The sequence below is a fragment of the Balaenoptera musculus genome, chromosome X, assembly GCF_009873245.2.
Source record: "Balaenoptera musculus isolate JJ_BM4_2016_0621 chromosome X, mBalMus1.pri.v3, whole genome shotgun sequence".
Lineage (NCBI taxonomy): Eukaryota > Metazoa > Chordata > Mammalia > Artiodactyla > Balaenopteridae > Balaenoptera > Balaenoptera musculus.
In genome coordinates, this window is record NC_045806.1 from 4,142,676 (window position 1) to 4,214,764 (window position 72,089).

General features: G+C 43.4%; 1 non-coding gene and 1 pseudogene across 1 annotated transcript; one reads left to right on the forward strand and one right to left on the reverse strand.

Annotated features, from left to right (window-relative positions):
• Positions 1–23,812: 23,812 nt before the first annotated feature.
• LOC118888928 lies at positions 23,813–28,656 on the forward strand (annotated as a pseudogene).
• Positions 25,736–25,842, reverse strand: LOC118889308. Its single transcript, XR_005018453.1, has one exon. It is a non-coding gene; the product is annotated as a U6 spliceosomal RNA (small nuclear RNA).
• Positions 28,657–72,089: the final 43,433 nt, after the last annotated feature.

The window sequence follows — 72,089 nt, forward strand, 5'->3', positions numbered from 1 at the left end:
TTTCCAGGCTGTCATTAAGGAAACGATCTTATCAGAGCCCCATTCCATTATGTTCTAGTGACAAATAAGTGCCAGCAGGTGTGTCTGGACAGTAGTGGCGCAGATGAGCCCAAACTATTAAACAGAAACCTACAGGAAGAGCCAAGCGTTAACAAGAAACTCATTCCATGCTAACACGGAGAGTTTGACTCTTGCGAAATGCATGAAGGAAGATCTTTTATATGTGTTTACGTATAACTGAATCACTTTGCTGTACACCTGAAACTAACACAACATTGGAAATCAGCTATACTCCAATAAACATTAAAAAAAAGAACTCAACAAGAGCAGTGTTCCTCCACTTGAGCAAGCATTGCAAACACCTGCAAGGCCCCACCTGCAGAGGTCTGCATTCTGTAGGTGGAAGGCAGGACCCTAGGAGTTGCATCTCTAACCAGTTCCCAGGTGACGCTGATCCGAGAACCACAGTTCGAGAACCATTGAACTAGACTACTTCTCAAGGCTCCTTGAAGAGGTGGGACTTTTTCCAGATGTGTTCAATGTCTTTCCCCTCTGAAGTCATCAAGTCATGGTTAGAGTGGGGCAGAAACCTTCCACGGACACGCAGAGCTACGGATCGGAACTACCCCGTAGTTCTTTAGCTCATGAATTCTTGATTATTCCCTCTGTGAATAACCCAGTGGCCCTAATCATCGCTCTTACAATGCTGACATTTCATCTTGCAGAAGGGATATTGTATTGTGCTTTTAGATAAGTCTCTGTGTTCCAATAACCTTCTGGCACTCAGACTTGCTAGGTTACCTTTGCCGTAGAACTACACAAAATGCTCACGAGGGTGTCAGAGAATCCTCTTGTCTACAAATACCTTCCTTCCTAGCACTTTCTGCATGCTACCCTGACCCTAGCCAAATGTCATGCTGTCTCCATTCTGATTGGTGACTCACTGTCATCTTTACCAATTCCATAGTTGTGGGCTGGACTTCCTTCTATGAACCTGTCTCTTTACTCAGAATAGTTACATTTGGACGTTCCCCGGCAGAGGTTCTTATGGATGGTTTACATTTGGGGGCTTTGATTTTATTTCTTCTCTATAATGTATGTACACCTTCCAAGCGAGAAAACCTCATGAACAGCATTGAATCTGAGGCAGTTCAGAACCCTCATAACTCAGCTAATTCATTCCCCCTCCAAGAGGCACTAAAACACAGGCTTCTTCCGGACAAGTCTCTACAAACATTCATAGAATAGTGTAAATCCTTTCATTACCACAGAAGTTAATATTTTTGAAGTGCTGTTAAGTATTCTTATCTTAGAACAAGGCCAAGGAATCTAGACTGGGTTCATAATTGACCTTTCTTTTGAATACGAATCTGATGAAAGACTATTCTTTTCATCTATCAATACTTCATCGCTGTTACGTGGGGCTTTATTTTTCCGAGCAGCTTTAGGTCAAATAATTTTGAGTCAAACCTAATGACTATTCAACTAGAAGATGTCCAGATAAAGAGATCACTTCGGTCTTTTTCATGAGAAACCCCACATACAACATTACTTCACTATCTTTCCTTGGAATGGTTGGTGCTTTTGGAATTTATATCCTGATTTTTTTTTTCTTTTTTATCACTCTCAGTTTTGCTTTGTTTTCCTTTAGACTCCAGATTCCATGAAGTCATTCTATGCTGCATATCAGAAAGCCCTGTATACTGGAGATTGAGTATGCTCATTTAAGGTTCCAATGACCTAGGATAAATTTTAGTAAACTTCCCTGCTCTATACAATGGGGAGGAAACTAGATTGCAGAATATTGTATGGCACACAGTCCTGAATTCGGATCATGGCCTTGGCGTTGACTGTCCATAGAAACTTGGGACAAATTACCAATCTGACTCATTTCCAGTTTCTTCTGCTACCAAATGGTGACAGTAAGATTATTTTCTCTGTCTGCCTAGCAATTTTTTTTTTCTGTAAAAACGAAATAAGACCAAAACTCTACAAGAACTCAATAGATACTAAAATGTCATATTATCACAAGCTGGGTTTTGTAGTTGGCCTGAGGCATATTCTTATCTATCATAGCTAACACCATGCTTCTAACCAGGTCTGAAGAATGATAGAACAATGAGAATACCCACTCATGGATCTCTTTGATGTGAAAATTTTTCATTTCGGTCTCTGTCAGTATTGGGAAATGTTTCTGCTATTTCCTTATGCTTCCACAAAAATTTTTTTAAAGCACTGCCTTGTTTTGCATTGTATGATGAGCTCCAAGAGTTGGGACAAACAAACATTCATGTAAACATCCAAATGGATTCATTTATTTATTGGGTCAAGGTTATCCTTATATCCAAGAATAACTGTTTGGGGAAAGATCATTAAACACTTTAGTACAATCTCAAAACGCCCTCCTTGTTTTTCTAAGGTCGATGTGTAGACACGGAATATGCAGCACAAGATGGTAAACAAGTGATGGAATGGGTTTGGATCACAGAGAACTTCTGATATGAACCACTGCTAACCTTGTATTTAGCGAGAGACAGTAGGAATGCAAACACCCAAGTGTGCCTACAAGTGATAGAGCTTCTGAAGCACTCAGGTGTGTAGACTCAATTATTCTGAAGCTTTGTGATTAATTAGAGATTTATAAGGAAAAAATGAAAGACCTTATATCTATCTAGGCTGCTTACATGATGTATGAACATATTCACCTGCTTGGTGCTATTAAGAATTTTTGTGAAAAATCTTATGTTTTCCTCCTAGAGCAATTTCATCACAATCTTGAATTCTCAGAGAGTCAAACACCTCATTCCTCTTTACTGGCTAATTAAGCCCCCCTAACAGACCTTGATAAAACAGGGTATCTCCTTACAGTTTTCTATCATAATGAGTCATTAGGGAAAACTTGAGTAGCTCTACATTTTCAAAGGCAATACTGTATCCACAAACTGTATTTTGAAGAAAACCAGAATGTATGTAGGAAATAAAAGGAATATATAAAACTCTCTAATGCAAATCACTCTTAGTGGTGTATTTAAGCTCAATTTTTAATTAGATCAAAATCTGGGATTCAAAGCCATGATTCTGTGAACAATGGCCATGTTAGAAATACGTACTGTGTTGCTTTATTTTTTTGGTCCCTGTGCACATTCTAATGAGAAGTCCCTATATTTAGATTTGTTTTGTCAGTTCACTTGCACTGTTGATTATTATTATTACTTTAACCCGGGAGTAGAGTGAGTCATGATTAACTACAGAATGCTGGGAATAAAAACGTAATTGTCAGTTGATGTACGTGAGTGGCGTAAGATGGATCCTGTTGGGAATAAGTTTTACTCTAATGTAAAAAAATCACTCAAATGACTTGTGCTTTTCAATTAAATTCCGTAGCACAATAAAAGCAGCAAAATATGGCTGCTGGCATTGCATTAATATTATGAATACACCCTTAAATGAAAATTGCCCACGTAAGCACAAATGGGTATGGGAAATCTGAGTGTAGGATGCAATTCTGAAAACCGTAGTAGACACTCTGTTACCAAATAGAGACAGCTTCCTATGTAGCCACAGTTCGTGCCAGCAAGTATTAGGTTTAGAGAAAGAAGTTCACAGTGGAACCCAAGAATTGAAATAATCTATGTGTTATGGGACGTTTAACCTGGTAAAACTATCTTCTAATAGGGCACAGGTCAGAAATGTAAGAATCAGTCCATAATGGCCCACTTGTGATCACAGCAGAAAATCACACCAGTTTTTCCTTAGATCGTCTATGGATAGAATGGATTCATACAATGAAGTAGTGATAATTAATACATATGAACTACAGACTTCAACCTGAATAAATTTAGTAACACATTATAAATCAACTATACTCCAATTCAAAAAATAAAATAAAATAAAAATAAAATGGTAAAAAAATAAATTGTACAAGTAAATTGTTAAAAAAAAAATTTACCAGCCATAACACTGAATTATAAAAAATAAAAAAAGCAAGTCTGGGACTTCCCTGGCGGTTCAGTAGTTAAGACTTCGCCTTCTTATGCAGGGGGTGTGGGTTCCATCCCTGGTCAGGGAGCTAAGATCCCACATGCCTCGTGGCCAAAAAACCAAAACGTAAAACAGAAGCAGTATTGTAACAATTTCAATAAAGTCTTTAAAAATGGTCCACATCAAAAAAATTATTAAAAAACAAACAAAAAAGCAAGTCAAAGAAATTGTCCAGTGTGGTCACCTTTATATAAATATCAAAAGCATGAAAAGCTGAATAATATATTTATATTACTGGTATATTTACCTACAAATGCCTATATACAGTATGTAAACATAGTTGAAGTATTTGATACGTCAAACACGTTTGAAGTTCGTACAGATGAACGTGTGCACGAGGCGATGTGAGAAAACAGGAAAAGCACGCCTCCTGCAGCCTTGGCTGCTCAGTGAAACCTTCCTGCAGAAATGCGAAGCTGGGGCTCTGAGTCTTCAGAGAAAAGTACCACGTGGAGGAGCAGTCTGGGACGAAGGCATGGAAATGGCAGGGAGACCACAGTGCCCTGGGAGGTATAAGAAAGGTGATGTGTAGGGCTGGGGTGGGCGGGGAGATGATGAAAGGCGATGGTGAGAGATGAAGGATGGAATGAACACGCGGGTGAGATTTTTCATTCCACGTTTCGCGAGTATTCAGCGTGTCCTGGGCACCATTTAGGCGCAGGTTGGGGCATAGCGGCTGTTCAGATCCAAGGGCACAGGGTCTGACCTTACGGACATGGAAGTTACATCGTTGAATCATTTTGGTTTATCTTATTTCATTTCGGACCCTCCCCATCCCCAGCCAGGCATGCTGGCAATGACCTAGGGAAGATTCAGAGGAAGGCGGAGCCCCACGGCGGGGAGGCTGTGTGCTGTGCAGACACGATGCACACCTGAAAAGAGCAGGTGCCCATCTAATGCCCAGGTAGCAAGGACTCCGATCCTTGGTTAAGACGAACCCAAGGGAAACAGGTGTGGTCAGAGGAACGCCTGGAGGTGGGTGTGTGCCTCATATTATGGTGAGAAGAATTTAACTGGACACCACCGAATAGGATATAATGGGGGCGAAACTTCTGATCTAATTTTGGCACTTCTACTCAGCAGATCTCAGCCAAATTTGCTGTCTTTTTTTATGATAAGGAAGCATAAGAAAGAGAAAACATTTTGCCTTGGCTAAAAAGATACTGTGGCCTTTTAAAACAATAGCATGCACATACACACACTACTGTATTTAAAACAGGTAATCAACAAGGACCTACTGTAGAGCACAGGGAACGGTACTCACTATTCTCTGATAACCTATATGGGAAAAGAATCTGAAAAGGAATAGATACATGTATATGTATGACTGAATCACTTTGCTGCACACCTGAAACTCACACAACACTGTAAATCAACTGTACTCCAATATAAAATAAAAACTGAATTTAAAAAAAGACAATAGCATGCAATGAGACAGTGACAAAAGAGGAGAGAAAAACACCCCATGGTGAGTTCTTTCCATTTGGTGTCAGGGAAAGGTTTAGCCCGTAAGAAGGACAAGGTCAATTATAGATTTGGTTGAAGATCTGACCCAACTACAAGAAGCGGTCAGGAGATGGGGGCTTCCCTGGTGGCGCAGTGGTTAAGAATCCGCCTGCCAATGCAGGGGACACGGGTTCGAGCCCTGGTCTGGGAAGATCCCACATGCCACGGAGCAACTGGGCCCGTGAGCCACAATTACTGAGCCTGCGTCTCAGGAGCCTGTGCTCCGCAACAGGAGAGGCCGCGATAGTGAGAGGCCCGCGCACCGCGATGAAGAGTGGCCCCCATTTGCCACAACTGGAGAAAGCCCTCGCACAGAAACGAAGACACAACACAGCCATAAATAAATTAATTAATTAATTAAAAAAAAAAAAAAAGAAGTGGTCAAGAGAAGGGCAGCCTCAAGTGTGTTCTCTGTTAAAATTGGACTGTGTATTATATTTTAGGTGGAAAAGGGCATGCCTATTCAAATTACTCTGCAGCATTCCTAATCAGAGGAGTTAGGATCAGCATGTGCCATCCATGTCCAGGGGCCTGGAATGGAAGAGGTGATGTCTACCTGAATGAATTCAAGCCACACGTGTGGCCAGGGGGAGGTACGGAAATGTAACCCAGGGAAAGCACTGGAGAAAATAAAAAGATTAATTTCTCATAGCGGACACAGATGAGAAGCAAAGGAGCGTGGTAAGGATGAAGGGGAGGCATAGCAGAGAAAGAACAAGAGGCAAAACAGATTTCCTTCAGAAAGAACAATGGCCCCATTGGATACCATACTACAGAACTCATCCAAGGGAGGTAACACAAGCCTGGGTTATTTTGCTTAAATTTTTAAAAGACCGTGGCTCAAAATATGGATGTTCATAACTATGAAGAATGAATTAAAGCATCTCCAGTATGTGACTGTGCTTGAATCATCCATGGTGTAGAGATATGCAATTGTGAGAAAAGGAAAGAGGATCAACCCTATCCAATCATTGTCGTAAGAAACTAAAGGTATAAAACCAGTACGAGAAGAGCACAGCCCGGAAGGTTGCATGTTAGAATGCACATGCTGGTTGAACGTACTTATAAACTATAGTTACAGGGAAAGTAAGTAAGCCTACAGTAGCATCTCTGCCAAAGAATGGAGTTGGGCACGTAAAGCGTAACACTCAGAAAGCTAAACACAGAATTACCCAGTGATCCAGCAATCCCACTCCTAAGGACATACCCCAGGGAAATGAAAACACCTCCACGCAAAAATGTGTACATGCATGTTCATAGCAGCATTATTCACAAGAGTCAAAAGGTGAAAACACCCCAAATCTCTATTAACAGATGAATGGATAAACAAATCACGGTATATCCATACAATGAAATATTATTCAGTCTTAAAAAGGAATGTAACACTGATACATGCTGCAGTATCCATGGTTCTTGAAAACATGATGCTCAGTGAAAGAAGCCAGTCACAAAAGGACACAGATTGTCTGATCCCATTTACATGAGAAATGTGCAGATTTACACGTTAAATCCACAGAGAGGGAAAGTGGATTAGTGGTTGCCAAGGGCTGGTGGGGAAGAACACAGAAATGAGGCGTGACTGCTGAACGGGTACAGGGGGTCCTTTTGGGGTGATGAAAATATTTTCGAACCAGACACTGGTGATGGTTGCACAGCACTGCGAACCTATTAAACGTCACTGAATTGTACACTTTAAAATGGTTCACTTTATGTTACGTAAAGTTTATCTCATTTTTTTTTTTACAAATGAAGCTCTCCTGTGTGCCACAGAAATAACATGAAACAAAACCCAATAATCTGAGTAGCATCTAAGGAATATAGATAAAAGCTTAGAGGGCATTTTTTAACAGTTTAAGACAAACAAAGGAAAAAGAATACAAGTCCTACTTTTTAAATGCCGGAGAGTGAGTTGCACGATGTTTTTCCCTGTTAATTTCAGCTTTATTTACTTTGTTACTCTTTACTGTAAGATAATTATAGGCTTCTTGAAAATTGCCAAAGTTTTAGTCAGGAGAGTTCTGTATACCCTGGACACCACTTTTTCCAATATTAACATTACATCATCAAAGGACACTGATAATACCAGGAAATTACTGATAGGACACTATTAATTAAATCAGAGATCTTAGTAAGAGTTCTCCAGTTTTACTGCTAGCGTTCAGTTATGGACCAGGATTCCACATTATGTTTAGTGTCTCCTTCAACCTTTGACAGTTCCTCCGTCTTTCTTTGTATTTCATGACCATGGGTGACCCCTTCTGAAAAACAACAGTCACTTATTTTGTATCCTGCCTATGGGGTGTGTTCACAAGCTGTAAAGATCTCAAAAGAAGACCTCAAGTGTTTTAACGTCCAGGGACTCATCTGAGAAATGGTTGTCCAGGAAACAGGCAGAAAGAAACAGCAAAAAATCAGATTCGCAAACATGGGGGGGAAAATACTTTTAAGAGGTACCACGTGGAGCTGCAGAAATAAATGCAGTCTCTACAAAAGGGTGGAAGGGCAAGTTGAGAAGGTAGATGAAGGACGACAGGGAGGTGGGGAAAAGAAAGATCTGACAGACGTTATCCCACGTTGCCTGTGGGCAGTGGATTGTGGTGCAAAGTTCTCAAGAGCAGTTTTGGTCCACGTCTTAGCACCTCAGCACCTCCGCATGTCATCACGTCGGCATGAAAAGACCACTCGTGATAGGACCCCTCTCTGCTTCTTCCGTCAGGTGTTCCCTAAACTCTGGGGCTTCCCAGAGCCCTGCACGGCCACTCTCCCATGCCCTGGCTCTCTGACGCCTTCCACCCGGACAACTCTTGCCCGTGGATTCCGTGTTTCCATTTCCTCATCCATAACTATCTTCCCTGCATAAACTGTAAGCCTACTCCTATCTCCGAGCTCAGCTATCTCCGGTGTCACACTCTTTACCAATATTATTTTATCACGGAAGCATGTTTCCAATTCTTCTATGAATATTCTCCAAACCTCCTATATTTTTCTTATAAATCCAATTTATTTTGAAGTAGAGGACCATTTATTGCTAAAAGTAATGAGACAATTTCCTCCTATTTCATTATATGATGTACCCTATCTACATATTCTAATCCGACATTTATTTTAATTCTAATAGACTGTGATTCATGCCCAATTACTACTGCCTCTAACTCCTACCTCTGCTCCTGATGTGCATACACGTGAGCAGTTATTTTCCAAATAAGTTATTTGCAGGGTGATTTTTTTTTTAACCCCAATGCATACTTGTCAGTAGCAAATTCCAGTACCACCTCTAGTTAGATAAGGGTGTCTCTATGTTATAGTACATCCTCCAAAGCATTATCAGCTGTAGGCTCATTTTTCTAATTGATCCTTTGAGCCTTTGCTATAAATTATTCAACACATTTCAGGAAGGCTTAGAGATCCTCAAGGCAAAGGTATTTTCTCCTTGCTACAATCCACTCTTCGGAAATTTCTGGGTAAAATAAGTGCAGACAGGGAGTCGAGCCAGGTTTGAAAATCTTCCACAGTCTTCAGTTGCATATACTGGGTGCCCCATCGCTAACAACTCCAGTAAATACTAACGTGTCTATGACTGGTCTGGAAAAATTCTGCCAAGAAAAACCATTTCCAGGCAGTTCACAGGGATGAAACTCTGCTCCGATGCACTTTTCTGTTCCTTCACATCTCCTTCTTTTGTGCTTTGTTCCCACAGTCAAGGGTGGTCGATGATGACACTTGGAGCCCAACACAAGATGGGCTCAGCCTCGCCAAAGACAGAAGAAATAGTTCTTTAAAAAGCCTTGTGTGGGAACTTCCCTGGCGGTCCAGTGGTTAAGACTCCACGCTTCCATTGCAGAGGGCACAGGTTCGATCCCTGGTCAGGGAACTAAGATCATGCCACATGGCATGGCCAAAAAAATAAAATTATAATAAAATAAAATAAAATGAGCTATACTAGGGTCAGGGTTTAAAAAAATAATGTGTATTTAAAAATAAAGTAGAAAAATATAAAGCCTTGTGTGTGTGTGTGTGTGTGTGTGTGTGTGTGTGTGTGTTTGTAAGAAACACGGCTCCAAAGATGTAGGAAAAAATTCACTGTGTGCTCATAATGTGTGATATGAAGAACTTACTCTTCACTTCATCTTGCTTTATCTTCAAGTGTCAATACTGGGTTGGTCAAAAAATTTGTTCAGGTTTTTCTGTAAGCTATGAAAAACCCGAACGAATTTTTGGGCCAACCCAATACTTGACCCATAAAGAACTTATCAGGCAGAGGTGCAACTCTTTTCCCCTTCTTTCCTATACAGACCTGAGATTATGTGGACAATAAGAGAAATTTCAATACATAAAATAAAATCTTTCTTCTTCTCCCCCTACTTGGAAAATAAATTCTTTATATCTCAAGGAAAGCCCTTATGTTCAAATGATTAATAATAGTTTAGTTGCCCAATGCTCATTTTTTCCCATCTAAGATAGCCTTTTCGCCCAGAACATTTAAAACATTCACACCTGAAACCCTAATACCTCATCCATTTAAAGGGAAAGACAACCTTTGGGAGAATATTATAATCTTCCAAGTGTTTGTATGGAGCTGAAAACTCTTGTGTCTATGAAACTGCCCATCATTTACAGAAATAGGATTGAAAATATTGGTCTAGAAATGGAATTATAGAGCACGCAGTTTTGTGGAGCGGGATGATGGTAAATATAAGAACACTGAGGTAGAAACTAGCTTTGCCACTTCAACTCTAAGCACTGAAATATCACTTGTACTCTAGTAATACTGGGTTGGCCAAAAAGTTCGTTTGGGTTTTTGTAAGAGGTTACAGAAAAACCCGAACGAACTTTTTGGCCAACCCTATGCGATGTATTACAAAAAGCACACTGTTATTGCAATTTAGGTGGAAGATAGTTGAAAATGAAGGAATCAAACATTCCCAGCTTCCTTTGGAATATATGCCAGAGGCGTAACCACTGAGTAGATTCTCAACTGAGTAGAACTTTCAAAGAGACATTTCAGTCTACAAACCAGAACCTGTCCAATTTTATAATCTCCGGTGAATATTTTCATATCCCTGAGATCTGTTGAGCTTTGGAAGGGTTGATTATTCTTTCTATCCCATCACAGCTTTGGGGGAAAATACTGTTACTTTAGAGTTGATACCTTATTTATCTTGCACTAAGAAGTATTTACATGTATATGATGCTTTGAAATGATTAATTAGAACTGTTACAGAAAAATGGAGTGCCTGGGTTCCAGCCATGGAGCAGACAGATTACCATTATGCCGTGTAAGTAATACTTTATAAACCCATTTGTCACCCAGAAGAGGTGTCACATGTAATCTGATTCGTCGGAGGTAATGGATTAGGTGAAATGTACTTACATTTTCAGTAACACGCACGAAATAGCTAACTTAACCCATCGGCAAACTGCATTTTATCTCTTAAATCTTATTACGCTCCCCGGGGCCAACAGAAGAATAGGTATTTGTATTTCAACTGACATCAGGAGGGGCTAATGTCACGATTAGCTACCACAAATTTTAGTCAAACCAGCCCCGTTTAGGCAGTTTGCTTGACACAAGAGGACTTGTATGGCCATACACACAGTATAGTTATCCACATATGCACTTGTGGCCTTGTGTCAAGGAAGCGTTTCCTCGCTTGAGACAGATATTATAACTAGGAAAGCATCTACACCAAAGGCTCTGAATGTCTGATTAACCAACAGTTCTTAACAATCCTGAATGGGCAAAGCAACATGCGGTGGACAGTTGCCATATTTTGGCTTCTTAAGATCTACCACTTCTGGAGGCTAGGGAGGCCAAGATCAGGGAGTTACCACGGTTAGGCTCTAGGGTCTGATGAGCCCCTCTTCCTGCTTCATTCAGTGCATCCTCATATGGCAGAGAGAGACAGAGAAAGGAAGCCAGCTGTCTTCTCTGATGTCTCCTGTTGGAAGGGAGCTAATCCCATCATGACGGCTCCACCCTCATGGCCTCATTACCTCCTAAAGGCCCAATCTCCAAAACCCGTCACATTGGGGATCAGGGTTTCAACGGATGAATTTGGGGGGGACACACAAACATTCAGTCCATAGCAGCATCTAAACGTCCTTTGTGGGGAACTGTCTTGTTCCATTGCGTGTAAACTGAGTGCAAAGGTAGATCAAGTTGGGACTTCCCTGGTGGTCCAGTGGTAGAGAATCTGCCTTCCAATGCAGGGGACGTGGGTTCGATCCCTGGTCAGGGAACTAAGATCCCACATGCCACGGGGCAACTAAGCCCACGTGCCACAGCTACTGAGCCCGCGCACCTCAAAGAGAGAGCCCGCATGCCACAAACTACAGAGCTCACGCACCCGGGAGCCCGTGCGCCACAACTAGAGAGAGAAAACCCACACGCCACAACTAGAGAGAAACCCAAGCAGACGGCACGTCATCACAAGAGGATCCCACATGCCTCAACAAAGATCCCGTGTGCTGCAGCTAAGACCCGACACAGCCAAAAAAAAAAGGAAAATAAATAAATAAATATTCGAAAAAGACCTATTTAAAAAAAAAAACAAAAGGTTGATCAAGTTGACCATCTCTCTTTTAGGAAACCAAATGGGACAGATGTACCCTCTTCCTGAGAGGTGGGCATTTGACCTAAGCCCCTCCATTCAGGGCATCACCTCTTGAACACATGGCGAGGATGAGATGGATGGTCAAAGCACAGTCACTGCAGACCAGTCTGCTGGAGAGAAGGCTTCCAGAGACCTCTAGAGATCTCTTGGTTCCCCCCGATCCCAAGTGTTGACCTCCAACCTCACACAGATTTCATGAACCTTCTTGATAACCTTTCTACCAAATTCCAAAATGAGCTTCATTCGCTTTCAGCCAAAACCCAAACTGATACAGACATGTCCAGTTGGAAAAGATAAAAGTCTGAAACACTTGCATATAACTCATCTCACGGATATAAATTTCATTCATAAAGCATGACTGTAAAGGCAAACTTTACAAGGAATTAAGTATCTCCCATTTTAAAAACTTGATCACGTTCAACAAAACACTGGATGAAATGCTAAATTGTGTAACTTTTAAAAAGGTAAACTTTAATGTTGATTCCATGTAAATTTCAACGTGAAGATGGCTGTCGGATGATTTGGATTAAAATTCACAATTGTGGCATTGCCTCTGGTGGGTCAACATGAATGCCGGTTTTGGCCATCCGATGGAGGGCAGCTTCTTGTTTTGATTGCAACCGAGAATTAAAACCATGTCAGAAGATGGTACTTGACGAATAGAATCAGAATCTCATGGTTCCCTTCGCCAAGTGACAACAGTATGTGTCAAGTAACAACAGGGTTCTCCAGTGAACTTTTACTTGAGGCTGTCATTCCTACTTAGCTTCCTGTATCTCCCATCTTAACCTTTTCCCTTCTGTTCTCCAAAATAAATAAATAAATAAAATAGAGAAATATTTACAAAGAGAAATCTGATCATGACCATGACTTTGACATCTTCTCATATCTTTTAGGATGAGCTCTGAAGCTCATACCATGACTTTGAGAATCTGGTCCCTGCTACCACCCAGCCTCCCCTCCCGGCGCCTCTCCCTCCCGTGGTCTCTGCCCACTTCACCCCCCGCCAGCCATGCGGCATTTATGTCTGTGCCTCTCACATCATGGGGCTCCTGCCAGGTGGCTCCTCTAGCCTGAAATACCCTCAACCTCACCCCCATGCCTCCCAGTCTCACTCCCACCTCCCACATGCACATTTGCAAATTTCTACTCATTCTTCCTGCCATCAGCATATCCTGTCTTCTCCCATTTTCCTTCCACATCACTGAACACCCTGCCGTTTCACTTTCCCTACTTCTCTTCTGAACCGTAGGGCTCACTTGGCTGTATGCTGTAGTCAAAGTAACGGGGGTCTCTCATTCACCGTTATATTCCTAAGACCTAGTGTCATGCCCAGCTCCTAGCAGGTGCCAAGAAACGTATTTGTCAATGGAATACGACTCGGCCATAAAGAAGAATGAAATACTGCTGTTTGCAGCAACATGGATGGACCTAGAGACTGTCATACTAAGTGAAGTCAGTCAGGCAGAGAAAGACAAATATCATTTGATATCACTTATATGTGGAACCTAAAATATGATACAAATGAACTTATCTACAAAACAGAAATAGAGTCACAGATATAGAAAACAAACTTATAGTTACCAGGGGGTGAGGTGGGGAGGGATAAATTGGGAGATTGGGATTGACATATACACACTACTATATATAAAATAGATAACCAGTAAGAACCTACTGTACAGCACAGGGAAGTCTACTCAATACTCTGTAATGACCTGTATGGGAAAAGAATCTGAAAGAGAGTGGATATATGTGTATGAATAACTGATTCACTTTGCTGTACACCTGAAACTCACACAACGTTGTAAATCAACTCTACTCCAATAAAAATTTTAAAAAAAGAACTGTTTGTTGTCAGCGTCTTGTTGAAGGAACAGCAAACTCCGATCTACCGATGAGCTGACAGACAGTGGGACCACCGCTATGTCCTCCGTCCATATCCTCAACCCTAACCGACTTCTGAGAGTACCACCTCAGTCACACTCGGGGAAGGAAGTTCGCCTATTTACCAGGTATTGGAGAGTAGTTACTCAAGCAAGATGGGCTCTTTGTCATCCTCGTAGAAACGTTCTCATGACCCTGCCTTAAAATGGCGAGTACTCCCCATCACCGCACCGTACAAAAATCCTACCACAGAGCTGTGAAACTGAAAACGCTACCTCTGTGTAAGCCAGCCTAGCACAGGACCCTGAGAACGTACACACAAGTAGCTGTAACAGGAGAGAGCTACCAAGGCCCGTGGCACACGAGGGGAGCTCTCTCAGTCACTGGGAGATAGATCAGTGTTCTACAGCGACGCTGCTACCTTGAAATGTTCCATGATTACATTCTGGGAAGCATGCTCCTTTCTGCACAGTTTTGCTACGAAAACATTTAAAATCTCTGCTTAAAAAATGGGGCCAGACTGACACGTTTTATGTGAAATAATTAGGAGAATTTGAGAAGTGGTGATTTCGGTAATTACCAAATAGTGTGATTCTTTCCCAACAAAGCATATGTCAAATTACATTAAAAAAAAAAAGAAAATCACTAGGTTGTTCTCCCTTTAAAAGATTTTACATATGCAGAATACAAGTTTAAATATGCTAATGCTTTCTTCCCACATTGTATTTAAGAAATTGTTTTTAAAAACAAATGAGCTTGACTGCTTCTCAGTTTCACTTCTTCCTGTGAAATTTCAAGCTCTGAAAGTTTCTTCTGATCTCTCCCCAGTGATTTTTTCAGACAAAAATCACATTTTTTTTTTGCAAAGAAGTAGCATGGGAGAGGGTATGGCAAGTGATGCTGAGGACTTTTGCTCTCGTAAGAAAGAAAAGATTTCTGTGCATCTGATTCCTATAGATGACGTTTTCCATTGTAGGTCTTCTAGAAAGAGGACTATTTGTTCTGATAAGTCATCCTCATTCATCCCTGTGAACTCTGTAAGCATTTATCAGCCTTCTCATGCTTATTCATATGTTGTTGGTAGCATGCTATTTTTTCAATACAAAAAATACCAATACGGAGCTGATGTCACAAAGCATACGGTTTCATGTTCTGTTTTGTTTATCCTTCTGAGTGACAGGGATCATTACTGATTTGGGCCAATATAAATAAATGCGCTCCACAGCCGTGGACAAAAGAAGAGAAACTGGCTGAGGCAGGGGGAGAATTTAGGCTTTCTTCATAAATGACCCCGAGTGTCTACCTGAGCTAACTGGGAATGAGCTTCCCAGGGGAATCGAAACAACGAAAGAGACAATACAAGTTACTCTCCTGCTATTCCAGAATGGGAATGTCCGCTGGCTCAGAGTCACAGAAACAAGAAAAGGTGGAAATCGTCTCTATTTGTATGAAATACAGACCATAGTCTCCACACACCTAGCTCTCAGAGAACAGCAGAGAGCTGAAGAGTTTTCGCTGAATAAACACTCCATGTCAAGGGACTGCAGTAGCCTCGTCAAAGGCTTGTTGTACACAAGTCAGTGTTGGGGGTCAAAATTATGACACTGATATTAAGACAAAGAAACGCTTATATTTATAAATCACTTGAGTGATAAAGCGGTACTTCCCAGGGGAAGGAGCATGCCTACTGCTAAGGACTGAATTGTGTCTCCCCAAGTCCGTATGTTGAAGCCCTAACCCCCAATGTGATGGTATTTGGAGGTGGAGTCTTTGGGAAGTAATTAGGTTTAGATGAGGTCATGAGGGTGGAGCCCCAGGACGGGATGAGTGAAGAAGAAGGAGAAGGAGGAGGGGCAGGAGAAGGGGGAAGAAGGGGGGAGGAGGAGAAGAGGAGGGAGAAGAGGAGGAGGAGGAGAAGGAGGAGGAGAAGGGGAAGGGGAAGAGGAAGGGGAAGGAGAAGGGGAAGGGCAAGAGGAAGGAGGAGGAGAAGGGGAAGGAGAAGGAGGGGAAGGGGAAAGGAAAGAGGAAGGGGAAGGGAGAGGAGGAGGATGAGGAGGGGAAGGATAAGGGGAAGGGGAAAGAGAAGGGGAAGGGGAAGAAGAAGGGGAAGGGAAAGGAGAAGGGGAAGGAGAAGGAGGAGGAGAAGGAGAAGGAGGAGAAGGGGAAGGAGAGGAGGAGGGGAAGGAAAAGGGGAAGGGGAAGGAAAAGGGGAAGGAAAAGGGAGAGGGGAAGGAAAAGAGGAAGGAGAAGAAGAAGAATTCTTTCTGCACCATGTGAAGACACAGCAAGAAGGTGGCCAAGTGTGAGCAGGAAGAAGGTTCTCACCAGAACTCAGCCGTGCTGGGACCCTGATCTCAGGTTTCCAGCCTCCAGAAGTGTGAGCAATAAATGTTTGTTGTGAAGCCGCCCGGTCTGTGGTGTTTTGTTATGGCAGCCCATGCTGACTGAGACAAAATATCCCAGAATGAATTGAACACACCCACCCTCAGGTGCCCTCAGCTTTATAAATGCATGGGTATCAGCGTTCCAGGGAGCCACACCATATCCTGAGCTCAGCGCCCAGGTTAATTGTCTCAATAGATCCATAAACATACTGACTGTAAGGGGTGGGAGTGATCAGGGGTACTAGTCACCTAATTATGCAGAAGAAGAAACGGGGGCCAGAGTGGTTGAGTGACATGGGTAACATCACACAACTCGTTAATGGCAGAGATTCAAACAGAACCCACCCTCCTGACTCCCAGGCAGTATGGTTTCAACTATACTACAGCACATTAGTCCTGGACTTTCCCTCTGTAGATGACGATGTAGAGAAGGTTCCAATAATTCCACTCACCCTGTATATGAGCAGGAGCCTATGGGGCCTTCCCAGTACAGACCACTCCATCCCCTGCCTCTTGTCTGTAGAAAAACTTTAGCCTCCGAGGTCTTCCCCAAGCTCCAAAGAACAAATTTAATCATAGAAGTGAGAAATGAAGAAATAAAGGAAAACGATCAAGCAAAATAAATTAATAATAGTTTAGTCATTAAAGAAAGCCAAGGACTCCATTCCTCCTCAAGGACTGTAGATCATATTCCGAGCCACGTCCTTTGAGCTGTTTTGCAGATACTGAAACCTCCATCAGGGAAGGAGTTAACTGCATGCTGCCCACCAGCACGGAGACCCCAGACCAGCTGGAGCCAGAAGGTCGAGGATGCCGACTCCCGATGACCTCATCGCCAACCAATCAGAACAGTGTCCACCGGCTGATCACACGGCCCGCAACCCCCCTCCCTTACACTGCCTTTTAAACCCTTTCCCTGAAATCCATCGGAGACTTTGGACCTTTTGAGCATGGGCTGCTCGTTCCCCTTGCTTGGCCCCTGCGATAAACACTGCATTTTCCTTCACTACAACGTGCTGTCAGGAGACTGGCTTTGCTGTGCGTGGGCGAGTGGACCCATTTGGTTCAGTAACAACCTCACAAATAATTCAGTATGTACATATGTGTATGCATGCAGGACTCTGTGTATGTATATAAGCACCTCCGTGTAAGTATGCATGTTTGAAAGGCATTAATACGCCCGTCTGATAATAAATTGCCAGGAGGTAATGTTAAAAAAAGTCAATCCTGAAATAAGAGGAAGGTCACATCTGGATGCCTAGATCCACGGGACTCTTGTCTCTTTCGGTGTTTTCTACCGCTAAATTGACCATCAAAAACAGAGAAACTCAACAGAACGCGCGTGACAGATTTCACTCCTTCTGTCATCAGTGTCCCTTTTGAGTTCTGGGAGACCAGACTCAGCTAACGACCCGAGAGTGTCGAACGTATACGCTGTGCCATATTCTTTAAAGCTCTCACCGCACCTAAAGCTCACGACAGCTGTACAAAGGAAATACCAACCACGTTCTGTAAAAGTCAGCAAACTAATAGGTCCCTCATGGGGGGCAGAGAGCCCAGTAGTTTGAATTCAGCTCCTTTTAATCTTCACAAGACTGACTGCCCCTAAAGCCAGAAAGTGCAGGATTTATCCTGTGTCTCCCGAAATCACTGGTAAGCTAAACCCTCTATGCCTTGGATTGAGGAATTAAGAGTCTCTTTCTATCACTTACTGCTTAAAAGAATGCTCTCCAAAATCGTTTTCAGTATCCGGGGGGCAACACGGTGTGGTGGGTGAGACTCTGGGCCGTGACCTTGGCCCCGCTTCCAGCACCCACCCGCCACCCCGCCCTGCTAGGTCTCCCTATGCGGGAACCTGCTCGCCCCGTCTCAGGTCTCTGTCGTCTTCGGTCTCAGCTCCCGGGGCAGAGCCGTTCAGGGTTCCACCTGCCTGCTCCTGACCCTCTCTGTGAGGAAGGGCTTTCTCCCATGTTGGGTCACCTCTTTAGAAGGCGGGGCCAGGTGCTTCTGTCCTCCTCAGAAAGCCCAAAGGGAAACCTCTTCCTCATCCTTCCTCTCCCAAGTCAGGAGACGGGTGTCTGACCTCAGCTACACTCATCCATTCACCCTCCCCGAGAGCCATTTTCTCATCCTGGCCTCATCTTCCCATCCTCGCCCGAAACAAGGATTCCTACCCATAAAACACTTATGCGGTACATGTGAGGACACCCCCCGGGAGATATAATCTTACGTATGATCTCATCTGACGTATGATCTCAGGATGGAACGAAACGTGCTTTCTACTGAATTTTCAAAGGGACTGTCATTCTTTTTGGAAAGGATGAAGGCGTTCACAGGTCTGAGAGTTCAGGCAATGGCTGGGCATCGCCCCTCGGCGGAGGCTTTCATGAGCTGCCCCGTGAAGGCACACAGGCCGGCAGGAGGGAACAGAAGAAAGAGACCCGACGCAGGTTTGGCCGGAGCCTGCTTCAAGGGCCCCCTGTCTGAGGCACGCTGGCTCTTAATAGCTGGGGAGGAACGTGGTGAACAGGACACAGATCAAAGTCAAGGTGGCTCTATGGGGGACAGAGGTCAAAATGTCCACTGAGCAAAGAGACCGGGGGAAAAAGGCCGATATTCTGGGGTGGCACCTAGAGCAACAAGCACATGATACCCAGGAAAAATGCGGAGAGATGGATAATCACCCATTTTGTTTAAAACCCACTGTTAAGAAGGCAGGCAGTGAATCCAGGGAAGATCTGAGCATTCATGTCGTGTCAGGAAGGGTGCCCAGCAAACTGGTAAGACTTTGAAGCAGACGCCCTCCGTGTTCAAACCCTAATCACTCAGTTCACCAGAGGGGGGACCAGCTGTGGCTTCGTGGAGAGCCTTGCCAAGCTTTCCGAAATCTGGGCACGTGAGAGGCAGCAAAAGCCTCCACGGAGCTCCCTCATATAGAGTTTCCTTTTGAAGATAAAGGATGTGGTTCATCTAGAGAGAGACAAAGTGAGAAACAGAGATCAGTAAACAGAAAGAGAGACACAGAAACAGAAACAGAAACAGACAGAGAGAGACACACAGACAGGCAGACCCTGCGCACGTGGGGGTCCAGAAGACATTTCAGGCATCAGGCACCACCTCCCATGCTTCATATTTCCACATAGGTTATGTTTTGTCTCAGAATTAAACCGTCAAGCTCTGCCCAAAGCATTTTTTTTTCCCCATGAGAGTTCAAACCATAGGTTTCCAACATGCGTTTCCGCTCCTCCAGCCGTGTCATCCAGCAGCCCATCTAACTGGTTACATCGATTGCAAACCATCGGTGGAAAAAAACAGCCACGGGGGTCTCCAGAGGAGTTCTGGACTGAAGGAGTGCGTCCTAAATCCCACGACCCTTGTCTAGACCAAGAGTCAGAAACCATTTTTAGTTTTTTAAGGAACCTACATACTGTTTTCCATAATGGCTGTAACACTGTAAAGCAACTATACTCTGAGAAAAATTAAAAAAAAAAAAAGAGTCAGAAACCACATTGCCAGGTGACCGCAGGGATCGTGATCGAGCTTTCGTAACCCGGCAGTAAATCAACTCCATGTGTTCCGGCCGGAACTGACGGGGCTGCCAGCTTCGCACGGGAGTCCCTCTGCATGGGACTATCTCTGCCACAAGCGTAGGGCTGCGTGCTACGCCGGGGGCTGCTGTGGTCTGCACACTCAGGGGACTGGACACCCTAGGCACGACCCTCACTGGCTGAGGATATTCACTCCCGCTTCCTCTCCCCCGAGCAGGTTGGCTCTGAGGTAGCTACTACCAGTCTCCCAGGGAATCTGCAGTTCCACTGAGACCCACTGGCCCCCTGGGGTAGCCCTCGTGAAGGCACTTATTGGTGTGGGAGGTTGAAGTCTAAGATGTACCCCGAGATCCCTTTCTGCTGGTGTAGAGTGCCCTCCTCTTGAGAATGCGTGGGACCTGTGAATATGGTGAATGTCACTCTCTCTCTTTTTTTTTAACCTATTATTATTATTAGTTTTAAGTTGTGGTAGAAAACACATAACATAAATTGGACCGTCTTAACCATTTTTCAGTGTACATTTCAGTGGCATTAAGTATATTCACATCACTGTGCCATCATCACCACTATCCATCTCCAGAATTTTTCCATTTCCCGAAACTGAAAATCCACACCCATTAAACACTAATACCACGTTCCCCCTGCACACAGCCCTGGCAACCACCATTCCACTTTCTGCGTCTATGAATGGGATCCTCTACATATGGCACTGAAGTCGAATCACACAATATTTGGTTTTTTGTGTCTGGCTTATTTCACTGAGCGTGATATCCTCCAGGTTCACCCACGCTGTAGCCTGTGTCAGGATTTCCTTCTTAGGGTTGAATTTTATAAAAACTGCGTTTTGTTTATCCATTCATCTGTCAGTGGACGCCTGGATTGCTTCCACCGTGTGGCTACTGTGGACAAACATTACTTCTGTAATACTGTGGTTTGATTTCTACCCCCATACAAAGCAATACCGAGGCTAAGGGGGTGGGGTAACTTGTGCACACAAGCCAAGAAGTAGGCCCCAAACCCAGGACTGTCTGCTCGCACCCACTACCCCTTCTCTCTCCATCTTTCTGTACTTTTTATTCCTACAGAAGGGTGCTTTTGTTGTTGTTGTTGTTTTGTTGCTGTTTGTTTGTTTCAGCATGAGGTTCAATGATATGAATGCCACTGTCTCGACTAGGTTTCTCACTGGTTGACTTTTGAGTCCATCAACTACCCTGGGTGGGCCTGACCTAATCAGAAGACGGTAGAGTCAAAAAGATAGGATCCTACAGGCCTGGAAGAAAGGAAATAGCCATGATGAGAAACGACCAGGGGCTCATATGGCAGGGACTGCAGGAGCTGAGTGTGGTCCCTGGGCCACCCTGAGCAAGTTTTTGTTTTTTGTTTTTAACCTTGGTTGTACCATTAACATTCACACTTTGCAGAAACTTGCTGCCCTGAATGGTAGGGAACTTCTCAGGCTCCTAGATGTCTCCACTTTAGGTCTATATTGTTATGGGCAGTGTGACTCTGAGTGTCCCATAGGAGAGACTATAATCCCCCTCGCCGCTTTCCTGCCGTGATTACTGACTCACCCCGGAGGAAGGTGGTGTGGCAAAGGCTCCTAGGTAGAATCACGGTCTCCCCAGTCAGTGCACTCTGCACTAAGCTTCAGCGGGTCCCCGGTATGGACAAGTGTCCATATAAAGAACCTTGATAACCTCAGATCCAAAGAGCGTCGATGGACCTTTGTGAAAACCATGGTGCCCGTCCAGGGTGGGCGGCACGGCAGGATCTAGATGTTCTTTTTTCTCAAAGTAATCACATACCTTGAGGTGCAAGGTGTGAAGTAATTAAACTTGGTTTTGTCGCAACATGGTTCTGTGACAAAAATAAAAAATAAAAACAAGAGGGTGGTGTGAAAACCAAGCTTATTTTCAGCTCTGTGTTGTTGATCATCTGCTCTCACCCCGGGGTCCTGTGTGGCATCATCTGATTTCTTTTCCGTGCAAAGAAAACAAATGAGAAGCAGTTCAACCCTCCTGGTTTGCCAGCCCCTGATTCTATTTCCGCGTCTTTGTGCCAATGGTTGAAGGATTTCAAGGGCCTCTGGCAGCACCCCAGTGATGGGGGGTACGGACCATATTTGGGATTTTCAGAAAGGAAACAGCCTCTGTGGCTCTTGCAATTCTTTAGTTTGGAAGGCAGCCTATTGCCAAGACCTGGGAAAGAAGTGCTGGTGTCATCAAGATGCCAGCATTGGGCTTTCTGTGTGTTTCCTGTGACTGCCACAACTCATGACCACCACCTGGATGTCTGTAAACAAGAGAAGTGCATCCTCTCCCGGTTCTGGAGGCCAGAAGTGCAAAATCAAGGTGTCCGGAGGCCTGCACTCCCTGTGAAGGCTCTAGGGGAGGGTCCTTCCTGGTTTCTGGTGGTGGCTACAATCCTTGGTGCTTACTGGCTTGTGGCCACCTCACTCCAACCTCTGCCTCTGTCTTTGCTTGTTCTTCTTTTCTGTGTATCCTTCTGTCCAAACCTCCCTTTCCTTCCTCTTATAAGGACACCAGTCACTGAACTGAGGGCACGAGGATGATTTCCAACCAAGACCCTTAACTAATGACACCTGCAAAGACCCTCTTTCCAACTGAGGTCCCATTCTGACATTCCCAGGGACATAAATTTGGGAGAGGACCCTCTTCAATCCACTACGTGATGTCCCTCTCCGTCTCTCTGTCACCCTTCTGTGGCTCTCACCTTGTCCTGACCCCCAAGGAGCTGAGAGGTCGTCTCTGGCAGGAGGAATAAAGAAGTCTGCTATTCCCAGCACAGCCTGTTATTTATAGAGTGACACTGCTCGGGGATCACACGCCTGCCCCGAGAGCCCTGGGATCACACGTCAGCCTCAGACATCAGGACAAAAGTTAAAACCGGCAGCAATGGGACGGGGACCTGGCATCACCATGCCCGGGCTGGTCCTCCTCTGATTAATTAGGCCGACGGCGAAATACCAGGTCTTACGTCCCCGTAACCGGGTATTGTTCTCCCACGAAAACGTATCAGCTCTGCCAGAAGCTTTGCCCCAGTTCCTTCTCTTCTCATTTGTGTTTTTTACCTTCAGGTTGGAAGGACACTTAGCAGTCCCCCTTCCCTGCTGAGCTCCTTTCTGGGAGTGGGGTCCCGGGAATCCGCAGCGCCTGTCCATCAAAGGGACGCAGATACAAAAGGTCTGCTCAGGGGCTGCCAGCCAAACCCAGGGGGGCCGTTCCGGTGCTGAGTGCACATTCAGGCTGGATTATCTCCGCTTTGGGGGACACTGGTAGACAGCAAAGGAATGTGTCTAGGACGTCACGAGATCTCGCGGCTGGTGGGCAGAAAGCAGTGGTGCTGGCAGCGACATGCCAGCCACGGCACAAAAGCAAAGAGAGACCCAGTGTATGTTCTGGCTGAGGAGGAGAAACCAAGGGTGATCTCTGCGGAGCCGGGGGGGACATAATTGCTGGTTTCATCTTCAGCGGGTATTGATTCAAGCCAACTGAATGACACTCAGGCGTGCACGGAGGTATCACGGTGATGGAGGAAAGTGTGAGAAACGCGGGGCATTTTCCTGCCTTTCTGGTAATAGATACCTAAGCAAACATGATAATCATAGTGATTGCGGTAAAGCTGTGTGCATGTGTAGTGATTTTCTTTATAGGATCAGAAATCATGGAAGTGCTGCATCCACTCCTCCCCTTGGCTTAGAGGGACTGCATCCTTTTATTTCTCCTCACGTGGGCCTGCATCTTCAGAATCCCATCGCTCCAAAGGTCTACCTGTGCTCTTGTCCTCCCGGACTGCTTGAAGATCAGCCGCCATCATGAACGACACAGTAACTATCCAGGGCCAGGAAGTTCATGACCGACCGACTACTTCAGCGGAAACAAACAGGCATCAATGTCCTTCACCCTGGGAAGGCAACAGGACCTAAGACACAAATTTGGGGGAAAAAACTAGCCAAAATGCATATACAAGACCACACCAGATGTCATCTTTGTATTTGGATTCATAACCCATTTTGACGTTGGCAAGACAACTGGCTTTGACATGGTTTACGATGCCTTGGATTACCTGGAGAAGAATGAGCCCAAACCCAGGCTGCAAGACATGGCCTGTATGAGAAGAAAAAGACGTCCAGAAAACAGCGAAAGGAACTCAAGAACAGAACGAAGAAAGTCAGGGGGACTGCAAAGGCCAATGTTGGTGCGGGCAACAAGAGGAGTAAAGATTCTGCCGTGACTGTATCTGTGGGGATGCGAGCAGCCTTTTCATGAGAGGATTAATAAACTAAGATCTTTTACATGCCAAAAAAAAAGGTCCACCTGTAATCAAGTTGGACGGCTTTTGCGGCCTTGAAAGTGCTGACTTGACTTGGAGGTGCAAACTCTTATCTCCCCACTCAGATCCAAGCAGATGTGTGGTTAGATCACAGAATCACCATGTTTTATTCCCTCATTCATTCCTGCATCCATCCATTCAGTATTTTCTGAGCACATGCTACTAAGATGTTGAACATTTATGGAGGGTCAAGCAAGTGTAGGCAATGAGCTAGGAGCTGGGAGGATCGAGTGCGGTAAGATACATGGTTACAAGAGAGAAGTCATCCCGCAAGGTGCAGCCTTTGGGGAAGTAAAGCAGGGTGGCCTGAGAAAGGCTGGGAGGACAGAGGAAAACACCTAGAGAATGTGACTTTAGACCCAAACAATAACTGAGAGGAGAAGAGGAGAAGAAGCGAAGAACATTCTGGGTGGAGGTGTCAGCCTGCCAAAGGCCTTGAGACATGTATTAGTCAGGATAAGCTAGGTTATGCTGCTAAAAAAAAAATAATCCATAAAATATCAGGAGCAAATTGCTACAAAGCTCCATTTCTTTTTTTTTAATATATGTATCTTTATTGGAGTATAATTGCTTTGCAATGTTGTGTTAGTTTCTGCTCTACAACAAAGTGCATCAGCTATATGTATACATATACCCCCATATCCACTCCCTCTTGAGCCTCCCTCCCTCCCTCCCTATCCCACCCCTTAGGTCGTCCCAAAGCAAAGCTCCATTTCTTACATCACAGTCTGATGGGAGTCATGGGGTCTCCCTGTGTCCTGGAGCTACGTTATCTGGAGCATGTGACCTCCAGAAACACCTTGCAGGGAAGAGAGAGAAGGAGGACCAGTACTGGCTACTTGCCACCTGCACCTGGAAATGACATGTGTGCCCTCTGCCCACAGCTCATCAGGCAAAACTAGTCACCTGGTGCTACCTCCTCACATGGTAGTCTAGGAAATACAGGTGAGCACATGATATTTGGTGAGCTAACTGTCTAAGCTACGTGCTATGAATGACTTGTACCCCACCAAATTCATACGGGACTGTATATCGCCGTAATGTGACTGTATTTGTTTGTTTGTTTTTCACATCGTTCACACCTATACTGCAAGTTTGGAAATGCATATTTTCAAGCAGCTGTACAAAAGTATTCATGAAGAATGCATAATCTCTGAAAATTGTGAAAACATCCCTGCTACCAATACATTTCCAAATACAAAACTGACTACCATATTGTTACTTTTGTGTAGCAGGAGAAGTTCATGTTCAAAACAGATAAAATTCTTTAGGTGTGAATGGTATGAATGACATTCTTCTTTTTTTTTAAATTTCTTAGTCGTTTGGGATCCTTAAGCATGCAAGCCTCAAAGAGGAGGGTCCACGAAGGAACCAGGGTTGTCTTACGGCATCCAGTACAAGTATGGAACGCTTCACGAGTTTTGCAAATTTGCGGGTCATCCTCGCACAGGGGCCGTGCTCACCTTCTCTGTATCGTTGCAATTTCAGTATATGTGCTGCCGAGGCGGGCACCCTCAAGTGGCTGTATCTGGACGTGGGGTTCTGCGGGAGGTAATCAAAGTTAAATGAAGTCATGGTTTGATGGGATCAATGTCGCCCAGAGCTCTCTCCTTCTCTCCCTCCACTGTGTGAGGACACAGCGAGAAGGTGGTCCTCTACAAGGCAGGAAGAGGGTCCTCACCAGGAACCATCTGGCAACGTTGACCTTGGACTTCCAACCTGCAGAGCTGTGGGAAAATCACCTTCTTTTGTTGAAGCCGCTCAACCTATGGTGTTTTGTTATGGCGCCCGAGCTGACCAGTTATCTGTCACACCAGGCACGAAGAGGCTGGCTACTTTGGGAGCTGAGAGTCAGACTGAAGGCCTGGGGGCCAAGGGAGTGAGAGAGAGTATTCCATCAAATGAAGCTGGAACAAGCGTGGAAGCCCATGTCATGCAGTGTCACAGGGCCACTGTGACAAGTGCTTCAAGCGTAACAGCAAGAGAGCAGAGAGGTGGCTTTTGCAGGTTTCAGAATCTCTCCCATAAGCCAGAGTGGATCTAGGGACCGTCTTCTTGAGGATGAGCAAGGTGGCTTAGGTGGGGCGGTGGTCATGGTCATAGAGGGAGGTGGGTGGGTTGAAGAACTTTCAGGAGATGGAGGGATGGTACCAAGAGATCGATTCTATGCTGGTGTCGAGCAAGAGAGAGGAGTGAAGGAAATACCCCACCTTCCTAGCCAGAGCACTTGTGGCGGTGCCCTTGACCAACATGGGAACCAGGGGTTCCAGACAAGTCTGCTACTGGACACCAGTCTAAGGGAGGGAGGATTTCCAGTCAGAGTATCCACAACGCACACCACTGCGGGTCTCTCACTGTCACTCTGTCAACACTTGTTGTTGAACAAATGGATGAAAACAAACAGGAACGTTAATAAAGCACACGCCTTCCCCATGGGTTGTGTTCCTGGTGAGGGTGAGAAGCAAGGAGAGAAGTGCATCTGTAAATTAGTTGATGAGGAAATTCCTGTACGGTCCAGTGGTTAGGACTTGGCGCTTTCACTGCAGGGGCCCAGGGTTTGATCCCAGGTTGGGGAACTAAGATCCTGCAAGCCATGTGGCACGGCCAAAAAAAAAAAAATTCAAACCATAAGTTAATTGATGATTTCACGGATTTAGTCTTTAGTAGCATGTTGTTCAGTCTTAGTCTCACTTCTTTTTCTGTGGTTAACTTCTAGTTTCATGCCGTTCTGTCACGGATTTAGTCTTTGCACAGACATGTAAGTTACCTCTTACGTGCCAGCCGGGCACTGTGCGAGGCTCCAGGGCTTTCAAAAAAAAAAGTCAAATAATATGGCCACCTTCCCCTGAGTAACTTTATAGTCTAGAAGCGGAAAGGGACAAATAAATAACAGATCATGACGTGGTATAATGACAACTAGCGTGGTGTGGTCAGGATGCCGGGGAAGAGCTGAGAAGGGGCAGCTAAATAATTAGGGCTCGGTAAGCTTTAGTAAAGACAAACAATATTGAAGGTAGTTTTGTTGAAAGAGGAGGAGTTGGATAAAGAATGCGGGATGGGTGGTCCAGACAGAAGAAAGGGCAGAAGCAAAGACAGAGAAGTGTAAGCCAGCAAAACTCAGCAGAGACTCGTGGCTGAGGCTGCAGGTAGGGCTGGAAGCTGCCGACCTTCAGAGTGCAGGTGAAGAGTCAGGACACAGAAGGCCAAGGGCGTCACTTGGGAGAACTTCCCTCAGCAGAGCGATGGAAGTTAGAGGGATGAGAGTGACTGGAATGTTAGAGAAACACACTGAAAGCCAGACGGAAAGTACACTGGAGAAAGACAGTGAGTTAGGAAGCTACAGTGGCAATCTGGGTGGGAGGAGCTGAGATCGTGGCTGAAGCCCAGGGCTGTAGACATAAAAGCAGAGAGAAGAGAGCAGACTCGAGGGATATTAGAGATCAGCACAACCTAGGATTAATACCGGGCTCGGGAAGTGTGGCGAGTGGGATAAAAATGTCCAAGTCCTAATTTCTGGAACCTGTGAATACGTCACTTTACGTGTTAAAAGGGGCTTTGCAGATGGGATCAGGGCAAAGACCTTGAGAGGAGGAGATGGTCCTGGATTATCCAGGTGACCCGAAGTCATCCCAGGGGTCTTTAGGATTGAAAAAATGAGGCAGGAGCGTCAGAATCAGGGAGAGATGAAGACGGTATGGTGTTGGCTTTGCAGGAGGAGAAGGGGGCCATGAGGTAAAGGATGAGGGCATCCCTCTAGAAACTGCAAAAGGTAACTGTTGGATCCTTCCCTTGGCCCTTCCTTAGGGAAGCAGTGCCAGGGACAAAGACAAATTGTCTTTGACACACATGGAGCTTGAGGAGGACATGCGTGGAGGGCAGCTGGATATTGGCCCAGAGTCCTGAAGCCAGATCTGGGCTGAGGAAACAGAGATGGGAGCCGGGCTGCAGTTCGGGCTGTTGGAGCCCGGCTCTGAATGCATGCATGACTGTCCGCTGGCTGTAGAAAACCAACACTAGCTGCATCGGTGCGAGGCGACTGATCAACCGTGTGCGGGCGGCCTTCTCACGCTGGCTGACACGGATGCCATGTTGTTGAGGGTTCGGAGGAGCACAGAAGAAGTGAGAACATTTGGGGAAGCATCAGTACGTACGTGCCGAGCAGTGTATTATGTACTCTGCATGCAACGCCATTGTCCTCTGGTTGCTTCAAGTATTTTAATCCATCAGTCATTCTTTTTCCACCCAGACAAAATCTTCCTAGCCTCCTATAAACGTGTCGTCAAGTCCTTTGCATCTTGAACACCAGAAGAAGTCCCTGTACGTTAGGGACAGTGGCCGCAGAGGAAGACAGGCAGAAGCGCCATCAACACAGCAGTGGCTGCAGAGGGAACAGAGCAGAGCTACGGGAAGGAGGTGGCGAAGGAGAAGAGGCTCACCTCGGCATTGCTCTGTGGTCGCAACATCAACAGGTGCGCTGTCTTCTCCAGTTTCAGGTTTGTGCTACGTGGCTGACTTGAGGTTTGCCGGATACTGGACTCCTGCAGGCACCCTAGTGCGCCCCTGCGTTTATTCATTTCCAGGTAGATCCTAGCGCAGGGACGGACGGTGGGCACACGCACACACACACTTATTTACCCCCCATGCCATCTACATGTGCAACACGACTTTGGATATTCTCAGAGTCCTTTCAACTTGGGCAGCCACTCACGCTCCCGGTAGCCACAGTCACCAGGAAGCCCTACTGTCCAACACCCGACTCAATCTGATCATTCACGCTCCTTGCCTCAGCCTTCCACACCTATGACTTCACAGGCCCTGAAACAAAAGACAGTCTGTAGGTTCTAACGTGGTCTGTATTTCCTCATAAAAAAAAAAAAAAAAAAAAATAGAAGAGGGAGGAGGGGGAAGGGAGGGCTTTGCCTCTCTCTAGGGCAGGGTTCCTAAACTCTGGCACTAGTCCGAATCCAGCCTGCCGCTGTTTTTGTAAATAAAGATGTATCGGCATAAAAGCAAGCCCAGTTGTTTATGTGTTGCCTGCGGCTGCTTCCATCCTGCAATGGTAGATCTGAGAAATTATGAAGAGGCTCTACAGCCCTCAAAGCCTAAAATGTTCACTAACTGGCCCTTTATAGAAACTGTCTGCTGATGGGCCCTATAGGGAATCAAGTCTTGTAGAGCAAAGAGGGTAGCCAGTTTCCTCCTCTGTGATATGTTTTAGATACAGCTGTTTAGTATTTTCATGACTGTTATGATATTGATTACATAACCAAATAATAGAGAACAAACTTCAAGGCATTCACAGGTGCTGAGGAGTAGAAAGAAACAAAAAGGCCAAGCCAAGAGCAATGAAAACAGACAGAAAGAATGATTTCTACCCTAAAGAAGAATAAAACACTGAGAAAAAATATCCACTTCCGTAAGATAAATCTCTTCCCTACCTATAAAACGTCTGCTTGGACAGCTAGATAGAAGCTTCTACTTATGTTCAGATATGCCCAATGTGCTCAAAATCTATGTCAGGATTCTGACTCCAATATCCTTCTCCAGCATTCTTCTCTGTGATGTGAAGCTAATTAAGTCTGGCGTCTTTGCAGTTCTTGAAAAAGATTATTGTTTTAACCGTATCTAATAACACCTTACGGGCCTTTTGCATTGAAAACAAAAATATATTCTCACCTGAAAACATCAATATATATTCTACTACAATGTGGGTATTAATTCTCTGTGTATACAGCAGCAACTTAAAAATGATTTCACTTCCTCTAAAATTTGATTATGTATTTGAACCCAGCCCACTCCAGCCTTGCTATGAAAATGGTCTGCTATGGTGCACACATGTCTTTCTGGGGCATACACAGCATGAGAAAATTTCTGTATTGATGCTGGGTCAGACCTACAAATTTGGGTGATTTAATATGCCTCTAATTAGTTAAGATCTAGTGAATACATTTTTGCAGTGGTTTCTAATTGAATCCACGTTTGAGTGTATGTTATGTCAGGTCCGAGAGGTGGATGTCAGCTCAGAGAACTTCGGTAATATCTTTTTTTTTTTTTTTTTTCCCATTCTTTAGCTCCTGCTTTGTGCATGATAATACCCTTCAAGAACGCAAAACAGTACAGTAGCTCTTCTTCAGTGCCAGACCTTAACAACCATAATCTTCAGCAAGGAATTCAGGGAGAATTACACTTTCAACATTTTACAAGGTCATGGTGTTAACAGTCACGTCCATTTTTCTTCATTTGTCTTGAACGTTCTAACTGTTGTATATTACCAGGCCATCCCCATTTTCCTATTAAAATGCGTATTAGGATATTGAATATTCAAGTATTATGGGGTAAAATTTTTTTTCTATTTCTGGAAAATGGACCATTGGGATTCGTTATTCAATGCTAACGTAAGAAAAAAAAAATCTCATTTACTCAATGAAAAGAAGAAAGTCGTCATAGACAAACGCGCATGGGGCCTGGGATTGGAGTGAGAAGGTGAAAAGCAAAGCAGAAGTGTCCATGGTACCAGAAGGTTAAACAGGGGAGAGGAAGCAGTTAACACAGATGGGAGACTGAGTCTTTTTCACCAAGGCTGCCTTAGGCATATAGATGTGTCCAACTGACTCTTCACGTAATAAATTTCTCTGTTCTCCACTGTTCTTTTTTTCAAAACTAAATTCTTTATGAAGAAAAATACAAAGTGTAATGGAGGGTGTAGAGAAAGAGGCCAAAATAAATGAAGAAAGGCAGTATGTTTCTGGATGAGATTATTCAATAGTGTTTACATGTTATTTTTAAAATTAATTCTTATTGGAGTATAGTTGCTTTACAATGTTGTGTTAGTTTCTACTATACAGCAAAGTGAATCAGCTGTACGTATACACATATCCACTCTTTTTTGGATTTCCTTCCCATTTAGGTCACCACAGAGCACTGAGTAGAGTTCCCTGTGCTATACAGTAGGTTCTCATTAGGTATCTATTTTATACATAGTATTGTTTATATGTCAATCCCAATCTCCCAATTCATCCCATTCCCCCGTTTCCCCTTGGTAAGTGCTATTTTTTTTTTTTTTCAAAATGAATGTATGTTTGACACAAAGCTAATGAACGTCACCATGGAACTTTTTGGTTTGTTTTTCGGGTCACAAAATTATTCTTCTGATCATCTGGAAGAATAAATGTACAAAAGCGTCCTGGCGATTTTGGGAAGAAGAGTAGTGGAGGATGGGAGAAGGAGAACGAATTATCCTGCATGTAAATCTGCAATTATTTAAACAGCGTGATATTAGAACAGCCACGGAGAGACTGATTGATAAAAGTAAGAGGCACAGTAAGAAACACACAAAAAAGGCATGAGTGTTTTAGACAACCTGGTGCAAAGTCATGAGTATCTGGGTTGGCTACTTAGGGAACAATAAAACTCATTTCCCCCCTAATTAAACACCGGAATTAAATATAATTGTTAGGATGCCCGCTTCCATTTCAGGACAGAACAATGCTCTCATACTCATAATCAAAACATATGTTTGAAACATACTTTTCCAAAAAAAATCATAATTTTTTATTATAAAAAAGGATTTGTGAAAAGCTCAGGACACAAAGGAACCCAAGAAACTAAATTCCAAAAAGTAGCAAGCTCCTTCCAGGAAAGACAAGACTCCTGTCGGCTTTGATCTTTGTGGAAGTGGTCAGGGTGGAAGGACCCTGTTGTAGGTAAGGGTAAGGAGGAAGGAGGAGTAAAGTTTTAAAGCACGAGGGCTGGCGTGTTCGATGGGAAATATGAGGGAGTCCTAGTCTCAGTACATACTTCGACCACCTGCTAAGTGTTTCCCAAGAGTCTCTGCAGAGGAAAGAGATAGTCTGCCCCATGTGGGTGAGGCGGGAAGAGAGAGGAGATAAATACCATGAGTTCTCGCCCAGGTTCAAGGCAGCCTCTTTCAGAAGGTAGGAATCAGGGCAGTGGATCTGATGCAAAGTGTACTCGGGCATGCCTGGGCTTCACAGGCTATTAGACAGCAACCCTCCAAAGACAAAGGCGGTGTCACAGGGTGGGGGGACTTCTCCAATGTGAGAGACAGAGCAAAAAGACACCCCAAATAGCATCCTGGCGGTAAGCGGAGAGACCGATCTCATGGTTAAGAGAACTGGGGACTTCACGGAAAAGCACAGAGATATCTCTGGTGCCTTACCAGTGCCAGATCCCAAGCCTGACTGAAGATGAAGTCCCAACACTGTCCTCAAAACTTCTGAAGTCAACAGTGACATGAGTCACAGGGAAGCTACTGTATTGTCCCAAAGACCTCAGAAGGTCTCTTCTCTGTTTCCCCAGGCTCTCTTCTCTTTGCATTTCAGTTTGCAGACTTTCTATTGGGGTCAGAAGTGAAAGAACAAGAATGGGGTCAGGAGGAGGCTTCGAAGAGATAATAACCGGGAACTTTCCAGAATCGATGAACGATGTTGACGCATAGATGGATGGTTTCAGCAAGCCACAAACAGGAGAAACACAAAGGAAATGACACCTGACAATTTCCTAGACAACACTGAACACCAAAGATGCAGAGTGAATCTCGAAAGCAGCTAGGGAACAAAAAGACGTTATCATACACGAGCACGTGACATTCTGAATTATGGCTGACTTTTCACCAGAAGAAACAAAGAGGCCAGAAGCAATGGAAAGATATCTTCAAGGTGATGAAAGAATAGTATCAACTCAGAATTACAGATCCCGTGAAAATATCCTTCAAAACTGAAAGTGGAATAAAGACATTTTCAGGTACAGTGAACATGTAGACCCATTCCACAAGACATGCTAAAAAATACAAAAATAGGGCTTCCCTGGTGGCGCAGTGGTTAAGAATCCGCCTGCCAATGCAGGGGACATAGGTTCGAGCCCTGGTCTGGGAAGATCCCACATGCCGCGGAGCGGCTAGGCCTGTGAGCTACAACTCCTGAGCCTGCACGTCTGGAGCTTGTGCTCTGCAACGGGAGAGGCCGCGACAGTGAGAGGCCCGCGCACTGCGATGAAGAGTGGCCCCCGCTCTCCGCAACTGGAGAAAGCTCTCGCACAGAAATGAAGACCCAACACAGCCAAAAATAAATAAATAAATAAATATAAATAAATAAATTAAAAAAAAAAATACAAAAATAAAACGTCTGCAGAAAGAAGGAAAAAAATACCAGACAAGAGCCCAGTTATGCAAAAAGAAAAGAATAGCAAGCAAAAGTGTAAATATCTGGATAAATATAAAATAGCTTTCTTTAAAGTATCCATGTTGTTCAAGTGTCTTTTAATAAGCATTCACTGTTTAAAACAAAAATGACAAGAATGTTTTGTTAGATGTATAGGCCATGTAGAAGTGGATTGCAAAATAATGAGAATGTAATGGGCAGGGAGGTATTTCGTGCAATTATTCTACTGTAAGGTCCTTATAGAGTTTGCGCATATTTCTGAAAGTATAATTTTTTAAGGTGCACTCTGCTACATTAAAGATAAGTGTTGGGGTGTCTAGAGAAGTGCTTTGCAAGAGCTAGAGGGTAACGAGACACCCAGAAGCTTCCTTTGTGTCTTCCCAAGTAGGGTAATTTTGCTTCCTTTTTCATATTTCTCTATTTTCCAGATTTTCTACAACAAATGTAAACATTTTAGAATAAATATTTTCAGTAAGTTCATTGTCTTCTTGAAGGGCTTTTTGTACCTTTTTTTCCCCAGAATTGAGATCCTTTACCAGCTTGTATATAAAATGTGCTCTTCTAAATGATTATCCCAGAATTGGCCTCGAAAGCAGTTCAGAATAAAACTAAATATTGTATTAGATTCCCATAAAACGATTCTAATTGGGCATGTGCTGGAACAAATAGATTGTGAAAATTATTAACACGTTAGTATTTTTTCTTACCACAGTTCCCCCCCCCATCCACGCGAATCGTCTCTCTGTCCTGCCTGTTAGTCACTCGGTAGCCAACTCAGTTATCAGATCAATGTCGCTGTAACCCAGTGCTTCTGTTCAGGACACCCTTATTTTACTTAATAATGGCTCCAAAGCACAAGAGTAGTGATGCTGGCAATTTGAATATTCTCTCATTGTGCCTGATTTATAAATTAAACTTTATTGTAGATAGGTACATACAGGAAAAAAACATAATACATATAGGGTTTGGTACTACCCGTGGTTTCAGGCATCCACTGGGGGTCTTGGAACGTGTCCCCCATGGATAAGGGGTGACAATTGTATATGTAAATATACAATATATATACTGTATTCCTAATATATATACAATATATATACTGTATACCCAATGCAATATGCTGTATTCTTAATATATATACTGTATTCCATATATATATGTAGATATATAGAGAGAGATATAGTATTCCCAATTATTTGCTAGATTGACCCAATCCGTCTTGACTTTTGCACCTCTGCAAAGCACATTGATAAGAATGGACTTTTCTGATATTTCATCAAAGGCTTCCATCTTCCAGGGACACACTAGAAAATCTATTATACTCTAAGTTACCCAGGACGATAACCGGTAAAAAATAAATCTCTCTGTACCCCACACCTTCACTCCATCAGAAACCAAAATAGTGCTATGTTTGCTCTTATCTGACCTACTTTAGTGTCGAACCTATAACGACCTAAATTCTTAAAGTCCTAGGCTTGCAAGGAACTTTGGAGGGTTTTCCCAATCCATCCTCATAACTTTACTCAGAATCACACCTCCGCTGTGCTGGATTCATCAAGGCTACGCAAGGATTTTCCACCACTAACTTGGGGCTGTCTATCAGATTTGAGGAAGGTGTATGGCTTTCTATTTTCTAGTCTGAAAAGTAATACAAGAATTTTATCTAATAACGCTATTTGGTTATGTAGTTATAGAGGCAAAGAAGGATAAAGCACAGGCCACTTGGAATTGTAATTTTATCTGTCACACACAGTAACTCTGTAGGTACTTTATGGTACCCATTTCTAAGCATCACGATTATACTGAAAGCTATTAAAGAAGTATAAACATCCTTAAAAGGCTACCAGCTGATCTGGTTGCATGCCAGCCTGGTGGATACCCAGGTCCCCAAGTTTTACTTCCTTTCCTCGGACACGAGATGTTCACGTAATTCTTTCCAGTACTTATAAACCTGACCCCTTCCTTCATCTCAGCCACATCCTGTTCTCAGCCTTCCCTCTCTCCCCAACTCCGACCCGTGATTATCACCTAACTGGCAGGTTCCAACCATTTGCCTTCAACTCAGAATTCAGAGAACCAGCCCTGACTTCCGAAAACGTGGCGCATGTGTCTCGTAGGCACCGAAAACTCCGTCATGCTCAGGATGGAAGTGATCGTTCTCCTCACCAGCGTTCCTCCCCTCCTGCATCACTTCTCATGAAGAATCAGCAGGCTCCTTGGATTCAAACATCCAAATACTGTGTGTGTACATAGGTTTGTGTGTGTGTACTTTTTTTCAACTTCGTTCATGTTCTTAATTTCTACTGCAGACCCCCAACTTCAATCCACTGTCTCCTGCCTGTACTGTTGCAGAAAACCCTTAACTTGGTAGGTCTAATCCCCCTTTGCTTGTCCCTAATCCACTGTTTTCAAGAAAGTCTGAGGGACATTTTTAAAACAAAACTTGGATTGTGCCACTATGCTGCTCAAAATCCTTTCAGTATGTCTTTTTGTAACATTAGGATGGAGTCTAAAAATGTTCAGAATGGCCTATAGGGCCCACGGGATCATTCTTGCCCCTACCCATGTCCTCCAAGACATCACACCGGAATAATATAATGTTCTTGAAGAGACAACAAAGCTTATACATGGAGTCAACTTTAAATGTTTTTCAGGATCTAAGCAGAGCTCCTGGTGTCCTTTTTCGTAGCTGAAAATTGAACTTGCAGGTGGTCTTTGCTGAGACAAGTGTAGGATGGCCTGCTGCCTATTTCCCAAGAGAAGGCAGTCAGATTATGAGTTCAGATCACAAGCGTGTTGCAGAAGACAACTGGAACACCTTGGCATGAATTCTAGAGGCTGAAGATTCGTCATGGAATCAGAAAGACTTCCTCTAACCTGCTCTGCCCTCTCCTCACGCCATTCCACAAACCCTCTGGCCACAACATGGGACATCACCACTTTTCACCATGTAAAATATCCACATATGGGATGGAGAAAAGTAAACAAAAAGAGTCTTATGGAGATCATGCCCCCAAAACAATATTGACCACTGTATGTGTTTGCTGGGGCTGCCGTAACAAAGCACCACAGACGAGGCAGCTTAAACCCAGCAGACATGTATGTCTCCCAGTCCTGGAGGCTCGAATGTGAGATCCAGGCGTGGGCAGGGCTGGTTCCTCCTGAGGCCTCTCTCCTGGGAGTGTAGACGGCCGTCTCCTCCCTGTGTCCTCACGTGGTCGTCCCTATGTGTGTGTCTGTGTCCTGATCTCCTCTTCTTATAAGGACACTAGTCCTACGGGATCAGGACCCACCCTAGTGACCTCATTGTACCTTAGTTCCCTCTTTAAAGACCCCATCTCCAAATCAGTCACATTCGGAGGTCCTGGGGGCTAGGACTTCAACATACGAATTGGGAGGGGGGCGGGACAGAATTCAGCCCCTAAGAACCACTGTAAATGTCGCTGGAATTCCCTATGCTTTGTCCGACAGCCCGCCACTTAGCATTATGAGAGCGATGAAAGCGTTCTGATAAATGAGTGTGGCCCTGTGTTGATCTTTTGATTCATACGGCAAGCTTGGAGACATAACTGATTGACCCGAATTCCTATGAATGTGACGTGATGACTGATCTTGGCTTCTGAGTGTTCCGAGTGAGGGTATTAAGCTGCGTTGGATGCATGTGACTGTGTGTGTTGTATAGAATGTCAATGACCATCGGTGACACTGGCTCACCATTTTATCACCTGGATTCACTTCTTCAGAACGTTGAATGAGAATGCGTCTCAAAACTCTGGACATGGGAAAATTTGTTTTCCCAAACCCAAGTCTCTGGTCAACACATTAAATAAAACCAGAAAAAAAATCTAACCACTTTTGAGAACAAAACTTTTATTAGAAGGAAGAGTCCGAAAACACAGACTCACCTTTTGATATCTGTGCTTTCTATTGCCCATTTAATAGCTGCCATGGGGGTGCTGGAGAGACAATTAGTGTAGACTCACCAAATCGAAATGAAAATCAGGGCCATGTTATTTCGAAGCAGATGACTTTGGGGAAGACACTTGCCAGTTCACTGTGATTAGAAAATGAGCTAAATATAGATTTAAATAATCTCTAACCCTCAAAGAAGTCTAGACACCATCCCCTTTTGTAAGCTTACAACAGCTGGACAGAGAAATGCCAGTTTGGGGAAACATAAAGACTCACTGCCACCACTTATTAATTTTTATGAGCAAAATCGTGACAAATCAAAGTGGCAGTTGTTACCTGTCTCGGTAGGTTAGTTACTGCCATTCAGGTTGGCCCCTCTCTGTGAGCCCAGCGAGCGCTCAGCTTATGGCTGATGAGAATCTTGATGAAATGGATATTTTCAGAAGGATATCTTTATATTTTAAAGTAAGTTCTGAAATTTTTAAAAAAATCTTTATTTTTGGAAAGTTGATCTCCTCCACCTGTACCACCTGTTTTTTTCTCACTTGATCCCTCATCATAATTTGTTGAATCACAGTTGGTTGCCGTGGAGATGACTGCAATGTCACAAACAGGATTATAACTTCAAGTGGGGACTAAACAGCAGGCACACCGAACTCTTAACAAACAAAATCCTGTTATTATGCAAATAACCTTCAAGTAATCAAGTGTAACCCAAAATGCATAATTTTCTTTTGTGGGATTTTCTGTCCCCCTTGGTGTAGCAAAATGCATCATCATCTGCTAAACCCAATTCTAAAATGAAAAATGTCGTAAGACTTCAAAACTGTATTTGAGAGTGGAAGACCCTACTAGGTGACAACAACAACAAAACTCATTATCAACAGGTTGCTAAGAACATTTTAGCAAAGAAAATGATGTGTCCAAATTTAACCAGAGAAGCTTTTCAGGATCAGAAGAGTAATTACAGTCATGCTGAACTACTGTCAAATTAGAGGTATAAAGGTAAAGAACTTGCAGTAGATATCGCTACACCCAGCGTGGCTTCTGAGATTTGAATAGTTGCTGATCTCTAACGCTGACCTCCAACAAAGATGGATAGATAGGACGGTTTCTTGGACACCATGAAAGGCTCCTCTGACCAGAAATATCATTCTAGTGAATTTAGAACAACACCTAAATCGGCCACGTGAGTCAACATTTATAATAAACAGAAGAAGAATGGGAAGTAATATTCACTGAGCATCTATCAGCAGGTATGGTGGCAGTTATTGAATGTAAGGTCACTGAGTTCTCACAGTCATCTGGACACACACACACACACACAGCAACTCATTGTCTGCATTTTTATGTGATTTTAAGGTTTAAAGAGATTAAGGATCACATTGTGTCCATGGTTAACAAGTTTTGGAGCCAGTATTTAAACCCACACTCAACAACTCCACTGCCTAACTCAAGCTACACCCCAAGGCTCAAAATCTTTGTGAAAAGCCCCAATTATCAGTCATTATCATCTGGACTCCGCAGAGGTACGACTGGTTTTGGCTAAGGAGAACATTAAACTCCTCAAAGTAAGAGAAGGAGGGATCAGTAAGTATTGGGCTGGACCAGGGAGACAAACCAAATGGAGTATGGGGCTGGGAGACAAGATGTCTGTAGGATCTGTAGCCCTGGGCAACTTTGCTCCAAGCATCCTGAGGTAAAGTCCTATAATTAATTATTTCAGGGGTCACAAGTAGTCTTTTCACGCCTCTCTGAATCTTGGAGGCGGACTCATTGTAACAGAGGCAGGTGGATTTTGCACCGAGGGTAACTCCTGTGCCATCCTGATGCAGCGTCCGTGGGCCCGTTTTCCCGTAGGGAAAGGACTAGTAAAACATAACCTATATGATAGGCGTTACTACTTAGTTCGTTTAAAATAGAGCATGAAGTGGCTTCCATTACAGTCTCGTGGAGATTTCCATTGTTGTTCATACTGAGAGATAAACGAGTTTGTAAATGAAGGAAAGTCAGGGATTCTACTAGTGTTTCAGGAGTGAAGTCTAAAATTTTTTTTGAAAACGCCATTTAGAGTAGGTGAGAAATTGGAACAGTGGCCAAGAATTCATACCTCTACTAAGAAATTCCCATTCTTTGCTTAAAAATACTTATTTATGGTTTATTGAAGTGTAGTTGATTTACAATGTTGTATTAGTTTCAGGTGTACAGCACAGCGATTTAGTTATATATACGCATATATCAGTATTCTTTTCAGGGTCTTTTCTACTATAGGTTATTACAAAATATTGATTAGAGTTACCTGTGCTATATGGTAGGTCCTTAGTGTTTATCTATTTTATATATATAGTAGTGTGTATCTGTTAATCCCCAAATCCTAATTTATCCCTCCCACACACACCTTTCCCCTCTGGTAACCATGAGTTTGATTTCGAGATCTGTGAGTCTGTTTCTGTTTTGTAAATGAGTTCATTTTTTTCATTTTTTATTAGATTCCACATAGAAGTGATATCATATGATATTTGTCTTTCTCTGTCTGACTTACTTCACTGAGTATGATCATCTCCAGGTCCATCCATGTTGCTGCAAATGGCATTATTTTGTTCTTTTTTTATGGTTGAGTAGTATTCCATTGTATACATGTACCACATCTTCTTTATCCATTCATCTGTTGATGGACACTTAGGTTGCTTCCATGTCTTGGCTATTGTAAGTAGTGCTGCTATGAACATAGGGGTGCATGTGTCCTTTTGAATTAGAGTTTTCTCCAGATCTAAGCCCAGGAGTGGGATTGCTGGATCATATGGTAGCTCTATTTGAAAAATTCCCATTCTTGAGCTACAGATGATTGCCCCCGGCACTAATGAGGATTCCATTTTCAGTGCAGGGTCCCAAACTCACCATGGTGGCCTCTACACTTTAGGAGTTTTCTTGTGTGTTCTGGCACTAGACTGGCACAGCACCCAGCCCTGGATTATGTCCATCATCGACGGAAAGAATGAGGACAAGTCTGCACAGCTGATGGGAGCCCCTCCCCATGTTTCTTCAGACACCTGGTCTGTCCAGGGAACAGATCCCCTGGCCCCCTTGCTGAGAGGATGGCAGGACTGCTGGCAGGCCAGCCAACAGGGTACACGGCCAGCGTTGGCTTTTCATGACCACTCTGATGTGTTTGTGTAGAAAAGAATGTTTTCTGTGGAAGTTTTTAGTCTGCATCTCAGGGACCTCTGCCCCTCGGCTGCCATCGTGGAGGACCAGGACCTGCTCCCTCTATGCACGCCATTTAGAGTAGTTGAGAAATTGGAAATTGTTCTCCGTGGTGCCCAGAGAACAAGGAAAATCAGCGGATGAGTTGGAAGGTGGTGGGTTTATTGGGATGATGCGAAATTGAAGCCGTACTCGAGGATGTGCATGAGGATGATGTATAATTTGGAAATCAGCAGAATTCACCTCAGGTAATTGAGACAAGGTGTGTACCTTCAGGTCTCTTGTATTCCTTTCTTGTGTGTTTTGTTTTTTTGGTTTTTTATTTTGTTTTGTTTTGTTTTAGGTGCCTCTTGCCCTGGCCCTAAGTAAACTCATGTGGCCTTTCAGCCCCTTAAGCATTTCACAACCTGGCCCATACCCATTTTGTTTTCCATCACTGGTCCAGTCTCATATCCTGACCATTCTTCTTCTTCCTTTCCCTCATAGTGGTGGTGCTGAAGGCTCTCCTGGATAAAAGAGTTGCCAGTTAGGAACTATCAAGCCAACATGATAATGCCTGATAATTATGGCTTAATCCATAGAGATAGCACCGTGGCTTCTCAACAGACTTATTGGGCTGTATAACCTCCACACCCTTTATTTCACCAATTTTAAGTGTACATCTACAACGGCTTTTAGTGTACTTACACGGTGGTGCAACTATCACCACAATCTAATTTCAGAAGATTTCCATCACTGCAAAAATATTCCTCATTCCCTCCACCTCATCCTGCCCTCAGTCCCAGCCAACCACCAGACTACATTCTGTCTATAGATTTGTCTTTTCTGGGTATTTCATATACATGGAATTACCAAACTACATTCTGTCTCTATACATTTGTCTTTTCTAGGTATTGTTAGCCTATCACCAACCGACATTCCATCTCTATAGATTTGTCTTTTCTGGGTACTTCATATAAATGGAATCATACTATATATATTTTTTAATTGTGATAAAATCCATATAATATAAAATTTACCACGTTGACCATTTTTAAGTGACCAGCTAAGTGGCATTAGGGACATTTACAGTGTTGTGCAACTATCCCCCCATCCATCTCCAGAACTTTTTCATCTGGCAAAGCTGAAACTCTGTACCTACTGAACAATAACTCCCCTTGTTCCCCTTGTCATATATGTTTTTCAGTGACTGGGATTTTTGTCAGGATTCACCCATGGTGTAGTGTGTATCAGTACGTCATTCCCTTTTATAGTTGAATAATATTCCATCATATGGATATACCCTATTTGTCTATGCATTCATAAGTTGACAGATATTTGGATTCTTTCCACTTTGATTTGGCCACTGTGAATAATGGCTGCTATGAAACATTCGCAATTCACGTGCAAGTTTTTATGTGGATAAATGTTTTCATGTCTCCTAGTTAGATACCTAAGAGAGGAATCACTGGATCAGAGATTAACTCTAGGTTTAACACTTTGAAAAACTGCCAGCCTGTTTTATCAAAAGAGCTGCACCATTTTACATTCCCAACCGAAACATGAGGGTTTCAATTTCTCCACATCATCATCATTTCTTATTGCCTTTGGTTTTCATTGTAGCCATCCTGGTGGATGTGATGTGGGAGCTCATTATGGTTTTGATTTTCATCTGTGTGAAGGCTGATAAAGTCAAACAGTTTTTTTTTTTAATGTGCATATTAGCCCTTCATATATCTTTTTTGGAGGAATACCTGTTAAGTTCCTTTGCACTTTTAACTTAGTTATTTACTCTTTTGTTGTGGAGTTATTTATATGCTCTGAATAAAGCCCCTTATTGGATACATGACTTTGCAATATTTTCCTCTGAGTTCTTAAGTTGTCTTTTCACTTTCTTGATGGTGTCTCTTTTTTATTTATTTGTTTGTTTATTTATTTTTGGCTGTGTTGGGTCTTCGTTGCGCGTGAGCTTTCTCTAGTGTGACGAGCAGGGGCTACTCTTCGTTGCGGTGCGCGGGCTTCTCATTGCAATGGCTTCTCTTGTTGCGGAGCACGGGCTCTAGGCGCACGGGCTTCAGTAGCTGTGGCACATGGACTCAGTTGCTGTGGTTCATGGGCTCTAGAGCGCAGGCTCAGTAGTTGTGGCACACGGGCTTAGCTGCTCCGCGGCATGTGGGATCTTCCCAGACCAGGGATTGAACCTGTGTCCCCTGCATTGGCAGGCGGATTCTTAACCACTGTGCCACCAGGAAAGCCCCATGATGGTGCCTCTTAAAGAGCAAACGTTTTAAATTTTGATGAATTCCAATTCTTCTCTTTATTCTTTTGTCACTTGTGCTTTTAGTGTCTTATCTAAGAGATCATTGCCGAACCCAAGGTCATGAAGAAATATTCATGCTGTCTTCTGAGAGTTTTATAATTTAGCTCTCCCATTTAGGTTTATGACCCATTTTGAGTTAAGGTTGTGTCTGGAACATCCAAGATAGGAACCACGTACATTTATACGGGGAATTTACCTGCAGCAGCTAACCCACTGCTAATTAAACAGTACACACAAAATACAGATTTTTGGATAAATGGATATTTTATATGTGCAGATTCCATAACCCTGACTCCCCATGTGAAACTTCATCCTTTACTTGTAATTAAAATGCAAGAGGAAGGTAGAATAAGATAGGGGTAAGAACTAAACGTATATCTCCATATCTCCTCTTCTCAGCATGCTGTATGAACTGCAATTCATTTTTCTCTCTTAAACCTCTTCCATCATTTGAGAAGGCACATATTAAACAACAAACTCTCAAGGCTGAAAAAAATACCTACTCAGACACTTGGTTTGAATGGAATCAAAACAAGAGCTAGCCTCTTCAAACAACACTGAACATGTGCGGAATTAATAATAATGTCTTGTAACTTGAGTCCTACAACCGATTCTACCCCAGCCAAGTGTGGAAATGCAGCACGGTTTGGAGAGCAGTGAGAAGCAGCCATGGCGAAGCTGCACAAACCGCTTAGGGAATTGTAAATGATGCAAAATTGCTGTCTAGTCCGGAAATTAGGCAATCATGAGTGGATTGGGCCGACAGGAAAGGCCGGCGTGTGAATCTCACACCATCAGACCCCTCCTTCACACCACTGATCACCTGACTAGCCACATGATTTCAAGGGTAAATTGCCAACACATCATCTGACCTTATATATCCAAATTCTCATTTAGTTACATTACTTCAAACAGCCTATGCATAGTTTTTTTTTTTTCCTATGCATAGTTTTATGACTATGATCTTGACTTGAAAAACGGAAATAGAACGGGAATGAACTCCCTAGGAAAGCTGTCCTTAAGTGCATGATTATTCCACTTTTCAAACCTGAATGCATGCTTTATTCCAGCCTTCCTGCCTGATAAGAATTCCTTTCATACACCTGATTCAACAACACTGTGGAAAGTCTCCACTGTAAACCCTCAAATGCATAACCGAATAAGGGAAGGTGCTTCTCCCACCAGACGTGTCTGAATCTCAATGTTGCTCAACCAGAATCCACTTAGCTAAGTGCCACAAATCCCCCCAGATGTAGACATGGCACGTTGACATGCTAATTGGAACCACTGACATAATTCTTCTAAGAGGGAATCCACCTGGGATGAACACAAACACACTACTATATGTAAAACAGATAACCAACAAGGACCTACTGCCTAGCACAGGGAACTCTACTCAATATTCTTTAATAATCTGTATGGGAAAAGAATCTCAAAAAAGAATAGATGCATGTGTATGTATAACCAAGTCACTTCGCTGTACACCTGAAACCAACACAACATTGTAAATCAACTGTACTCCAATAGAAAATAAAAATTCAATTAAAAAAAGAGGTAATCCACTTGGCCAACAATATTCCAAGTTATTTGGCTGCTAATAAAACTGGATCAGCTGGAGGTGAACAGCTTCATTTGGCTGGCAAAGGTGTAGTCTGAGAATCAACACAGTTGACATACTAGGATCAATGTTTCGAATCACCTCCGTTCTCCTGTTTCTCCCTTCTCTCCCATCTTTACAACTTTTTCCTGGACAGGTCTATTTCCCAGGTCTTTCTGTGGATCTTGATTTTTAATCCTGAGGTAGAATTGACGGCACTGCCCTCCACCCTGTCACATGATGGATGGCAACAGCTCTCCTGGTGGGAATGAAGGACGCGTGTAAAAATTCTACTTCATCTGCTCTCGTGAAGCCGCATATTAAAGAGAAGCAAAACACCACCCCCGCTGAACCCTGGAGGACATTTACCCCACTTGACATTTTTCTGCACTTTTATGATAACGTGCCTTCAGAGTCAGGAATGCTCATTTCAAAGAGATTTTTCTTTGTTCTATTATGACCAGTGACAGAGGGCTGTCATCAGGGGTGTCCATAACTCACTGTTACTTGCTTCCAAATGAACATTTCAGCTCCACATCTGATCAACCAGCATCTCTTCTTCTCTTACTGAGAGTTATTCAGAAAGAAAGCCATCAACTTCAATAAGTAAAGGTGGAAACATAGTTACTCTGACATTTTTTTTTTTCTATTTCTTGCCCAAAGATGTTTTGCAGACTGTCTACATTGGGCTTATGGATACCAGCTTTCTGAAACTCTCTGGCCCCATTTAGGATCTTGTATGTAGGAACTGATGTTTCAAATATAAGAGTTCATAATACTGCATTAAACAATATTCCTTCCTCTTTAGAAAATTACTTTAGCTTTACACCCACCTCCTCCTTCAAGAAATAATATAGTAGATGTGGTCCATGTATACAATGGAATATTACTCAGCCATAAAAAGGAACAAAATAAAGCCATTTGCAGCAACATGGATGGACTCAGAGATGATCATACTCAGTGAAGTAAGTCAGACAGAGAAAGACATGTATCATATGATATCGCTTTCATGTGGAATCTTACTTTTTTTAATGATATAAATAAGCTTATTTACAAAACAGAAACAGACTCACAGATTTCCAAAACAATCTTATGGTTACCAGAGGGGAAATGGGGGTGGGGAGGGATAAATTAGGAGATTGGGATTAACATATACACACTACTATATATAAAAGAGATAACCAACAAGGACCTACTGTAGAGCACAGGGAACTCTACTCAATACTCTGTAATGACCTATATGGGAAAAGAATCTGACAAAGAATGAATATATGTATATGTATAACTGAATCACTATGCTGTGCACCTGAAACTAAGACAACATTGTACATCAACTACACTCCAATAAAATTAAAAAAAAACAAAAACGAATAATATAGTAAAATCTTGAGACAAAGGAGGCAATGGAGAAACCAGGATCTTGGAACCTGCTGCTTTTCAAGAGTCTTTTATAGCCCGGGATTCTCCAGAGCAGCGCTATGGACCTTTGGGGCCAGATAACTCTGATGAGGGGCGTCCTGGGCACTGTAGGATCCAGCAGCATCCCTGGTCTCTACCCACCAGATGCCAGAAGTACACATCCCCCACTTCTGACGATTAAAAATGTCTTCAGACATTGCCCTACAGAGGGGAAAATCAAGATTGGCTGAGAAACTCGCGGCAGTGCCTAAGATGTATGGACCCAGAGGATATGTAACTCCACCGCTATCTCAAAGTTCTCCCTTCCGATATAAAACTCTTTTCCTATGTAACGCCTTCATAAAAACCCTACTGATACGTACTTCCAAACTGCTTGCCTCAAAAAGGCGTGATCTTGTTCTGTCGACTTCACACTTTGGAGACATTCAGGTGGTATAGTGGCCAAAAATGTTAGAGTCACCTTTTTAACTAGAGGACCCTAATCCTTCCTTTCTAAAGGATAACCAACTGCTTATGTTTTTTAAAATTCTGCTGGGAAGTAATGTGTCTCCGTTCAGGACGCATCCATGGTGAAGGTTCTGGAATCCCTCTGCTGTTTTTTTCGTGGTGGTGTTCCTCTCCAGTATTAAGAGTTGGACTGAATTTACAAGATTGCAATTTAAGGAGATTTGTGACTGTGCGGAGTTTCCCGAGATGACTTCCAGCATCCAAAATGTGTTGCTTCACCAAACCAATTCTCTGATTCGCTCACGCTATCCCTGTGCCCAGCAATTCAGTTCAATTCTGACACTGACCCTCAGAGCTAGCTTAGAGCCCACAGATGAAGGGCTCAGTCTCACAAGGCTGCCCCCATCTCAGACATCAGCTGCAAATGGGGTGCCCCCAAGGCTACCCAGACTTCTGCCCAGCCAACCATACACGTGGGGAATCCCTACATCCTCCAACTCAGGTTCAATGATTCGCTAGAACAGCTCAAAGAACCCAGGAAAACACTTTATTTACTTTTACCAGTTTATTATACAGGATACAACTCAGGAACAGCCAAGTGGAAGAGATGCACAGGGAAAGTTATGGGTCCCTGGGGGCGTGGAGCTTCCGTGGTACCCCTCTGCCAGCCCATCAATATGCTCAGCACCCTGGAAGCCCCCTAAATCACACTGTTCCAGAGTCTGTACAGAACCCAACCTCCAGCCTGCCTCTCCTCTCCAGAGGTCAGGTGTGGGGCTGCAAGTGCCAACCCTCTAATCGTTTGGTCCTTCGGATGACCAGCCCCCATCCTGAAGCCATCCAGGGACTCCACCTTGAGTCCCCTCATTAGCATAAACTCAGGTGTGCTCCAAAGGGGCTTCTTACAAATAAAAAAAGACATTCCTATCACTTGCGAAATTCCAAAGGTTTTAGGAGCTCTGTGCCAGCAGGCAAAGAGCAAATTTTAAATTAATTAATTTATTTCTGTATATACCACAGTGATAGAAACAACTGCCTGATCCAGGCACAGTATGTGGACCCTGGACCCTTTCGACAGAAAGGACAGAAGCCTCTGCATCTGCTGATTACTGTTCCTACCACTGAGCTGAAAGCAACCAGATACTGGGTCTCTCTTGTCCTAACACTTCATCATCTAACTTTATCGTCCTGTAGAGAACAGACTGCTGGCTGCCAAGGGGGACAGGGGTCGGGGAGGGAAGATACTGAGAGGTTGGGATTAGCAGATGCAAACTATTACATCGAGGACGGATAAACAACAAGGCCCTCCTGTAGAGCACGGGGAACGATATTCAACACCCTGTGATAAACCATAATGGAAAAGAATACAAAAAAAAACACCCAGTGTCTATATATGTATAACTGAGTCACTTTGCTGTACAGCAGAAATTAGCGGAACATTGTAAATCAACTATACTTCAATTAAAAAAAAATAAATTTATTGTCCAGCTCCTTTTGCATTAGAATGAATCTTAGCCTTTGGGAAAGAACTACAGCCCTTTGGACAATCATTTCCAGACTTCAAGGCTTTAATGAAGTAACACACTGAGTCATTTGGTTGGTTGTACTTTCTCCAAAGGTTCCTTCCTTATCAAAACGGCTGGTTTCAAATGAGTATCACAGACCACCATCTCCTCCTCGGCACACTATTATAATCGACATAACATATAACCCGACATACCATTTTTCATGTAAAATAGCAGAATTACAAACAAACAAACAAACAAAAAAACCCATTTGGTGGAAACACCATTCACATAAAAGATGTATGGAAATGAAGTCACAGAAGGTACGGTAAGTACAGAATTTGTGTGGCTTCCAGCGGCTTCATCTACTCAAATAACTGTAATCAATGCTCAGAGTTCTTTGTATTTACGATGCTCTGGGGAAATCAATGCAGAGGAAGCACTCTTCTCCAGGGATCATGATCTTATCTTTATCCAAATGTATCTAAGTGTCAGCAATTTCATCTTCTGAAGCTAATTTTAACTGTTTGTTGCCCATTTTCCTTAAAAAGAAAGAAATTATCCAATCCCACTTCTGGATGTAGATCCTCCCAACTTCAAAGCAGGATCTTGAAGAGGTACCTGCACTCCCATGTTCCTTGTAGCATTATTCACAGTAGCTGAGAGGTGTAAAGAACCCAAATGTCCATTAATGGATGAATGGATAAACTGGTATATATTGTATGTGGTATATATTGTACGTAAAACAGAATAGTACTTGTCCTTAAAAAGTAAGGAGACCCTACAGGTGCTACAACATGGATGAACTTTGAGGTTACCATGCTCAGTGCAATATGCCACTCAGTGAAGGACAAATACTGTATGATTCCATTCAAAAGAAGTAGTTGGAATAGCCAAAATCATAAAAACAGAAAGTAGAATTGTGGATACCAAGGGCTGGGGAGGAAAAGAAAATGGGGACACAGTCAACAGGCATAGATTTTCAGTTTTATAAAATGAAAAAGTTTCAGAGAAGTAATAGGGACTCTTGTTCATCGCTGGTGGGAAGGCAAAAATGGTACAGCCACTTTGGAAGACAGTTTGGCGGTTTCTTATAAAACTAAACATACTTTGGTCATACGATCCAGCCATCAGGCTCCTTGGTATTTATCCAAAGAGCTGAAAACTTACATCCACACTAAAACCTGCACGTGAATGTTCATAGCAGCTTTATCCATAACTGCCAAAATTTGGAAGCAACCAAGACATCCTTCAGTACACGAATGGATACATAAACTGTGGTCCATCCAGACAATGGAATATTATTCAGCAATAAAAAGAAATGAGCCAGAAACTTAAATGCATATGACTAAATGAAAGAAGCCAATCTGGAAAGGCTGCCTACTGTATGATTCCAAATCTATGACATTCTGGAAAAGGCACAATGACGGTGACAGTAAAAAGATCAGTGGTTGCCAGGAGTGCAAGGGAGGGATGAACAGACAGAGCACAGAGGATTTTTATGGCAGTGAAAATATTCTGTATGATGTTATAATGATGGATACATGTCATACACTTGATCACACCCATGGAATGTACACCACCAGGACTGAACCCTAATGTAAACTGGGGGCTTTGGGTGATGATGTTGTGTCAGTGTGGGTTCATCAGTTGTAACAAATGTACCCTCTGCTGGGGATGTTGATAATGGGGCAGGCTGCGTATATGTGCAGACAGGGGATATATGAGAAATCTCTGTACATACCCCTCAAATTTTATTGTAAAGCTAAAAGTGCTCTAAGAATGGTCTTAAAAATACATATATATTTAGTAGATTCACTGTTAAAAAGTTCCAGAGTTCTGTTGCACAACAATGTGAATATACAATACTAAACTGTACACTTAAAAATGGTTTAGATAACAAATTTTATGCTGTGTGCTCTACTACAATCAAAAATTTAAAAAAAATTAATAGGAATACAATGAATTGTACTTTAAATGAGTGAGCTTTATGGGATGTCAATTGTATCTTAAAAAACATGGTAAAAACTCACTGGGAAAAAATTGTGAATTCTAGAAGGTTTTCTTATCTACTTACATGACTCTCATGTTTTTCCTGTATATGTATATGTATCATGCACATATACATATAGTTTTCAATAACTGTCATTATTCCTTTAAAAAGACATACGGCACTTATTAGTTTTAAATACACATCAGTATTCTAAGCCTCATTTCCATGCCCTGAATTGGAACTATGGCTTACGTCAAGGAGGAGAAAACTTTTCCTATATCCTCTTAGGCTCTGTTCTAGAGACCTGTGAATTAAGCTGACAAACAACAGATTAGCAGCAAGAGAAAAGACAGATTTTTACATAAAGGCGTTCACCAAAAAATGTGAGTCAAGGAGACACTTAGAACTGGGGGCTTATATAACATCTTAACGGGGTGGGGGATGTGCGGAGGGGCAGCTATGGGAAAACCAAGGACTGTTCGAGAAGATAAATGGGCCCTAAGGAGAAGAGATGGGAGACATGATAGCTTAGCAACAATGTCCTTTTGGATGTGGGCCCACCTCTAGTCTTTGGAGATAAGAGTCCATCTTCCCTAGTGGTTCCTAGAGAGGGCATTTATGACCAGGCAGCTCTTTGGAGTTCTTTGTGGAGGTTCTGATTTTAGACAGATCAAAGAGTTCAGGGGGAAAAAAAACCCCAGCTTATTCTCAAATGCCTTCAACTCATCTTTTTCGTGTCTCCGCGGTGTTTCTGGACCCCTTCTCCCTAGTGGGGATCAAAGCCCCTTCGCGTAGCAATCAAGCCTTTGCATTTACTGGTGGTCACCGTGTGACCTCACCACGGCCACGGCGTGCCAACACGGGGCCCCTTGTATCGACGGCACACAGTGGGGAGTCGGACATGGAAAGACGGGGTCACGGTATGGAACCCAGAGTCATGGGATCGGGGCTTTCGAACAGCATGTAGGTGGGAGTCTCAGGGGAAGGGTTTTGAGGCAGAGGGAAGCTTGCCCGCAGGACGCAGGGCTCACGTCTACAAAGTCGCTGCCAGGTGCAGAGGTGATGCTGCACCTGTAGCGATGCGTGGGACTTTACGTTTCCACTGACGGCACCCCGGAGCCCGGGACGCATGTGAGCGCGGCTGCGGCGCCATGAGTACGCGGGAACGGTCGTGACGGCACGCGGGCGGCACGCTCTCACCGCCCGTCCTGCGCTAAGATCCCCGAGGGCTGAAACCCCATCTCCCGTCGCCTACGTCTGCCCCAGCTTTCGCACAGAGGAGAGGCTCGGCCGTCGCCTTCTGTAGCTCTTCTCGGCCTGTGGCCGGCATCAGCATGTCTGGTTCCCTCGGTGAAAGACAAAAAAAAAAAAAAAAAAAAAAGAAGTGCCGGAAAACGAACGAGGTGATTGTAGGTGCGCTGTTACCGGAGAGGGAACGTTCATCTAAGGAGGGACATCTCAGAGAAAGGGACTGGAGCCTGGGCGCTCGCAAAAGCAAGCAGGCAGGGGCACCGTCCTCGGCGTGTGCCAGTGACAGGGGAGAGTAAGGCGACTGTTCCCTGGGGCTATTCAAGGGACGGGGGCCTTGACCGTAAGCCCGGTGCTGGGACAGAAAGCGTGGGGGGACATGTGCTGACCCTGGCTTTTCCGAGAGCTCGGGGCTCAGGTAAAGCTACACCTGGCCGCCTTGGTAGCCAGTCTCCAGGGTGAGGGCGGAGCGCCACCTTCAAGCTCCCAGAGAGATAGAAGCCCGGCTGCCCCCAGAGGCGGTGACCGTAATTGCGGGACGGGCCTCAGCTGTCCACACGCTCCGCGAACTCTTCCTGCTTGAGGCTCTCGCTGAATGTGAAAATCACACTTTGCAAAACTTCTTAAAATTCCTAGCTCATGCCTGCTATTCCTGAGCTCTTACTGAGCAGATGTGTAAGGCAGGACCAAACGTGTTCACTGCCATCAAGATTTTCGTATAGATGAGCTGTGAGGGGTGTCTTTATCGTTCTCCGTCCACCTGTGGTGGGCTTTGATCTACAAACGTAGGAGTTCCCCCCATTCCATTTTCTTAAAAACCGAAAATACAACTACTCTGTGTTCATACCTTAATACCCTATATGCCGTAGTATATCCCTGACTGCATAGAACTGCCATTTTTCCCAGGCATTGATGGGAGTTGCATGTTTTCTTACAAGATTACAAATCTGATGTTTGGGGTGAAAGTCCACAGAACGGCTTCTGTTTCTATCCACACAAAGGCTTCCTCCTCCCCCTGTACCCATTCGCTCGCAGAGCTGGACACTGGGGATATTTTCATACCCCCCCGCAGGACCTGTGGTGTCATCCCTTCTTGTCACAATGCCAGGTGAATGAGGCTCCAAGAGAGAAGCATATTTCTCGAAGCCAAACCGCTACACACCAGGAGAGCCAGCCAAACTTAACGTGTGACCACGGACACACACATCCAAATGAAATGTATTCCCAACTGCCTTCTCCTTTGCTGGGTCCCCCAAGTGCTCTGTCCGCTGTGACATCAGCTGGCACTTGGTCTAGTGTGAAGGAGGGACAGTTGGAGTGGGAAGAGACAGCTGTCCTAACCAGTGTAGATAAAATCTCTCACCGGGACAGCATTTCTTGCCGGTCACAAGCTTGGATCATCTTGACCCCTTCCCCCAGCTGATAAGCTAAGAGGGGGATGTGTAATTCTTCTTCCCAAGAGGGAGGAGACACTACACTTATCTCAAAACATCATCCATGGCAGACCTAAGTTTTACGGCGGAAACGTAATTCAGAGGGAAACGTGATCCACGAGAGAAGCGGCTCCAAGGGGAAAGGAAAGTTCACAAGAAACAGAAAGGAAAAAAGAAAGTATCAACCCTCCACGCCACCCCTGTGGAAGATGGCCTTTCGGCCCAAGAAGGGGACCTCATGCTGTATTCTCGACACGTTTCAGAATTCCTGGACGCTGGGCAATTCTGTGTGCATGGCTGCTTACTTGGTTGCAGAGGAGGTGATACCTAGAAAAAAAGTTCCCTCTGGAGGACAGTGGGCAGGCGGCAGCTCCAAATCCACGGCACGGCCGATATCAACTATGATCTTAATAAGCATCGATGCTTCATCCTTTTCCACAACCAAATAACACAACTGCACTTGAAGTGGCTAAGCTCACGGAAGGGTGAAATCATCACACTCATAATAAGATATAAAAAAAAATGAACACATTTTAAGTTTTATTTAACTAGACAACTGAGGAATACAAAAGTCGATGGTATCACTGGTTCCGAGGAAAAATTTTTTAAAAGGATAAAATCATAGGCTGGGCATGTTGATGTGAAGGTGTATATGGAAAGTCAAGTGGTTTTTCCCCAGGGTGTGGGACACAGCTAATTAAACCCGATTAAGCCCAAAGGGAACAGGAAAGAATTTTTGGGTCTCTAAGAAGTATTTTGCATTGCTATCTGTCACCTACAATTTAGGGAGTTGTAAAATAGTTCAGGTAACTCAGGAAACTGCTGTGCGTAGGCAATGCATAGTCTTCTTTGAAGCACTTTTTTTCCCCACCATTCTGTATCCCTAAATTCACCTTCCAGGGAACCTCATTCTTTCAGATTTGATTTGTGTTAAATCCCACACCATTTTCCTTCTGAATACCATGTGACTCTCAAGTTAAACTCGTGTATTTTTAGTAAATGACACAGAACATAAACACACAAATGTGCACTATCCCTTCCAAAAAAACAATCAGCCTTTGGAACTCTTAAGTGCATTGTGAATACCCAAGATACGTTTTGAAGTCTTTGCTCAGGATTATCCTTAGAACCCACCACAAATTACTTTGAATAACCACATTGGTGGCAAATTTATTTTCCTCATGTTCTGGTTCATTTTCTGGAGCAATCAAAAGCCATTTATAAGTAAGTTTAAAAAGCAGGTGGGATGGATGGACCTAGAAATTATTATACTAAGTGAAGTAAGTCAGACCAAGAAAGACAAATACCATATGATATCACTTATACGTGAAATCTAAAAAATGACACAAATGAACTCATTTACTAAATAGAAATAGACTTGCAAACATAGAAAACAAACTAATGGTTACCAAAGGGGAAGGGGGGGAGGGATAAATTAGGCGTTTGGTATTAAAATATACACACTGCTGTATATAAAATAGATAAACAACAAGGACCTACTGAATAGCACAGGGGACTATACTTGATATCTTGTATATATCACATCATTTATATGTACGTATGTATGTATGTATAACTGAATCACTTTGCCATACACCTGAAACATTGTAAATCAACTATACTATACTTCAGTTCAACTATATCAACTATACTTCAGTTAAAACACACACACACATACACACACACACACACACACACACACACGAGGACTCCAAGCTGAAGACTAACATTCTGAATTTAAAAGCAAGGAAAACTGTCAGTGTAGCTTAGGCTGGGTTGTCCCCTTTTGAACCAGTAACATTTTTCCCCAATCCGAAGGCTTAGACAGGGTTGCCAGTAAAATAAAAAAGTAAACACTATGAGGTCCAACCACTGTAATCTGTAAATAAAGTATGTATAGGGCAACATTTGTGCTTCCACAGGAAACGATGCTTTGTTTAGACCACATTCTTCCTGCTAAATGATTCTGATTCTCTTCAGAGCCTTGCCTTGCCTTTGAGTGATTTCACAACTCAGGAGGTTCCAAATGACTGAGAGTACTGCAAAATAATTCTCGTCAATAGACATGAAAATTCTGCCTTTGGAAATTCAATTGACTTCTCTGCCCCAAAAAAACGGAAGTCAGTTTGCTTCCATTTGTCCGTTCATGTCCATGTTTTTGACCTAGAGATAGGACTCTTCTTTGGATTGTTCTAGGATGGAGTTTAACAACCTACCACTGGTTCACTCAGTAATAATGCGTTAAATGCCATCTTGAACATCTGTTCATTTTATATCTGTCTGAGAGTCGTGGTTTTACCTTTTCTTTGAAAATTATTCTTGAAAAGACCTTTTTTGCATAGAATGGACTCGCCTTTTGGAAAAGAAGCATAGCAAAAACTTCCCAAGGAAGGTTTATTGACAAAGTTTCGCCTAGAGATGTATTTCAAACTTCCATTGAGAAAACAATCACAAGATAAAACTCTATTTTATGACGCTGCACTCTTGTCTTGGAAGAAGTTTGTCAGTTTCCTGCCCTTTTTTGTTTCCTTACCATGCAAACTCCAAACAGAGCTTGAATGTCAAGCTGGTGATAAATCTTTTTTAAAAAATTGAAAATGCTTGTCAGCAAAACCGTTTTTGTTTTGCTTTGGGCTGTTAGCCCTGTCTCACTGTTGATGGGGTTCAGGACGTGCTACCCCAAAACATGACAGGTTGGCATATGGAGTATTTTAAACTGAGGGAGTTTGAGAAAAGGACTGAAGCAGGAAGGTCACACTGATGTCTTCCTCCTACCCCACCCCCCAAGCTTGCCCTTCTTCCCTAAAATAGGTCATTAAACTCCCATGTGAGAGGCGCCCTCGCTGTACCAGGAGGAGAGAAGACGTTCACATCACCAGAGATGGGGATTTGGGGGCTGAGAAATCTGTACAGAATAAACCTCGTTAAACTAACCCTCACCTTCCTAGTTACCTCATCACCCTTCACTACCCCAAGCCCAAACCCCTTTGTCTTGTCAATTCTGTACAAATTTATTGTTTGTCTGAAAGGTATAAAAGCTTCCTGCTCAGGTCACTTTCTTGGGTTTTCATTCTCTTGTGAAGGCTCCCAGGTAAACATTTAATAAAATGTGTATGCCTGTCTCCTGTTGATCTCTCTTGTGTCTGCTCAATTTTCAGACCCAGCTCGAGACCCAAAAAGGGCGGAGGAGAATTCTTCCTCTTTTATACTGTCATAGGAATATTCTCAGAAGTCAGACCTCTCACCATCATGTGGTCCTTCTCTTGCTTTTTCCTTCAAGGAGTCGGTAAGAAGTCTGGCCATGGCCGGCCAGGGGCAACAGGGCAGGGGGTTTCTGGGTGGAGACCCAGACCATTAAAAGGGGGCCAGCTGGGAATTGACCTGAAGCTTGGAGAGGACATCTCAGCTGCTAACACCCGCTTGTGTCCTAGCTCTTGGGAGCCACCGCTTTGGTCTCCTAAAATTTCCTGGAGGAAGAGCTAGGGGCCGTGTTCTCATCTGGAGAAGCGGATTCTCTTCCGAGCTCTCTGGTTGCTGATAGAATTCATTTCTTTGTGGCTGTCGAACTCAGAATCGCTGGCTTCAGAGAGACTCTGCTGTGTCACGTGTCTTGCCTCTAAAGCTTCTTTGAAAAGCCTGAGTGAAGTGGTCAGGTCCACCCAGGGCAATCTGCCTATTGATTTACTCAACGTCTATGTTTGGGTTAGGGACCCTAATCACCTCTAAAATATGGCATCTACTAAAAACGCTTCACCTCTGCTATACACAACCTAATCACTGGACTGACATCCATCACATGCAAAGACCATGCGTACACTCAAAGGCAGGGATTATATAGGATGTACAGACCAGGGGGTGGAAATCTTGGGGGCGTCTGTATCATTCTGCCCCTTGCAGTTGTCAAAAAATCAGATATTCTCCTAGAGATTCTGTGCAGTGCTATAACAGGACTGAGAAAATCAGTTTTGTCTATGACTTGAGCAATGTCAATTTGATGTTAAAGGTCATCTTTCTTTTTACCTTCACCCAAAAGACTTAATTAAGCTGCGGAAACCTCTAATGAGAGATTTTGCTGGTGACTGAGAAATGAGCAGCATGGAATAACCGTGCTCTTCTATTTTTAACAAAATTTTTCCGCTAGCTGCTGATTTGCTTTATTCTCAGTAGAGTTAACTCAGGCATTCAGTGCAATAGACTGAATGTTTGTGTCCAACCTTCCCCCCCGCCAAAAATTCATATGTGGGATTCTGACCCACATGGGATGGTATTAGTGCTGGGGTCTTTTGGAGGTGATCAGGTCATGAGTTCCCATGAATGGGATTAGTGCCCTTATAAATGAGACCCCAGAGAGTCCCCTCAACCCTCCCACCATGTGAGGACACAGCGAGAAGATGGCCACCTATGAACCAGAAAGCATGACCTCACAAGACAATAAATCTGCTGATGCCTTGATCTTGAACTTCCGTGCCTCCAGAACTATGAGAAACAATGTCTGTTGTTTAAGCCTCCCAGTCTATGGCATTTTCTTTTGAATTTTATATTTTTTTAATACAGCAGGTTCTTATTAGTTATCTATTTTATACATATTAGTGTATATATGTCAATCCCAATGTCTCAATTCATTTTTGTTATAGCAGCCTAAACTAAGATATTCACATTCAGGAGAGAGCTCGTAACTCTTGAAGGATGAGATAGTGTACTTGTCCAAAATAGCAAAATAAAAGAACATCATGCATTGTTTGTATTTATAGCTGAGTCTCTTTACCATCATTTAAGATTTCTGAGTGAAGCTCTTCGGTACTAAGTATGACTCAGGAACGGGAGCCAAGAGTATAGATGGTGGGATTTGAGATCGGCGAAGGACCATATACATTTCCACTCAAGTACCTTCATTCAGTGATGAAGCACTCGAAGCCCTGACATGGCAGGGCTTCCCACTGGTCACAGAGGGAGCGGGTTTGGCATGCAATAAGACCCCGATTCTTAGAATTCCAGCCCCCTGAGTACTCCATTCTGCTTCTGTCCTCTGTTGCTTAGAGATGATGACCGCATACACCGGGAGGTCTGCACAGCCAGGAAGTGCTAAACATCGATGCTGGCAAGTAACAGAATCCAATCTTTCTATGAAACTATAGCATATCTGTACTTGGAATTCTCTGAGCGCAATTCTAGCCTTTGGACCTCAAGAGAGACAGGATGACACCTGAACACCAACCCCAAGTCAACAATATCAACAAAAGCAACAAGGTCATAGAAGACTCAGCTCAAGCAATCAACATCAGGAGGGTGGAAGCAGTAGGAAGGTGGGCGGGGGTATCACATACGGATACACTAAAAAGGTCAGGGTCCCTGTGGTCTAGAAGGAGGGAAGATGAAGAGCTGGGACCACATGGTTCCCTCCTATACATTCAGTCTCGCCCTAGCTCAGGTTCTAGGTACATCAAGGTCTTCACCTGGCTTCAGCTTCAGACCAACCTTCATCCTAATTCTGCCAGACGCGTGTTTCAGTGCCCGTCACGGGAATACTGCCTGGTCTGTGCACCCAGTGTTCTGCTCTGCACCGTCTCACACACCTGGGTTAACGACGCAAGCCCTGTGTGGCTCCTCACGCCTCAAAACTTTTCCTGCAAACTTGCCTAGTCCCCCCGTTTCTCCAAAATGGGGGCTTTGCTTTCTTCTTGCTAATTTTTTTTACCAGAAAAGTCCTCCTTCTAAGCCATGGTGATCAAACTTGACTATGTATATGAATCCCATTGGAGTGCTTGTTAGTTAAAACACTCACTGCTTTGCAGCAACATGGATGGACTTGGGAGGGTATCTTGCTAAGTAAAGTAAGTCACACAGAGAAAGACAAATACTGTACATATCACTTACACGTGGAATCTAAAAAATGCAACAAACTAGTGAATATAACTGAAAAGAAGCAGACTCACAGATACAGAGAACAAACTAGAGGTTACCACTGGGGAGAGGGAAGGGGGAGGGGCAACATAGGGGTAGGGGGTTAGGAGGCACAAACTGTTAGGTATAAAATAAGCTACAAGGATATACTGTCCAACATGGGGAATATGGCCAGTATTTTAACAACTACAAATGGAATATAACCTTTAAAAATTGTGAGTCAATATATTGTACACCTGTAACTTATACAATATTGTATAGCAACTATACTTAAAACATTTTTAAATTAAAAAACTAATTAAAATACTCCGTGCTGAATCCACTCCCTCCGCCCCACCTGCCCCATCCCGAGTACCTGACTGAGGAGGTGCGGCTTGGGGTGAGAGTCTGCATTTCTAAGCGGCTCCCAGGAGCTGGTGAGGCAGCTGGTCTGGAAACACACCTTGGGAGCCAGAACGCTACGAGGCAACATGGCGTCATCGGTCATGAGTTCCGCTGTCCGTTCTCCCTGGTTTCAACTGCCTGGTTTTGTCAGCATCCACCTAGGGAGCTAACCTTCTCCAGGTGGTCGCAGCGGGTAACCATATGCCTTCCCCACCTCCAACCTCCAATGCTGTAAGGCAGGCAGCATTAGCTCCATCCTACCAATGAAGAAATCGGGCTTGGAGCTACTGAAGAACTTTCTCTCTGCACAGAGTTTACAAAAGGCCAAATCAGGATGCCAGCTGAGTCTCTTCTGCCTTCCGCCTCTTCTTTTTATTTCCCGCTGTACTGTCACGCCAAAGGTCAACTCTCTTCTTTTAGAATCCGGCTTCTGACAAATGTCCGTTCCCTTTCCTCTTTCCATCTCTTTCCGACGCTCCTGAAAGCAGTGGCTCACAGGCAGTCCACAGGGAGCCAGAACAGGACCCCAGAGATCAGCAGTTTTGGAAGCCCCAAGTTCAAGTTCAGCCTGTCCTCACCCATCAGAGACCACGTTGCAGTGGCTCTTGGACTACCTTCTAGACGTCAGCCAGCGTCTGTCTGCCCTCGTGAGGTGGAGAGGCATCGTTTGGAGAAGGATCCAGTTTCACAGCTTTCCCTGATGGGCAGGTAGAGCTACCCAAAGGTTAATTACTCCTCATATCTCCAGGTGGCCACAGTTTTGAAATTAGCAGCGCAGAGTGAGACATGGGCGGTTTGGCACTGCAGTAGCTGCCCAGGTGTCCTTTATGGAAGTTGTCATAATTGATATTTTCTGGGTGACTCTTCAACTCATGACCATTGTACATTAAAATGGACCCTATGCACTTATCAACGTTGACAAATGTATTTACTCACAGAAATTCAACAACTGAACCATCTCAAGTTAATTAGGTCGACGGCACTTTAGAACTTTCGGTCGATAGCAGCGTTCTCTGTTCGCAGGAGCGCAGAGAAACGCCCATCTTGAAAGGAGGATATGGCAGGGAGAAAGGAAGCTTCCCTCGTGGAAAACGCATTCCGTGACTCTGTGAATGACAGAATGTGCGGGCTGGCGTCTCAACTCCCATCCGAGCCCCCTCTCCACCCAAACAGGACAGACTTTCAGACTGGCTGGCTCACCGAAAATGATACGAGGAGAAATGACCAAAGATAGAGAACTGGAGGAGTCTCCTTTTTATCCTAATTTTGTCCCTCCAGAAACTGGACCTAGCCATTAAAGGTCACACAGACTCCCTCTCTCATTCAGCAACATGTAGCACTTTGCCATTTCCCAATGCCCTGCTGTGGGGATTTTTTTCCCCCTGAATGAACCCAATAAGTTGTCAGAGCAAAATGTCCTGTTTAAGTAAGGGAGCACATCTGGTTCAATTTCCTACTTTTGATCTATTTTCGTAGTACCCTCATTGTGTCACAAGAGCCCACGGAGCTATCCAAGACAAATGAAAATGTTACCCAATGATCTTGCGTTAAAAAAAAAAAAAGAGTCTCTTTTTTAAAAGTTTATAAGTTCTCTCTCTCTGTATGTATGTGTGTATACACACACACACACACACACACACATTATTTATATGTTAATTACATACATATATTATTTCCAATAGATAATGTATTTCTTGAGGGTAGCCTGTATCACAATTTTTTATCCTAAACACCTTAACACAAGATTAAACTGCCACAGATAGTTAACACACTTTTTGAACAAATGAATAATTAAAAAAATTTTTTATTGAAGTATAGTTGATTTACAATGTTGTGTTAATTTCTGCCGTATGGCAACGTGATTCAGTTATACATACATATATATTCTTTTTCATATTCTTTTCCATGACGGTTTATCACAGGATACCGAATATTGTTCCCTGTGCTCTACAGTAGAACCTTGTTGTCTATCCATCCTATATATACTAGTTTGTATCTGCTAACCCCAAACTCCCACTCCATCCCTCCCCCACCCCCCAACCCCCTTGGCAACCACAAGTCTGTTCTCTGTGTCTGTGAGTCTATTTCTGTTTTGTAGATAAGTCCATTTGTGTCATACTTTAGATTCCACATACAAGTGATATCATATGGTATTTGTCTTTCTCTGTCTGACTTACTTCACTCAGTATGATAATCTCTAGGTTCACCCATGTTGCTGCAAATGGCCTTATTTCATTCCTTTTTATGGCTGAGTAATATTCCATTGTATATATGTAGCACATCTTCTTTATCCATTCATCTGTCAAAGGACATTTAGGTTGCGTCCATGTCTTGATTATTGCAAATAGTGCTGCAATGAGCATAGGGTTGCATGTAACTTTTTGAATTAGAGTTTTCTTTTCTTTTCTGGATATACACCCAGGAGTGGGATTGCAGGATCATATGGCAACTCTATTTTCACTGGAACAAACGAATATTTTAATTGCTCTGCTGGGTTGTTAATTTCAATGTTTACCCCCCTCTTCCATGAACTAATTTATCTTTATTTGGAAATAGGGGGACCATGCATCCTGGTTTGCTGAGGGCTTTTGGGGGGCTTAGCGTGGAAAGTCCTACATCCAGAGATCCAGATGGTTGGTGAGGCTATTTGGAAAGATTATGCTTTCAGCTTTTTACATTTCTTTTCCCAAATTCTTGCGAGTTTGTTGTCCCTACACAAACTCTTCCAAATCCTGTATCTCCAACTTGTCCTAGCTATAGAAAGGAACCATGCATTTCTCTCACTGAACAAAAGCCCCCACTAGTGGTCTAGGGGTCTACATCCTTTGGAGAAAAATGTGTCAGTTACAGGAATAGAAGGAGGAGGAGATAGAGTATCCCTGTTATAAATGAGAGCTAAAGTTTAAGTATTAAACAGATGCATATTTATTGGGTTTGCTGTTGACAAATAGAGTAGTAGGAGTCAACCATCTTCCACAGGTTCCTTTTTTTTAAAAAATTTTTATTTATTTATTTATTTATTTATTTATTTATTTTTGGCTGCGTTGAGTCTTCATTGCTGCACACAGGCTTTCTCTAGTTGCGGCGAGCGGGGGCTATTCTTTCTTGCGGTGCGCAGGCTTCTCACTGCAGTGGCTTCTCTTGTTGTGGAGTACGGGCTCTAGGTGTGCGGGCTTCAGTACTTGTGGCATGTGGGCTCAGTAGTTGTGGCTCACGGGCTCTAGAGCACTGGGTCAGTAGTTGTGGCGCACGAGCTTAGTTGCTCCGTGGCATGCGGGATCTTCCCGGACCAGGGCTTGAACACGTGTCTGCGGCATTGGCAGGCGGATTCTTAACCACTGCGCCACTAGGGAAGCCCTCTCAGGTTCCATTTTTAAGTCTGAGGCTAAACAGTGTCACTGTCAAAAATCCTCTCCAAAGACGTATGTGCCTAGTGACAGAGGACCTGAGGAAGAGTCTATATGTGTCCTAACAACGCTGTAACAAATTCCCACAAATGCAGTGGCTTAAGACAACACCAGTGTACTTCTGTACAGTTTTGGAGGTCAGAAGTCAGATGTAAGCTTTGATATATAAGACGGATAAAAAACAAGGTCCTCCTGTAGAGCACAGGGAACTATGTTCAATATCCTGTGATAAACCATCATGGAAAAGAATCTAAAATAAAGAAAGTATAACTGAATCACTCTGTTGTACAGCAGTAATGAACACAACATTGTAAATCAACTATAGTTCGATTTTAAAACAAAGTCGGAAACGGATCTCGCTGGGCGGAAATCAAGGTGCGGGGAAGGCTGTGCTCTGGAGGTCGCAGGCAGAATTTGCTCCCTTGCCTGTTCCAGCTTCTAAAGGCCGCCTGCATCCTCTGGTTCGTGGTCCCTTCACAGGCAACTGAGTAGCGTCTTCCAATGACCCCGTGCTTCCCGTGTCGCAGCTTCTTCTCTGACTCTGCTGCCTTCTGCCTATAAGGACCCTTGTGAGCACATCGGCAACCCCAGATAACCTCCGCCTCTCAAGATCCTCCACTTAACCTCATCAGCAAAGTCCCTTTTGCCTTATAAGGTAGCACACTGGCTGACTGGGGGATGAGGACGGGCATCTTTGGGGGGCATTATTCGGAGTCGCCTTGGCTTTGCGCAGTGCTTTGCTGACCCCAGAAGGCAAGATCATGTCAGGTCTGAAAGCATCATCTGAACGGGAAAGCAGGATACACTTCCATTTTTATCACAGACCCATGTCCTTTGGGCTCTGCCAAAGCTGACACTCATTCTTTTTCTGAAAATTGAGATAGAATGGACATTTAATATTATATCTGTTTTAGGTGCGTGACATAATAGTTTGATATAGGTATATATTCTGAAATGACTCCCACAATGAGTTTAGTTAACATATATCACCTCATATACATACAATTTTTAAAAAGATGTTTTTGATGTGGACCCTTTTTTAAAGTCTGGATTGAATTTGTTACAATACTGCTTCTGTTTTATGTTTTGGTTTTTTGGTCGCGAGGCATGTGGGATCTTAGCTCCCCGACCAGGGATCGAACCCACACCCACTGCATTGGAAGGCGAAGTCTTAGCCACTGGACCACCAGGGAAGTCCCTCGTTACAATCTTTTTTTTTAACGTGGAATGAGAGCTTTTAAGATCTACTCTCTTAGCCACTTTCAAATATACTGTGAAATATTGTTAACTACAGTCACCATGCTACATCTCAAGGACTTATCACTGGAATTCTGTGACCTTTGACCCCCTTCACCCATTTCACCCACCCCCCACCCACTCCCCCACCACTGGCAACCACCAATCTGTTCTCTTGTTTCTATGTTTTTGTTTTTTTTTTAACATTCCACATGTAAGTGAGGTCATACAGTATTTGTCTTTCTCTGTCTGACTTATTTCACTTAGCTTAATGCTCTCAAGGTCCAGCCATGGTGTTGCAAATGGTGGGATTTCCATTTTCCTCATGGCTGAATAATATTTCATTTTATATATGTACCACATCTCTTTATCCATTCATCTGTTGATGGACTGAGCCCCCGTGCCACAACTACTGAAGCCCGTGTGCCACAACTACTGAAGCCTGTGTGCCTAGAGCCCGTGCTCCACAACAAGAGAAGCCACCGCAATGAGAAGCCCGCACACCGCAACGAAGAGTAGCCCCCGCTCGCCCCAACTAGAGAAAGCCCGTGCACAGCAACGAAGACCCAACACAGCCGAAAATAAATAAATTAAATAAATTAAAAAATAAATGAATAGATCGTGCACTTTAAATACGAGAAAAAAATTTAGGTTGTTTCCATGTCTTGGCTACTGTAAACAGTGCTGCTGTGAACATTGGGGTGCAGGTATCTTTTCAGGATAGTGATTTTATTTCCTTTGGATAAATACCCAGAAGTGGGATTGCTGGATTATCTGGTAGTTCTATTTTTAATTTTTTGAGGAACCTCCATCTTGTTTCCACAGTGGCTGCACCGATTTATGTTCCCACCAACAGTGCACAAGGGTTCCCCTTTCTCCACACCCTCTCCAGCATTTATTATCTCTTGTCTTTTGGATAAAAGCCATTCTAACAGGTATGAGGTCATATCTTACTATGGTTTTGATTTGCATTTCCTGGATGACTAGTGACGTTGAGCACCTTTTCATGTACCTGTTGGCCATCTGTATGTCTTCTTTGGAAAAAATGTCTATTCAGATTCTCCTCTGACACTCAGTTTTAACTGATTCATTAGCTCCTGAACCTAAGTCACGAGAGGATGGAACTCATTGCTTTATTGGTCTAAATGCTTCATCTTGCTGAACAAACATTAAGAGAAGCAACCACCAGTGACCAAAATTTTATCCTTTAATCAAAAGAGTGCATTCCCAAACTGAATATTTTAGCTTTTTATCCGATCTTCACTTAGCTATTTTCCCAAGGTGAGATGCTATTTATAGATCTGCAGCTCATCTTAAACTACTTTTTCTGATGTCGCTAAAGAAAAGAAAAAAGTCCCAAATATCAGCAGAAGAATGCAAATATTAGCATGCTGCTGATATTCAACCATTTCTGATCTACAAAAAAATCTCAATTTCATGTAGCTCAACCTGGAAATAATTCATTAAATGAGAACTTGCCATTTACACTGTCCTTCAGTAAGAGAATGTGAATTGAGAGAGATGAATGATGGATATTTTGGTCTCATTGTCTGAAATGGTTTGTATTGAATTCAAGAAGTATTGATTCATTGATTTACTCATTCTTTCAAGGAAGATTTATGAATATTCATTGAGTGTCCGTAAATAGGCTGTATTGTGTGGGTACAAAAGAAGGATGAAACACAATCTCTACCCTAAAGAAAAAATTCAGTGTGGTCTGATTCTGGCATGTTCTAGAAAAGGTGGTGATCTCAGGAAAATGAGCACCTTTCTAGACTTCTTTGCCACAGTCTTGGAGTATTTTAAGAGCCCTAGAAGATATTACCCAGCTTCTTTCTAATTTCCAGTTAAAGATACAAAAATTAGTACAGTATGAAGAAGTCAGGCTAGACATAAGAAAGAGCTTCCTAATAATAAAGCAAGCTCTTCCCTGAAAACACATAAGATGTCCGTTTTCCAGGAGAGGGTTAATCTCTGTGTGGGTCCTTTTTGAGCACAGACAGGAGACAATAACATCTCAAGGTTCCTTGGCTGTGTTTTGTGATTCTCCAATGCATAACATTTTTACCCCCCATCCCTGTGGGGAAAAATAAAGATATGGAATAAAGCACTTTTACAACCTTGATTAACTTTACACAGAAGGACGAGATCATGTATTTGGAAGGTGAACTTGGGATTTGTAAAATGATGGGTATATTTAGTAGCACCATAAAGAATAATGACCCTGCTACGGAAAATGGTAAAGGGACGACATAACATCTCCAACTCTTCATTTTCTGGGGGAAAAAAAGGCTTAATAATGATTATTATAGTTTATAATGGGATTTAGCGGCTGCCTAACTGTGTTTTGATTTTCCAGGATTAGCGCTCGGTGCCATAATTGTAATTCCTCCTGATTGCAGACTGCACTGCAGTTACCCAGCCACTTGATTCCTTCCGAGCGCCAGCCTCTGCATTCTTTTCCGGCTGATTTGAAGGTAATGAAACAATCTATATTTAGGTGTTTTGCAGAGGTTTTTTATTTCTGGCTAAATGTTAACTATACATTTTTCCTGTAGTAAACGCTGCTAACAGCAAAGGAGTAGAATGGATTTTCAGGAGAAAGTATTTGAAACCTGACTTGACTTTAAGCAGTTTCATCTCATCTCCAATCCCCAACTCACTTTAGAGGCTGACGAAGGATAAATGGAGAGATAGACTGTATTTGTCAATGTCTATTCAAAGGCCATCAATATTTGATGGAGAGTACAGTAAACACCTTAGGAGATTCCCCCATTTAGACTGCAGGGAAATAGAGATTTCTGTACAAATAGAGGCCACCTTGGGAGCACAAGCAACACAGCATCTTAAGATGCCAACCGTGGGACCCTCATATGGCAGGTATAAAGGCTCACAGGGATGCACACTTGTGTAAACTGAATCCCTGCTTCTCCTTCAGGTCCCTATACAAGTTCTCTCCTTTTCATTCTCACCTGATTTCTGTTTGGTTTGTTCATCATTCCATTGGTTTATTTATTTATTTTCTACATATATTCTATGTGTCTTTCTAAGCCACCTTAAAACCTTTGTGGAAAAAGAGAGATAATGAATGGATGTATGGATGGGTGGGTAAGTGGGTGGATGGATAGGAGAGGATGGGTGGATGGATGAATGGATGGATGGAAGGATAACAGGATGGGGTGGATGAATGGACGGTACATTTGTGAATGGATGGATGGATGAATGGAAAGGTGTATTTGTGGAAGGATGGATGGATGGATGGAAAGATATATAGGTGAATGGGTAAATGGATGGATGGATGGATAGCTGGAAAGATGGATGGGTCAATAGGTAAGTGGATGGATGGGTGAGTAGGTAAATGAATGGATGGGTAGATGGAGAGATGGATGGGTCAATAGGTAAGTGGATAGATGGGTGAGTAGGTAAATGGATGGATGGGTAGATTTGTGGATGGATGAATAGAAGGATGGGATGGATGGATGAATGGAAGGAAAGGTGGATTTTTGGATGGATGGGTGGATGGATGGATGGATGGATGGATGGATGGATAGACAGGTGGATGGGTGGACAAATGAATGGATAGATGGAAGGAAAAAACTTAGATAGATGGATATATGGATGGATATATGGATAGATGGATTGATAGTGGGTGGATAAATGGGTAGATGAATGAATGGATGAATGGACAAAAAGAACCCAGAAAGAATACACACTTATGTCAGCAAACCTCTTGGGTAAACATCATTTTCTACCACATGACGATTTGTCCCATCCTTTTCTTCCTCTCCTCCATTAACAGTGCCATTGCTTTAGTTTGGTTTTTCATTCATCAGCTCTCAAATCAATTCTCATTCTTCAACTCTCTTTCCTCTGAGAAACTCCTGTTTCTCACGCTCTCCTCGCTTTTTCCAGCATTTAGGCACCCCCTTTTTTCTATGCCCAAATCATCTTGAATATAACTTTCTTATAGCACATACCATAGCCTTTGTCATCTTTCTGTCTCCTTTGACATACAGTGGGGCCTCTTCGAGGCTCTTGTTTTTGTCTTATCTTGGTATCCCCAGTGCTGCACATATTGTTCTGCATGTTGCAATAACAGAAGGTAGCATTTATTAGGTTCCTCCTGTCTACTAAGTGTGTCACATATACTTCACTTGTATTGTGTCATTCCAACCCCACAACAATCATAAGTGGTAGGTATTGATGTGATTCTTATTTATAATTAAGAAAGTTCATTAAGGTTCAGAGGGGTTTGGTGACTTGCCTAAGATCACAAAGCTGATAAGTGGTGCAATGGAGGTAGAAATCTAGGCTGTCTGACTCTAGAACACACATTCTTCATGGACAATATCGTCCCAAGTGGGTGGAAAATTGGTTCTTGGGAGGTGAAAAGAATAATACTCATTTTACGTGCAGAGTTCAGAAATACAGAACAGAGAAGCAGCATATCTGTTAAAACTTCATGGGGGGTGGATTGGGAACAAATGTGTGAAAAAGCGCTATAGTGTGCAATCATGAAAACACACTGAGAACTGTTCACAATAGCCAAGACATGGAAACAACCTAAATGTCCATCGACAGATGAATGGATAAAGAAGATGTGGTACATGCATACAATGGAATACTACTCAGACACAGAAAGGAACGCAATAATGCCATTTGCAGCTACATGGATAAACCTAGAGATTGTCATACTAAAGGAAGTAAGTCAGACAGAGAAAGACAAACACCATATGATGTCACTTATATGTGGAATCTAAAATATGACACAAATAATCATATATACAAAACAGAAACAGACTCACAGACATAGAGAACAGACTTGTGGTTTCCAAGGGGGAGGAGGGATGGGGGAGGAATGGCGTGGGAGGTTGGGATTTGCAGGTGCAGACTAGTATATATAGGATGGATAAACAACAAGGTCCTACTGTAGAGCACAGGGAACTATACTCAATATCCTGGGATAAACCATCATGGAAAAGAATATGAAAAAGAACATATATATATAGATAACTGAATCACTTTGCTATACAGCAGAATTAACAACATTGTAAATCAAATGTACTTCAATTAAAAAGAAAAAGAAAAAAGGCTGAGAAACACTGGGTTACACCATTCACATCCATCTGTTGTAGCACGTTGCCTCTCGTGAGGGGACGGATGAATGGGTTTGCCAACGCAAGGAATATAACTTCAGAGATTCCTTCCTGGACCTCAGGGGTGTGGTGCGCAGACTCCCAAATGAACCCAACTCCTGATTTATGCCCCTGTTTAATCCCTTCCTTTGAGAGTGGGCTGCCTGGTGACTTGCTTCTGTCCAACAGAATCCAGCAAAGACAATGGATGCACTTTCATGATTTGGTTACGTACGAGAGTGACTTCTGTCTTTCTAGCAGACTCCTTCTCTCTTGCTAGCTTGTGATGAAACAAGCGACCACAGGGAGAGGTCAAGACAAGACATGGACGGACAGCTCCACGTAACAGCCAGCAAGGACTCTCTCTCTCTCTCTCTCTCTCTGTCTCCCCAGTCACCTGCAAAGAACTGAATCCTGCCAAAAGCCACATGAGTTTGGAAGCAAACCCTTCTCCAGTCAAGCCTTTGGGTGAAACCCCAGTCCTGGCTGACACCCTGGCTGCACCCTTGTGAGACCCAGCTGAGCCGCACCTGGAGTCCTGACCCTGATGTACAGAACCTACGTGAGGACAAAAGTGTGTTGTTTGAAGCCGACGATTTTCTGGTAACGGGTTACACAGCAAGAGATCACTAAGACAAGGAGTTTAAACTCCTTGGCTTGAAACCTTGAGAAAGCGAGACCCAAGAAACCAACACAAACGAAGAGCAGATTCTCTGAGTTTGTTTTCACATCACTTGACAACATCTCCATGGATCTGAAGCAGATCTGAAAGTTATGTTTGCAAATGGTTATGTTTGACTAAAGGTGTAGGGAGACCAGAGTTTACTCGCTGGGAAGCTGCAGCTGAGTCCTTCAGAATCAACCTCCACAACAGTGCTTGAGTTGCTATGTGTGTGCGCAGATCTATATACAGTTGCGTGTTAGATTTCTTTATTTAATGGTGGTTACTTAGTCAGCTAGCTAGGATGGTGTTTGTTTTATTTGGGAGACCAGCATCCCCTGATAGATGCCAGTCAGCTACCAGCCCAGGGATTGATGGATGGAAGGACACACAGGCACCCATGGGTATGAAATAGTTTGTTACACACATAGAAAACAGCAAGAGCATTTCCCAAGGAGAAGAGCTGAGATCGGAGCCAGAGTGAAATGAGAGCAAGGCGGGAGGGAAGTTCTGGGGTTCATTGTGTTATGGGATCCAACCATGGTGAGGGTTTCTGAGTGCACAAGAGTTAGGATTTTCCTGTCTTGAATTTCCCCACCACCTTCTAGGCAAGTAGCTGCTGATCTTTTTTTATTGGCTTGTCCCGCTGTAGGACAAAAGAGAACGAGGGGAGGGTCGAGTCTGAAATCTGTCAGTAGTCAAACATCAAAAATGGAGTCTCATATCTTTTCCTGGAAAACTCCTACTCACCCTTCAAGACCCAGCTCAAATGTTCCCTTCTCTGATGAACCCAGGTGGAAACTGAACTCATGGGAGTCATTCTCTCCCCCACCCCCGAAATCTTCATAAAAGTATTTACCTTGTTCTATGCTTTAATGGAGTCAGACCCTTGATTACAGTGGCCACCTAGTGACAGGATATATTAAAACAATAAGTGTGAAACATTATACATGGTGTGACTGATCAGGCATGGGTGAGATTATCAAGTGTTGATCTAGACTCAATAGAGGAAGGTGGGTGTCACCCACATGCAAGGATCCGTAGGATCACTGTCGAGACAAGAAAACAAGCACAGGAGCAGAACTGAGAGCGGTCAGAACGCAGAATCCTTGACATGAATCTAGAAGGCACTGATGTCACAGTGTCCGTTTTCAGGTTCTATCCTTATAGATAAGGTGACCGCACGCCCTGATTCGCCTAGGGAAGTCTTGACTTACCCCTGTTTCTCCAGCAGATTTATGGACAAGTGTTGCCTTTTGCTCCCCAAAATGTCCCAGTTCGGTTGAGAGGTTGAATGCGTTTCCTCTCATCTTCCACATGCCTAGAAACCACTGTAATCAACCACAGAATCGTAAGGGATTTGGAAGAAGCTGGTTTCTACCCGCCGTGATGGACCTCACCATCGAAAGCCAATCAGTTCAACGGTCGTTGTGATTAATACCAAAGGATGATGTAGGTGCCACGAGCGTGCAGAACTGTTTTATTTGTGAGACTACCTGGACGCGAAATCTCGGGGGCTTCTAACAATAACAGCTGACCGGTGTACAGACCGGTGTACAGAGCTCTGTGGTCCACAAAGGACTTTCACCTATTTGTCTCCATCACTCTGTGGTACATAAAGCACTTTGCTCTATCTGTCTCCATTAATCCAGAAAAACTCTGTGTGTGAGGCAAAACAGGCATGATTATCCCCAATTTAGAGGTAAGGAAGTTGGGGTTCAGAAAGGTGGGCAGAAGGGCAATTTACCAAATCTGAATGATGCAGACTTGATCCCGGGGGGGTGGGAGTTCCTATCACATGGATTTCCCTGGCTCACGCTTCTCAGATCCACCTGCACTTCTAACGAGTGAGTGTCTCTGACCTGTCCTGACAGGAGAAAGATGGATATTACACACTGGATGCAGGACATGTGTGCCACACTTTGGCTGAGAAAGGGCATTCATCATTTAGAGGATCCCTGAGAGGATTCATTACAAAAGGTTCTAATAACACAGAACATTTGCAAATGTAACTTCCCTCTTCCCAAAGATACTCAAGGAAGAAGAAGAAGAAATGCTTTTGTATTTGTTTGACTGTCCTCATTCCGTTGCCCTAAATAGTTGCTCTGCGATGTCCCTATTATTTCCTGAACCTCCACGAGCACAGCAAGGTCTGATGATAGGCGTACGGTGCTTTGAACTTGCTTTTCGAATCTCAAAGCTCAACCATTAGAAAGGTGGCCACCACTGAACTATCAAAGAAGACTGCCCCCGCCAGGAGAAGATCAGACATTCCTCTTACCCCAGTTGTGTGGCTTTGCATGGAAAGGGTAAGGTGAAGGGAGATAAAAGGGGTAGACCCTTCAGGGGTTACTTGTAACATGTGGACTTATTTGATTTACAGGAGATCTCCGAAATGTTCTCTCTCTTGGTTGCACTTCAAAAAGGACATGGCCTGTTTCCCACTGCATGCTGGACCCCCTGGGTCCAACAAAGTCATCTAAGATTTTGCCAGCCAAATTGTCTTTCTATCCACTTTATTTCTCTGTCATTACTGTGCCACCCAGATCCTGGAGAGGCCCATGAGCGCTGAAATAGGGAGAGAGGCACAGATTTTTGGTAACCACGAATGACTCAGAGCCACTGTGTTGTTGACTCAGATGGTCATCTACTCTGACCTCTTCTGACACGGACTGTGCATAACATACTTTTTGCAAAAATATACTCCCAGTTGTCCCAGGGATGTAAACTCCCAGGAAAACCCAGTAGGCAACAGAAAGGAGAGAAGGAGCTTAGTACATTTATTGGAAGCTAATTGCTTGA